The sequence below is a fragment of the Carcharodon carcharias genome, chromosome 13 (assembly GCF_017639515.1).
Source record: "Carcharodon carcharias isolate sCarCar2 chromosome 13, sCarCar2.pri, whole genome shotgun sequence".
In the NCBI taxonomy this organism is placed as follows: Eukaryota; Metazoa; Chordata; class Chondrichthyes; order Lamniformes; family Lamnidae; genus Carcharodon; species Carcharodon carcharias.
The window spans coordinates 91,531,647-91,603,735 of record NC_054479.1 but is presented as its reverse complement, the minus strand read 5'-3'; the positions used below and the strand labels follow the sequence as shown (position 1 = coordinate 91,603,735).

The 72,089-nt window shown below is 43.1% G+C and overlaps 1 protein-coding gene across 1 annotated transcript; it reads left to right on the top strand.

Annotated features, from left to right (window-relative positions):
• The first annotated feature begins 18,373 nt into the window (after positions 1 to 18,373).
• LOC121285945 (solute carrier organic anion transporter family member 1C1-like) lies at positions 18,374 to 67,831 on the top strand. The gene is made up of 14 exons (XM_041202909.1): positions 18,374 to 18,454; positions 26,945 to 27,086; positions 27,182 to 27,314; positions 29,467 to 29,594; positions 29,690 to 29,836; positions 29,919 to 30,017; positions 33,798 to 34,030; positions 36,346 to 36,358; positions 45,606 to 45,770; positions 50,069 to 50,264; positions 51,674 to 51,839; positions 54,906 to 55,084; positions 63,609 to 63,673; positions 67,710 to 67,831. The coding sequence occupies exons 1-14, from the start codon at positions 18,374 to 18,376 to the stop codon at positions 67,829 to 67,831; spliced, it is 1,869 nt and encodes a 622-aa protein (XP_041058843.1).
• Positions 67,832 to 72,089: the final 4,258 nt, after the last annotated feature.

Below are 72,089 nucleotides of genomic sequence, written 5' to 3'. Positions count from 1 at the left end.
GTCAGCCCCATAACCCTTGACTCCCTGTCTTTCAAAAATCTGTCTAGGTCAGCCTTGAATAAAGTTAATGACCCAGTTTCCACTGCTTTCTGGGGAAGAGAATTTCACGTACTAATGACCTTCTGAGAGAAAAAAATTCTCTTCATCTCCATCTTACTTCTAAAATGTGTCCATTAGATCTAGACTCCCACAGAAGTGGAAACATCCTCCCAGTATCCACTCTATCAAGTCCCCTCAGGATCTTGCATGTTTCAGTAAGATTACCTCTCATTCTTCTAAACTCCAATAGGTATAGGCCCAACCTGTCCACCCTTTCTCCATAAGATAAGTCCTTCATCCCAGGAATGAGTTGAGTGAACCTTCTCTGAACTGCACTAACACAATTATACCTTTTCAAATAAAAACGGTACTCCATATGTGGTCTCACCAAGGCCCAGTACAGCTGTACAGCCATGACTATGGTTCATTCCATATTATCAGATGCAGTAGCAAATTTTCCCTTGTTGGGTTTCTTACATACTGAGGTAGAAGGGACTCCTAAATACATAGAATTCCTACAATTCTTTTCCTCTTTTTCATGGCTAATTAATTTCAGGGTAGTTGAAATCCCCCATGGTTATTATTCTAAGTTTTTTTACTCATTTCCCTAATTTGTTTGCAATTTAGGAGTTTAAATCCGTTTTTAATCTTGAATACAATTATTTTCCTTTCGTGGTTCAAAGGTGACTTTGTTTTAATGATTAGCTAAACTGATGTTTGCACAAAATAATCTGCTGTTTGCCTGTAAAGTCCCACAACAGTAATGACAATATGTTCTTAAAATGTGTAATGGCCATCTGAATCATTTTAATTGTGCTTGCCAAACTTAAACCAAATACCAGCTGTAGGTAAAATTGTTTGTAGCTTGCATGTTTTGTTGTTCCTCATGTGAAGGATCAGCATTACATGTGTCTCTAAGACTTGATGCTTACTTGGAACTAATAGTGTTGCGTGCTCAATAGAAAAATGAGGCAATTCTGCATCTTGCCTCTAGAAATCATTGACTACAATTGTCACACCATGTGGCAGGGGTCAACCTACCTATCTCTGCCACAATCCCAGACTAATAACGTTGTTTTCTCTTAGCCATGTTTTCTGTGCTTCTCTCCCCCTCTGCTATTCTGCTGTAGCTATTTACACCTTCTCTGAGCCCACCTTTGGTTTCTTTACCCTTTGTCCTTGGTGGTGGGCTGCCTTCTCGAACTGCTGCAGTCTGGGTGGTATAGGTGCGCCCACTATCGCCAGGATGCACTGCAGAAACCAAGGTTTCTTCGACAGCTCTTCACAAACCTGCTATTAGGGAGGAAGGTCCAGGATTTTGTCTGGCAGTGATAAAGGAATAGTGATATAGTTCCAAGTTAGGATGGTGTGTGTCTTGTGTTAATAGGATCCAAGCTGCTTGCAAAGTCAAAACCAAGACACGGAGCTTCCCTTTATAGAGAGGGTTTATTGACTTTGTTAGGTCTCATAGCCCTCCTCTCATACACCCGGTGTCCCAGCTGCTCAAAATATTAAATTAAATAATGCCCTTCACCTGTTTATCATAACAATATAATTAACATACCATTAACAGATTGCCTTTCTTTAAACAATAACTTTTATTGGTTTTTTTTGTTTTTAAACATCCTCAAAAAATTTCAGAACAAACCAAGGAGAAAAAATGATTTCCACACTTCTGATAACACTTGACTCTCCTCTTCTTGGGCCTCCAACAATTTCTTCAAGCAAGCCCTCCTTTTTGTAAAACAGTCCGATAATTGGTGACTTGCATTGACCCACTTTATTTTAAAGATCTCTTTTCTCTCCAACATTTCTTTTACGCTAGCAAGGCCAATCCTTAACCATTTCTCAGTCACAGTCTTTGTTGAATGTACATTATCCCACAGAGAATGGTAATCCACATAACATTCAATGAGCAAGCTTTTCTCAGAAAGCCCCTTGAACAGGATTTCCCTCAAAATGTTTGATTAATAAATTACCAAAGTTATTGCTTCTACTAGAGTCAGTGTTCCTGCAGCTAAGGTGCTTTTAACAACCTTTTTTATTTTCTTCGTCTCCCAGGACAATAGGCAGCATTTGTTATTCTTTTCCACCTGCTGTGCTACAGTATCTGTCCAGAAGATTGGCATGTGAAGCATCACTAAAAATGACTAACTTCATGGGCTGAATTTTCTCCCCGTTGGGGGGGGAGGTTGATGGGCGGGTGCATACGGGCACACTTCTGATCGGCGTCCCCAATCGGAGGTGTGGCGCCATTTTACGTGGACGGGCCAATTAAGACCCGCTCGGCGTGACTGGCTATGTGCTCACTGTGCGGGCGGGGGGTCGGGGGAGGGGAATCCCAAAATCGAGAGTGCACTCTTTTGCACATGCGCACAAAATAGCGCACTCATCTCCCTGAGGCTGCACTTAGCCTCAGGGAGATCGGCTGTACATGTAAGAAAGATAAAAATAGAAAAATAAAATTTACCTTACATGCCCCCTCATGTGACAACTCACATGAGTTGGGACATGTCCATAACTTTTACAAAACCTTTATTAAAATTTTTTAAAGCCTACATGAAACCTCATCCCACCCCTGGATGAGGTTTCATGTTTATTCTAGTTCCCACCAGGGCTCCTTGCCTGCCTGCCAACCTTAAGGTTGGACGGGCAGGTCATTTAATTATCATTGGCCATTGACAGGTCGGCGGACGCAAAGCTGATTTTGATGCGCTCCCGCCTTCCTGAAAATTTAAATTGGGCACGGTGACTTTGGGATTTCCACCTGACGTCACCGCGCGTCATTTTAGGTGTCGGCGACCGGGCCCGGCCCCCGCTCGCCGACTCATAAAATTCTGCCCCATATCTTTGGATCACCCAAGGCTGGAAACGTGAGTGCACATTTCTCTGAATTTAATTTCATTAATTTATTTTTGCTCTCAAAACTTCCTCAACTTCCTCAACTGTAGCATGTTCCATCATAGTAATCAGTTCCAATGCACCATAACTAGCATCAGGTCTAGTCTGAGTGTAAAACCAGTTCAAACTGCCCAATCAAACTTTTTAATTGATCCATTTCTTCCTTGGATGCAGGATCCTCTTTTTGTGAGGACCTTCCCCAATTGATTAGGATGCAATTGACATTTTCTAAATAAGACTGTTGATTCAAGGTCAGCTCCAACTTATCCTGCTCAATGTCTAATTCTATATATTTAAAGGCCCACAAAGCCTGACCTCCAATCTTAAACTCCTTCTTTATTATATCTAAAACCCGTTACTCAAATTCTGCAGAACCTCCACACAGAAAATCACCAAAATGCATGATAAAGGTGCATGGAAAAACTCAGCAGGTCTGGCAGCATCTGCGGACAGGAACACAGTTAACATTTCGAGTCCGAATGACCCTTCAACAGAACTAAGTAAAAATAGAAAAGAGGTAAAATATAAGCTGGTTTACGGGGGGTGGGGGGGGATGCGTGGGGGGTTTAGCTGGATAGAGGGCCAGTGATAGGTGGAGATAACCAAAAGATGTCACAGACAAAAGGACAAAGAGGTGTTGAAGGTGATTATATTATCTAAGGAATGTGCTAATTAAGGGTAGAAAGCAGGACGAGCAAGGTACAGATTGCCCTAGTGGGGGTGGGGTGGGGGTAAGGAATCGAAAAAGGCTAAAAGGTAGAGATAAAACAATGGATGGAAATACATTTAAAAATAATGGAAATAGGTGGGAAAAGAAAAATCTACATAAATTATTGGAAAAAAAAGTGGGGGGGATATCGAAAAGAGGGTGGGGATGGAGGAGAGAATTCATGATCTAAAATTGTTGAACTCAATATTCAGTCTGGAAAGCTGTAAAGTGCCTAGTTGGAAGATGAGGTGCTGTTCCTCCAGTTTGCATTGAGCTTCACTGGAACAATGCAGCAAGCCACGGACAGACATGTGGGCATGAGAGCAGGGTGGAGTGTTGAAATGGCAAGCGACAGGGAGGTCTGGGTAATGCTTGCTGACAGACCTCAAAGCGGTCACCCAGTCTGCGTTTGGTCTCTCCAATGCAGAGGAAATCACATTGGGAGCAACAAATGCAGTAGACTAAATTGAGGGAAGTGCAAACGAAATGCTGCTTCACTTGAAAGGAGTGTTTGGGCCCTTGGACAGTGAGGAGGGGGAAGTAAAAGGGCTGGTGTTGCACCTTCTGCGGTTGCATGGGAAGGTGCCATAGGAGGGGGTTGAGGTGTAGGGGGTGATGGAGGAGTGGACCAGGGTGTCCTGGAGGGAATGATCCCTGCGGAATGCCACCGGGGGGGTGAAGGGAAGATGTGGTTGGTCGTGGCATCATGCTGGAGTTGGCGGAAATGGCAGAGGATGATCCTTAAACCAGCTTATATTTCACCTCTTTTCTATTTTTACTTAGTTCTGTTGAAGGGTCATTTGGACTCGAAATGTTAACTGTGCTCCTCTCCGTAGATGCTGCCAGACCTGCTGAGTTTTTCCAGGTATTTTTGTTTTGGATTTCCAACATCCACAGTTTTTTGCTTTTATCGTAAAGATTCATGCTAGTTTCTCCTTGTGATACCAATAGAACATTGCTGGGTCTGCTTTTAGCTGAATGCAACCCATTTTCAACAGGAGGGATCTAACTAAGAAACAAGAACATATTTACAGATGAACATAAAAATTAGGAGCAGTCAGCCACTCAGCCTCTTGAGCCTGCTTTGTCAGTCAGCAAGATCATAGCTGATCTGATTGTAACATCCCAATAACCTTTCATCCCCTTGTTTATCAAGAATCTATCTAGCTCTACCTTAAAAATAGTCAAAGACTCGGCTTCCGCTGCCTTTTGAGGAAGAGAGTTCCAAAGACACACTACCCTCAGAAAAATGTTTTCCTCACCTCTATCCAAAATAGGCGATCCCATATTTTTAAACAGTGACCCCTAGTTCTAGATTCTCCCACAAGAGGAAACATCCTTCCACATCTGCCCTGTCAAGAGCCCTCAAGATCTTAAAAGCTTCAATCAAGTCACCTCTTACTCTTCTAAACTCCAGTGGATACAAACCTAGCCTGTCCAGCCTTTCCTCATAAGACAGCCTGCCCATTCTTGCTTTTAGTCTAGTGAACTTCCTCTGAACTATTTCTAATGCATTTACATCCCTCCTTAAATAAGGACAGCAATACTGTACACAATATTTCAGATGTGTACTCAACAGTGTCCTGTACAACCTCCCTACTTTTATATTCAATTCCCCTCACAATAAATGATAGTATTCTATGAGTGTCCCTAACTATTTGCTGTACCTGCATAGTAGCATTTTGTGATTCATACAACAGGACACCCAGATCCCGCTGAATCTCAGAGCTCTGCAATCTCTCACCATTTAGATAATATGCTTCTTCTTTATCCTTCATGCCAAAATGAACAATTTCACATTTTCCCACATTATATTCAATTTGTCAGATCTTTGCCCACTCACTTAATCATCTATACTCCTTTGTAGCCAGACTTGCTTTCTATAGGACCATCATTCATTTTGTTAACTCATTACTTAAGACCTACAAGAGAGAAAAACATAATTGACCTCATCCTCAGTAACCTGCCTGCTGCAGATGCATCTGCCCATAACAGCATCGGTAGGAGTGACCACAATGAGGATGCCCTCCATCATGTTGTGTGGCACGACTACCAAGCTAAATGAGATAGATTTTGAACAGATCTAGCAAAACAAGATTGGGCAACCATGAAGCACTGTGGGCCATCAGCAGCAATGGAACTGTATGCTACCACAATCTGTAACGTTATGGCCCAGCATATCCCTCACTCTATCATTACCGCCAAGCAAGGGGTCAACCCTGGTTCAATGAAGAGTGCAGGAGGGGATGCCAGGAGTAGCACCAGGTATACCTAAAATGAGGTTTCAACCTGGTGAAACTACAACACAGGACTACTTGCATGCCAAACAGCATAAGCAGCAAACAATAGAACTAAGCAATCCCACAACCAATGGATCAGATTTAAGCTCTGCAGTCCTGCCACATCCAGTTGTGAATGGTGGTGGACAATTATCCAACTCACTGAAGGAGGAGGCTCCACAAATATCCCCAGTGATGGAGCACAACGCATCATTGCAAGAAATAAAGCAAAGGCTTTGTGAAGTGTCGAGCGGAATATCTAACTCGGCTTCCTCCAGAGGTCCATAGCATCCCATATGCCAGTCTTTAGCCAGTTCAATTTAATCCACATGATATCAAGAAATGGCTGGAGACACTGGATACTGCAAAGGCTATGGGCCCTGTCAATATTCCGGCAATAGTACTGAAGACTTATTCTCCAGAACTTGCTGGTCCCTAGCCAAGCTGTTCCAGCACAGCTACACACTGACATCCACCGATCAATGTGGACATCCACTGATCAATGGGGATATCAACAGTGCTATCAAGCGGCACTTGCTTAGCAATAACCTGCTCAATGATGCTTAGTTTGGGTTCGCCTGGGCCACTCAGTTCCTGAACTCACTATAGCCTTGGTTCAAACATGGACAGAAGAGCTGAACTCCCGAGGTGAGGTGAGAGTGACTGCCCTTGACATCAAGGCAGCATTTGATCGAGTGTGGCATCACAGAACCTAGCAAAACTGGAGTCAATGGGAATCAAGGGGAAAACTCTCCACTAGTTGGAGTCATATCTAGCACAATGGAAGATGGCTGTGGACACATACCTCCTGATGTGGTAGAGCAAGATCCAATTCCTACAGGGTGAAAAAGTTAGAAAAAGCAAAATGTTATAATCCCAGCTGAGGTTACTCCTGGACAAGCCTGATCCCAGAGTAGAACCAGCTTGATAGACCCTAACTTTTACTTGTTTGTGTAAATACGTGGAGAGTAGCTACTGAACAGAGACACAGGAGTCAGCTAATGAACTATTAACAAAAGAATAAAACATGTATTCAACAAGAAAAGATGAACTATATTACAATACTCCTTCACCCACAACTGTACCTTTAAAGATCTGTACAGATTTGTAAGGATAACACAAATTACAAAAGCTATCTTTTACTTTAATGCTCACAGTAAATACATAGTCCATGTAAATCTATGGCACCCTGTGGTCAGACACACCACATTCTGAAACTAAGTGACAGATGTCAACTCCACAAGATGCTATGTATCGCTCCTCAACTCCCCCCAGACACTTGACACTGTGAGCCAATCAGTTTCACTGAACTCAGTTTTTCAGATGAGGGTTTCCAATCTCCACTCTCCAACAGCTCACCTTGGAATCTTCTCCCAAACCAATGCTTTCTCTCAAACACCTTCCACAAGGGGTCACCTCCAGAGTTTTGAACTCTCCTGCTGTTCCTCTTCCCTGGGTCACCACATGCATTCAAGCTGTCTACCATGCACTCTCTCTCACCAACTCAGCCTTAACAGTACCCCACCGCTTCATATGTCCATAGCAAAGAATTACAGACCTTCAGTTGTCTCTTTGCATTTTCTTGCTTCTTGCAAGCTGTTCTCACTTTAAATCTGAAACTTGGAGCCTTTCTCTCTGCCCCTCACTCTTAACTTCACTTAACAGGGGCTTTTCCCAGGTCCCTGTCCTTTCTTTGACTACAAGGTTTCCTTTGGACTTTCCCCTCTTCCACTCTCCTTTTTTTTGTTTTTCTTCTTCACTTGGGACCTTTTTGTTCTTTTGGGAAATCTGCAGTTCCCTCTCCCAGTGTTCAGTCTCTCTGAGGTCCTGGCTTCAACTGAACTTAAACTGCTGTTTCTTTAGTTCTGTGTGTGTGTCTGTGAGAGGAACGTGCCTATCTGGCCTCCTGTTGCTAGGCAACAACACTGTTCTTCCTACTCTTTTGTATTTACTTTCACTTTATAGGGATCGTAAACATCTCATTAGAAATATAACTAGCCTTTTAAAGTGAAACCAAACTCCATTTGACCTAGTCCACGGATATAGAAATACAAAGTGAGCTTAAACTTTAAAGCTAAAACTCATTCCTGATACCCACAAGTACACATATAACTTACTTAAATTATCTATATTTCCTAACAAAAGGAGCACCTCCTTTTCCTCCTCACCTAACTCCCTTAACTCAACAAACTCCAGCACTTTGTTCAAAGTCGCACTTCAGTTCTAGGTTCGCACTGAAATGTCTGAATTTATATGTTCTGAAGCTAAAGAGACTATATTAATACCACACTCTTGACTGATCATCCAACCCATAAACACACTTGTTTAATTTCCCCAGTTTCCCTTTGATATCTCCAGCTTCTTTAGGTGGTTTCAGAAACACTTCCAGTTGAAATTTCTCACCCTGCAATTGATTTATATCGGCAGGAATATGTTGCTAAAAGAGCTAAGGACATTTTCAAGCTCACTTTTACTGTGGTGGGGGATTCCACAGTGACATCTTGATCAATAGACTCTCTTTGAAACCCCGAGCTATTAGTCTGGCTTTAGGCTTATACTTATCATCAGGAAGTACCTTTTGTTTGCATATCCAGGCTGGCTGTTCCCTGTCTGATATTTCAGTGTATACACCAAACTCTTTTCAACTCTTTTTGTTTGGTATCCTTTATCAACTTATCTTCAAAGTAGTTAGTATCCACTGAAACCTCTCAATCAAAAGGGCTTCTCCTTGTAGTGGCATCTGTGGTGCTTATTTTTGTCAAACTACAACCTCCACTTGCCTTCCTATCTCTTTCTGCACTACTGCCACATGATCTCTCATTCCTATGATCAGAGTTCCTTTTGCAAGTCCATGATCTTTCAGAGGGCCGGGACCACTTCCAGGCCCACTTTCAGAACACCCACTGCATTTTTTGGCGTTCCACATCTTTACCTCATTTTGCCAATCCATGGCTTTCCTCATCTTGCACATTCAGCCAATGTTTATATTTGTTGGTGGCTTTTCCTGCTCTCGCTATAATGGTGGCATCCTTCCAGGCTCCTACTGGCAGGTATATTACTCTAGTACAAAGTTTTGGTAGTTGTCCTTTGGGATAAATAGCCTTATCCTGCACTTCAGTACCATTTTGCTCAGTCAGCCCTTTATCTGCCATAATCTGCTCCTCATAATCTTCTAACATATGTCTATTACCTGATTAGATTTTGTAAATATATAATCAGTGCCAATTAGCCTCAAATAATGTACTCTAACAGTTTGATTGTCATATGGAAAAATTACTGTTTTTCCATCACTGCTTATAACCTTTTGTAGGCCTTTCCAATCTTTCTGCCCTTCTCTTTTGTAATATACCATGTCCTTTGGATTAAAATTTATTTCTAATGGCCTTACACGATGCCATAGACTCGCCAAATTTTCTCCAAAATCTCAGTCTTGATAAATGCCCTTCACCCTGTACACAGGGCATCCAAGTGCTCTAAAAAAATTGAACTGATCATAATCCCTTCTAAGGCCAGGGGACAGTCTCACATTACCAAAGGTGTTTTTAGATTTTTCCCATAAACCTATTAATAGGGATTGTAGCCCCCAACTATTTAAAGTGAATTCTTCACATGGACTGCCCACCCCAGGGCAGATGTCAGTTTACAGCTCAGTTAGTCAGCTCATATTTTGTGAAGCATCTCATCATTTACTGCGTGATTTCTTTCACAAATCCCATTTCTAAAGGGGCTTTCTGCTGCTGTGCTCATCACTATGATGTTCATATTTTCACACATACTTTTAAATTCATCATTGGAAAATTAACATTGTCAGTTAGGAATTTAACCAATATTCCCAGTCCAGTTCCTAGTTGTTTTTTCTTGTCTACAATTACTTTTTGTCTTTTCTATAAATTACTGTTGATGGACTGAATCTAGTTGCCATGTTTATGAAGTCTAAGAGAAAAATGTTTTTGTCCTTATCCCATACCTTCAAGTCCATTGCTACAATTTCATTAATGTCTCTAGCTAATGGGAGACTCACTATGGGCCACGATGTTGTCCTTCTATATTTTTTACATATACAGCATTTCTCACTGATCCCTTCTACAAGTTTAGTATATTCAGCATCCACTACCCCTGCATCCTTTAGTAGGACATTTAACCTGTGAAACGATGGATGGGTAAACTTACGATGTAATTTTAAAACAATTTGCCTTTCTTTTTTAAACTCCTAGCTCCTGATGTTATCAACACTTTTCTAACATCTTGATTAGAAATTTTAGATCTTATCAAGGGGTTACAATAATTCCCAATTGTGTAAACTGTAAATCTATAGATTTCCCAAAAACAATTGCCTTATCGTGCTCCATGTATGGGGGGGAATAAGACCTCACGCTGTATATTTTTTTATAAAATATATTTAGATATCCTCATGGCTACTTCTAAAATTTTTAAAACTGAACAAAGATGTTTTAAAATGGCTGAATCTATGTCTGTTATGACCGCTGAATTAAAGGAGCTACCTGACAGTATCAAAGAAATTTGCACCTCAATATCTCTGAAGAGCCACTAATGACACATTGTGAGCTGCACAGGCCAAATTCAAAGACAGCTATACAAAGGTCATCTGTATTTCAAAACCAATTGGATTCTACTCATCTGCTCGGACAAGGGGGGCCTGCAACCTACCTTTCAATTCTTAACGGTTGAGACATTTAACTATCTCAGGGACCCAGATGAGGGCTATACAGCCCTTGTCATAGACATGTGGAGTGGTGGTGTGATGGCCTAGGCAACTAGGAGAAATTGAATTATATGCCTAGGCCTGAGAGAAAAATACTGCAGCCTTGAGAACAATACCATCTTGTCTGACCACAGTTGTAGGATGAGCCCTGAGACATTCCGTTTTGTTATTTCTCTGGCCAATGTAATCAAGATTGCGATAAACATTTGTGTAAGCACTATGTCTGTTGTGCTGGGTACAAAAATTTATTACTATATTGATTGGTCTGTTAACTTATGCAAATAAGTGGATAGGCTTGTGCAAAATTTACTGATTGGCTGTAAAAATGCTTTTAACAGGTCTGTGTGTATTCTGCTACAAGACTGTACAGTAGCTCTTTTGTGTGCTGTCTCCCTTGTGCACAAGTAATAAATGGGGTTTCTACATATTAATGATGCCTTGGTGTGATTAATCTCTGACAGTGGGAGTCATATGACATGGACCGCTAGATTGTGTAACCAGTTATATTGCCTTGCTGTACTGCAAACTCAGTCTGCCATTTTACCATCTAACTAGCAGCATCACAGAAAAAGGAGCCCTGCCCAGATTGAATGCCTGACCTCATCTTCATTGTCTCAACTGGGACTTCTATATCATTGCCTACATTTCTGCATGCCTGCCTCATTGTACAAAGTCAAAAGCACTGGACAGTAAATTAACCAGGCTCAGTTTTCAGCCTGCTGACCTCCGTGAAAGAATACCTCATTGGAATTTGATTCAGGACTCTAGAGCCAATGTGAAACAATAATTCTTTTCTCTGTGGTCTGTACCCTGCAAATCTTTTTTCTCTACCGCTCTTTTACTGTATGAATGCAAAGGGGGCAACATTGTGACCCCCTTCCCATGTTTGAATGTGTTCAAATAAACAAATTCTTTAAGTTCAACCTACCTCAAGTTTACTGTGGGGTTATTAGTAGAAATTGGATTGCACTAAAATTCTGGGGCTGGAAAATATACCATCCCTTATAAAGAGAGAGACCAATCAAAAATGCCTTTCTGTTTATGGACGGGAGAATTCTATGCTGTTTAAATAACAACCGCGCCCACCCACCCCTCCCATCGTCCATAACATGTCTAATTTCATTTGATTCTTTTTCGTGGATGACTTACTGTACAGTAAAAGGTACTTCACTGTATTCTACCTCTGTGCTGATAAAATGATTCACCCCCACTATTTAACATGGCATCACCCTCTCTTTCGTGACTTTACCATTGCCGAACCTGCAGTAAGTAGCACTTTTATATTCCTTAACCTTCCTTCGGTATCTACTAGTTAGAGAATCCAGGTAAAACTTTAACCAATCCCTTCCACATACTGTGGATGAGCATCCATTGTCTAACACAACGCCATTGAATGAGCTGACAACTAGAACACCCATTACCAAACTAAAGCTTCTGGTGACCAGTACAACTCCTTCTGACTGATCAGTATCATAAACTTCCCCTTCCAAATCTTCCATGTCATGAAACTCTATTATTCCGTTTTGGACAATTCATCGCATAATGACATTTCGAGTCATATCTGAAAGACATAGAGGCCATTTCTCAGTTATTCCTGGGGTTCATTCTCCTGCTATAGTTACCCAATTCCTGTCATCTGTTAGAGCTGCAAAAAGGGTATCTATCCTCATTCCTTTTGTTTGTGGTTCATCCTTCATGTTGACGCTTGCACCCCATATCTATGCGGTCTTGAAATGCTGCCAACATTGCATCCTCCATCTTTTGTGTTGCCGCTGAAGATCCCATTTGCAACATGGAAGGGGCTGGGAATGAATGTTTCCCCAGAATTTTTGTTAAAAGCTTCAGACCTCTGTTCCAAAAACATATCCTTTTCTGAGAATTTAACTCCAGTCAAGACCAGGAGCCTAATCACGTTTGATACTTTAGCACATTCCAACAATTTGACAGCCGGCACTGAATTAGGGGGTCTCCAAATAGTATTTTTGAAATCTGTTCTATAACCTCTTAAATTCCATGATATATTCTTCCATGGAATAATCTTCCATCCTTCTAAATTTATCAAAATCTGACCATTTAACAGATCGTCTTTCTTATAATTTCTGTCCATAAACTTGAAGATTACCCAAACCTTCTTCAGTGTCCAAATGATGAGTCTCTAGCTCCTAAAATACTTAGCACCTGATCCTACTTCTGGGAAGCAAAAATGCCACGGTTTTTGCTTTGGTAAGGATGTAACACTTGTCCATATAACCACTTCATTCTTCCATTGCTCAAAGAACAATGGTGGAAAATCATACCCTGATATTTTACATTTGGTTTCAGTCATTCTTCTCCAAAGTAACGCCTATAACAATCTTCTATCTGAAAAGAAATCTTTTTTTCCAATCTTCACCTTTAGGCCAACCATTCTCTGCTACTAATGTTATTAGGATCCAAGCCAGTTGGTGAGGTCAAAACCAAGATACAGATCTTTTCTTTATAGAATTTATTGACTTTGTTTAGGCTCACGGCTCACAGCTCCCCTCCCACCCACCCACCCAGTGTCCCAGTTGTTCTCTATTTATATGTGCTCAAAATACTTATTTAAATAATGCCCTTCACCTGTGTATCCTAACAATATAATGAACATACCATTAACAACTTGGAGACGAATTTGCAGGTGGTGATGTTCCCATGCATCTGCTGCCCTTGTCCTTCTCAGCAGGACAAGTTGAGAGTTTGGAAGGGGCTTTCAAAGGTGGATTGTTGAATGGTAGCAATGCAAGTTAAAGATGGTACACACTACAGCCATGATGCACCAGTTGTAGAGGCAGTGAATGATGAAGGTGGTGATGTGGTGCCAATCATACGGACTACTTTATCCTGGACAGTGTCGAACTTCTTGAGTGTTGTTGGAGCTGCATGCATCCAGGCAAAGGGATAGTATTCCATCCCCAGAAGGAAAAGTCAGCTGAAACAGGTTGAAAACTGCAACACTATCTGACCAACCTCCAACCAGAATAACCAGTGTGCAATGGGAGAAACCAGAACAACTGGGAAATCCAACTGGAAATCAATTAGTGCTTCATTTTGTCAGCAAATAATTGGCTGGGGCCTATTATGATTTACTGGGAGCAATTGACTTAACTGGGAACTGACTGCCTGAAGTTAGACACTGTCATTGTCAGTATGTTCATCTGTATTCGCTGTGTCTCTTATGTCTCATATTAAACTCATGTTCCTTATTCTTGTGCATGTCCATGTGCTGGTTCATCGAATTTTGCCAGGTAGTTCTGTGTAATCAGATTGCATAGACTCTTCCATGAACCTTCATCAAGGGCAACCAACCGTTCTGTCCGTATTCTATGTGATTGTCCTGGAATTTGCGCTGCTATCCCATGTCTCACACTACAGGTGCAGGGGTGGGTGTTCCCACAGGCTCAGGGGGAGAGGGCAGGGAGTTGGGGGGTGGGGGTGGGGGATTTGGTTTCAGAGGCCATGTGAGATGGGTTGTGGGAGTCAACTAGGCCCATGGGTGTGGGGTGGAATGGAGACTGAGGCAGGGGGGCGTGAGGAAACTTGTGCCTTCTGACTTGTGTTATGTAGATGGCGGAAAGGCTTTTGGGAGTCATGAGGTGAGTCGCTCAGCACAGAATTCCCAGCCTCTGACCTGCCCTTATAACCATAGTGTTTAGGTGGCTGGCCCCAGGATATTGTTGCTGGAGCTAGTTAAGCTCTCTCTTGTTGGAGATGGTCATTCCTTGTTACTTCTGTGGTGCAAGTGAACCTTGCCGCTTATCAGCCTACATCTAAACATTGTCCAGTCTTGCAACTTTTCTGCATTTCAATACCATAATTCAGTGAATGAATGAAACCACTCCTTAGAAAGAACATTAGTCTTCCGTATCAGTTTTGTTATTTCGTAGTTTACAACCAGAGTAAAAACATCATGAAAACATTAGGGGCTAGAAGTTAGTCTACACTTGTTTTTGGGCATGAGTGCATTGATTCATGATCTGTCCATGCCATTTGTCGTTGTGGCAGGCAGCGTGACAAATTTTGGTACTGCCTCTTCATTTACCTGAATGTGGCTTTTGTCCGAGTGGGGCCTATGCTGTTGGCTGACTGAGTGCTCAGCAGAGGGCTGAGCAGCATGTGCTAATAGCATATGATACAGCCAGCCTGGGCATGGACTGCTTTATTATCTGGGAAATTACAGATGGAACTGAACAATTATCAGCAAACATCTCCACTTCTGATCTTATCATGGAGGGAAGGTCATTGATGAAACAGCTGAAAGATAGTTGAGCCGAGGACACTACCCCAATGAAATTCTGCAGTGAAGTTCTTGGACTGAAATGGTTGACCTACAACTACAACCATCTTCTTCTGTGCTGGTATGAGTCCAGCTAGTGGCAAGTTACCCCTGATTACCATTGACTTCAGTTTTAATGGGCTCTTTGATGCCGCATTCAGTTAAATGCAGCATATCATCTTGCCTCTGGAATTCAGTTCTTTTGTTCATGATTGGATTAAGGCTGTCATGAGGCCTGGAACCAAGTGGCCCTGGTAGAATCCAAACTGAGCAGCAATGAATAGATTATTGAGGGTCAAGTGGTACTTGATGGCACCATTAATACACCTTCCATCACTTGTTGATGATTGAGCACAGGCTAATTGGGCAGATTGGATTTTTCCCACTTTTTAACCAGTGAACCAGATAATTTTCCATATCATCAGGTAGATGCCCATGTTATAGCTGTACTGAAACAACTTGGCTCAGGGCACAGCTAGTTCTGGAGGATGCCTTCAGCTCTAGTACCAGGATGTTATTGGGACCCATAGCCTTTACTGTATTCAGTGTCCTCTGCCATTTCTTCATATCACATGGTGTGCATTGAAATGGCTGAAGATTGGCTTCTGTTGGTGGTGGATATTTCAGTAGCATGCTGATATGGATCATTCACTCAGCACTTCAGGCTGCAAATAACTGAAATGCTTCAGATTTGTATTTTGCACTCATGTGCTGAGCTCCAGCATAATGAGCCACAATGTCCTTTTATCTTGAGGACCTAGGTGACAACCCAGAAATCATTCACTTTCTTGCTAAGGTTTGGCAGGTCTGATGCATTTCCTTGGGAATGCATAGAGGCCAAAAATTGGCATTGGAATTTCCTTGGAGCTGCTTTTGCTCTGCCACTGTAAATGCTCAGAGAGCTGGTGAGACACAATGGGCCAAATGGCCTCCTTCTACAATTCTGTGATTCTGCGAAGTGGAGAGCAGGAAGAATATTTGGAGAGCAGTCAGTGGCTGTAGTCACTCCTGACACCCAATTCTATTTTTTGCATTTGCCATTTATTTCTCTGCTTCTAGGCATTCTGCCATGAGCAAATGGCTTCCTCACTCCCCAAAGCCTCTCCACCACTTATAAGACACAAGCCAAAGCCTGCTGGGATACTTTCCATTGGCTGGATGAGTGCAATTGCTACAGCAAACAAGATGCTCAATGTCATCCAGGAAAGCAATCCACTTGATCAGGGCCTCAGACACTAGCCATAAACATCCACACCCACTATCATTAACGTACCATGGCTGCAGTGTCTACTATCTACAGGATGCACTGCAGCAACTCATCAAGGGTTCTTCAACAACCTATCCCAAACCTGTGACCTCTACCACATATAAAGACATGTGCCAGGAGGTACACGGAAAGACCATCACCTCCCCAAATCCCTTCCAATTCACAACATATATCACCCACTTCAACACGTGTCGCTGATCAAAATTCTGGAACTCAACACATACCAGGCTATGGGTGTACTTCCACCACGAGCTGCAACAGTTCACATCTATCACCACATTTTCAGAGGCAACTAGGGATGGGCAATCAATGCCAGTCTAGCCAACAAGGACTTCATCCTGACAATGAAGTTCTCTGGCACCTTTTATAGCGAAGGGCGTGATATCAATATCTTTCATTCCGTTAAGAATAAGTTCATTTGCAACAATCAAGTGACTGATTTCTCCTAGCCAGAATAGTGTGAACAGTGTTAACTCGCATCCAATTGACAACCAACATATTCCCAACAATTACAGGTTTAATGGCTGTGACGGGATATATGTCCCGCCAGAATGCGGTGCAATATATTATTCGGTCCCTAGGTTCACTTCTTCCTCGTTTTCATCCAAGTTCATGTTTTCAAAGTTACGCCAGAATGGGCACCTAAATTCCAATGTGCACCCAAGAGGAAGCTGAACAGCTTTGTGTAATTACTCGCAAGACCCACCTTTAATTGGATTATTCACAATTGCAGCAGGCGCTTGGACAGTGGGATACTGAAGCGTGTACAAGGAGTTCTAAAATAACAACAGAAATTGCTCAACATGGTATGGTAGCTTCTGTGGAGAGAGAGAAACAGAGTTAACGTTTCAAGTGCAACATGACTCCAAGTATGAATTGTATGTTTTTTAAAAATTTCAAATGACGTACGGGGGAAATGTTTGGCTGAGATTAAAGAGACGCGTGAACTCATTTCTATCCCCTCAGAACATCCCAAATGCAGCTAAAACAACACTGGGGGAATGTCATTTATTCAATGTTCAAATTAAATTGCACTTTTATGTCAATGTATTTTCCTCCCACTCCACAAAAAATCATGTAGTGAATCTTTTTCCAATAGGTAATTCCACATTTTGCAATTCTGTTTTTAGCTGTTTACTACGCTGATTCGAAAGTGATTAAAAGCGATGAGAAGTGTTGTCAGCATTTTCAGCCAGTATTGGACATTTAAATGTGAAGGCAGTTCGGAACAGAGCACAGAGCAACACTATCGGGGATACGGGGCGAGGGCTGAGACGCGTAGGGACAGTTGCAGAAATCCTGTGCCTAATCATTCACTTTTTAATTCTTTTTTGTGCATTATAGTGGTGTTAGTCGCCGCGTATTAATATTTAAAACTCTGCGATGTTTCCTTGCAACATTGAGACCGTTCTAATCTCAGACTTGAAATATGTACTGGAACTCCAAAACATGTAATACTGTTGCAACTAACCCCAACGAACAGACATAATCTCGCTGAATACTTGCACTGTGACATTCTGTTTTCATTAATTCTTAATATACTGAATGAAAGGCCCATTGTGTAAAGCGACCAGATTTTATAAAGCCTTATCACTTGTTCACTTTTAATAGTATCAGACAATACGCAACGCTACTTCTTCTTGTTTTCTCGAGATTTCTTGCTGTGTCTTTCCTTTGGTCGGATCCTGCCTTTTAACCAGCGAGAAATCAGATTAACCCTTTAGTTCTTGAACTCAACAATGGTCAACCTGGAGAATGTTCCTCCAATAAATTCGGGCGAAGCTGAATTCCCAACTAATTATGGGAAGGGTTAACATCAGAATGTGGGTTTCAGGAGTTAAAGGTAAAAGGGATTTCTGTGTAGATCATTAATGGCAGTGGGTTGGGTTCACAGGGGGTGTCGTGTCATCACAAAGAACTCTTCAGCCTCTCACTCTTTCCCTCTTTGATCAGGTAAGACGAGTTTTCAATTGTTCAAAGTCAAGCTGAATCATTTCTCGCTATTTTTCCAGCCATTTGTTAACTTTCTGTTGCTAAGCCGAGATATTTGCCCCGATAATTTGCATTTATAGAAATTACTACTCCATCCGAGAGCTGAGCGCTTGCCCCTTTCACCAAGTGTAAGGAATTGTGTGGACTTCCTGCCGCTTGCAGCTTCACAATGGAAAATCCAGTCAAGGAAAATGTGCCTTCGCGGACTGACCTCCCGCCCGCAACCCAGAAACGATTTAATAATGTAAAGGTATGAGTACATGGCATTCACTGTAAAACTGTTTGAACCTCAGCTGGTACATGAGGCCCTTAAGTCTCAACCCAAGAGGCAGAGACTTAACATCAGCTGCCATAATATATATCGTTTTTATATAATGCTGCAAATGTATATTATAATAGGTATATATTTCTGTATATATGTTGTATAATGTGTGTATTCGGATCTAATATATAAAACGTGTGTAAATTTATCTATATTTATGTTTTTTTCATAACCAGTAGCTGACATTTGAATTTTGCTGAATCTGTTCCCACATCTCCCCGCCCCCCCCCCCTTCTAGTTTGTTCAGTATTAAAGTTCAGCACTTGCATAACCAAAAGCAACATGTGTTCGCATTGAGGGTTCTTTCTGTGCCAGAATAAATCTGACATTAAATGTGATCGAATTTGAATGTAGCAACACAAACTCCATTGAACTCCTTCCAACTATTTGTTCAATCTGTTCAATCAGGGACAATCATACGGCACAGAAAGAGACCGTTTGGTCGGTTGTGTCCGTGCTTGCACCTTGAGCTGTAAATCCAAACTTGATTATACTGTATATATCTTGGTATCTTAATTTAATTTCAGGTAGCCAAATCCATCAGATGGTTTAATAAAATACAGTTCATTATATTTGAACAACCTCAGTGAAACAGTTACACACCAATTCTGGAATTTTGTACTTGTGGCTGGGGTCCTGATGAGGGTGGGGGTGACGGTGTTGGTGAGATCTGGTTGTGCCTTTGTCACAGGGCTCGCCATTGTTGCCAAGGGACCATTCTGTGGGACAGAGTGACCGAAGAAGAGGCATTCCCCACCCCTGCACCCCTAAGCCTGCTGGAAGGCTGCCAGGGTTGACTTGGCAGTTTTGGAACATGGTGGATGAGCTACCACCCCTGCCTTCCCTTGCCATTTTATGGGCCTCCAACTCCCAGCCCTTCCCTAGAGGCTGGTAAAATTCCGCCCTAAAATCTTTGTTTGGAAATGCATGTTGTTTACACGTCACCACAATTTCTAACTTCAGCTGATGGAAAGGGAAATCTGGGACATGTGGTCTGCGTGTGGAGATGTGGCAAAAAACACAAGATGCGGGAATGGTGTTTCACCATTGGATTTGATACAGAGCTACACTGCTTTTGTCTGAACTGGCACTGCCATGAAACCAATCCCTGAGGTGGCATTAACTTGGGATTAAATATATTTAAATGATTTTTTTTAGGCAGAATCTTTTAGTGACACTAATTACTATTTGCACCTATCATTGTAAAAAAAAAGGAATGATGCAAATTAATTGGAGATTTTGAGTTATATATAATTCAGGATCTTCATTATAAACACAGATTCTAAAGCAAATTGAACAGACTTTCCATTGGGTAAGTTAGGTATCCAATGGTATCTCTCCCTTGGTGCATTTATATTCCACTCTGTGAAAAAGTCACCTGGGGGAGTGTTCTGGGAATACCTGCTTACACACATACATAGAACTTCCCTCCCAGCAGTTACATTTTGGATGATGTTTGCTCCCGTGGTAGAATTTGCCCAGGGTAAATATTTAAATGCATCACAATTTTTCATGCACAACGAAGTCACATGTGTCCAAGGGGTTCCTGAAACTACTTCCTCTGACTGGTTTGGCACTGCACCAGACCTGTGCCAGTCAGAAATCCATGCAAGGCAGCACTTGTGCTGGAATTCTTATTGGAAGGTAACATAAGAATTCCTACACTAGGGAAGATTCTCATTAGGTTTCCCAGGCATGTGTTCTGGGCCTTGACTCCGGCTTCATACAACTTTAGCTTTATGGGAACTAACTTGCACCAATTGCTACCTTCTGTCACAGAAAGTTTGCTAAGAGATGATTCATGTGTTTGTTTAAAGCATAGCATTTATACTTTTTAGCCACAAAGCAAACATAGATTAAAAGGGACTGATAAATGATGGGACTTTTCAACGAAAAAAGTAAAAGTGTTGCTATAAATTTTTTTTAAAGAAATGATAATCCCACTGCCTGTACTGACATCCAATTTGCATTGTTAAAAATGTCCAGTTTTCACCCTGTTACCCCATCTCACCTGGCGCTACACTTGGGTCATGGCAATACAGGAACATGTTCTGTTTTCTCTGTCATGATTGGAAATGGTGGGGCCAATGACCGGCTCCAGCACCAATGGTCACCTGCTCTACAGGAAGTTGACACAGAGGCTCGAGGCCTACAGCAGGCCTGACACACTCACTGTGATTGGCTAGAGGAAAGAGGGAATCCCACAAGGTGGTGGAGCATTTCTGCTTTCCTGTAACCTCCCAATTGGAATGGGAACTCAAGGGCAGAAAATGAGAAAAGGTAAAAAAAGCAACATCGCCCATTGGCTACTGCCACTCAACCCTCTACAGCAGAAAAATTGCTTGCCACAGTTTGGACAGTATTTCAATGGCTTCCGGTGTGCACCATTGATACCCTGATGTTGCCAGTTCACCAGAGCAGCAGAATAATACCTTGAGGTGAAAGGGATTAGCTACCCCTGGACTTGCAGATCCCAGGATCGCACAGTCTGAGCATATGCAATGTGCAGAACTGTCAGGCTACAGCAGAAGATGGTCGGTTGGACTGTGTTAACTCATCAGTGTATTATTCTGCAGCCCTGGTGAACCTGGAGTGAGGGCTGAGGAGGCTGTTTCCAGAGGAGATGAAGCCAGAAGCAGATGAGAGGGTGTGTGTGAGAAAGAGCGAGTGGCTATGTCCCTTGAGCTGGCAGTGGGTGAGATGCCAGTAAATGTGTGATGGGCTTGGAGGGTGTGAGAGTTTACCCTGGCGGCACAGATGAGATCATTCATTCTTTTTCTGCACTAGATGGCTAACCTCTTCTGTGCAGCATTGGCACTGACCACCTCTGCCACCAGTTCCCAAGCTGGTGTGTTGACACTGATGGGCCCCCTGCTGCCAGAGGTGGGTAGAGGACAATGCGGTGGACTCCAATGGTGTCCAGGAGGCATCTCCGGGATGGGTCACTGAATCGGGGAGCTTGGCTTTTGGGGCTATGTCTTCACTGGTGCCCTCCTGGGCTGGAAACACTGAGAGGCCTGCACGCAGCTGCACTTTAAATATGGTGCCCAGCGTGAGGAAGGGGCGAGGTGAGGGCATGGCGGGTGAATAAGAGACCGCCGGCCAGCTAAATGGTGTGTTTCCTGGGAATGCATGATTAAAAAGGCGGGATTGGAATGATGTGGCATGAAAACCCACCATTGCGGACTGAAAGAAATATATTCTTCTTCCCTCCCACTATTGCACATTTTTTTCATTCATTCATGGGATGTGGGCTTTGCTGGCTGGGCCACCATTTATTGCCCATGAGAAGGTGTTGAGCTGCCTTCTTGAATCGCTGCAGTCCATGTGGTGTATGTACACCCACTGTGCTGTTAGGGAGGGATGTCCAGGATTTTGACCCAGTGACAGTGAAGTAACGGCAATATATTTCCAAGTCAAAATGGTGAGTGACATGGAGGGGAAATTTCAGGTGGTGGTGTTCCCATCTATCTGCTTCCCTTGACTTTTTAGATGGTAATGGTCGTGAGCTTGGAAGGTGCTGTTGAAAGAGCTTTGGTGAATTCCTGCAGTGCATCTTGTAGATAGTACACACTGCTGCTACTGTGCGTTGGCGGTGGAGGGAGTGGATGTTTGTGGATGTGGTGCCAATCAAGCGGGCTGCTTTGCCTTGGATGGTGTCAAGCTTCTTGAGTGTTGTAGGAGCTGCACTCATCCAGGCAAGTGGGAATTATTCCATCACACTCCTGACCTGTGTCTTGTAGATGGTGGACAGGCTTTAGGGAGTCAGGAAATGAGTCATTTGTCACAGGACTCCTAGTCCCTGACCTGCTCCTGGAGACACAGTATTTTTATGGCTAGTCTAGTTTAGTTTCTGGTCAATGGTTACCCCCAGGATGTTGATAGTGGGGGGATTCAGTGATGGTAATGCCATTGAACATCAAGGGATGATGGTTGGATTCTCTCTTGTTGGAGATGGTCATTGCCTAACACTTGTGTGGCATGAATATTACTTGCCACTTGTCAGCCCAAGCTTGGATATTGTCCGGGTCTTGCTGCTTTTGGACATGGACTGCTTCAGGACCTGAGGAGTCGTGAATGGTGCTGCACATTGTGCAATCATCAGCGAACATCCTCACTTCTGACCTCATGTTGGAAGGAAAGTCATTGATGAAGCAGCTGAAAATGATTGGGCTGAGGACGCTACCCTGAGGAACTCCTGCAGTGATGTCCTGGAGCTGAGCTGACTAACTCCCAACAACCACAACTATCTTCCTTTGTACTAGGTATGATTCCAAACACCGGAGAGTTTTCGCCCTGATTCCCATTGACTCCAGTTTTGCTAGGGCTCCTTGATGCCACGCTTGGTCAAATGCAGCTTTGGTGTCAAGGGCAGTCACTCTGACCTCGCCTCGGGAGTACAGCTCTTTTGTCCATGTTTAAACTAAGGCTGTAATGAGGTCAGGAGCTGAGTGGCCCTGACGGAACCCAAACTTGGCATCAGGGAGCAGGTTATTGCTAAGCAAGTGCTGCTTGATAACCCTGTTGATGGCCCCTTTGCCTTTGATTACTTTACTGATGATCGAGAATAGACTGATGGGGCGGTAATTGGCCGAGTTGGATTTGTCCTGCTTTTTGTGCACAGGACATACCTGGGCAATTTTCCACATAGCTGGGTAGATGCCAGTGTTGTAGCTGTACTGGAACAGCTTGGCTAGGGGCGTTGCAAATTCCAGAGCACAAGTCTTCAGTACTATTACCAGAATATTGTCATGGCCCATAGCCTTTGCAGTATCCAGTGCCTTCAGCCATTTCTTGATATCACGTGGAGTGAATCGAATTGGCTGAAGACTGGCATCTGTGATAGTGGGGCCTCTGGAGGAGGCTGAGATGGATCATCCACTTGGCACTCCTGGCTGAAGATTGTGGTAAATGCTTCAACCTTATTTTTTGCACTGATGTGCTGGGCTCCTCCATCATTGAGGATGGGGATATTTGCGGAGCCTCCTCCTCCAGTGAGTTGTTTAATTGTCCTCCACCATCCATGACTGGATGTGGCAGGACTGCAGAGCTTGGATCTGATCCGGTGGTTGTGGGATCGCTTAGCTCTGTCTATCACTTGCAGCTTATGCTGTTTGACATGCAAGTAGTCCTGTGTTATAGCTTCACCAGGTTGACACCTCATTTTTAGATATGCTGGTGCTGCTCCTGGCATGCCCTTCTGCACTCTTCATTGAACCAGGGTTGATCCCCTGGCTTGAAGGTAATGGTAGAATGGGGAATATGCTGGGCCATAAGGTTACAGATTGTGTTCGAGTACAATTCTGCTGCTGCCCCACGGCACCTCATGGTTGCCCAGTCATGAGCTGTTAGATCTGTTTGAAATCTATCCCATTTAGCACAGTGGTAGTGCCACACAACACGATGGAGGGTATCCTCAATATGAAGGCGGGACTTCATCTCCACAAGGACTGTGTGGTGGTCACTCCTACCAATATTGTCATGGACAGATGCATTTGCACCAGGCAGGTTGATGAGCATGAGGTCAAATATGCTTTTCCCTCTTGTTGGTTCCCTCACCACCTGCCGCAGACCCAGTCTAGCACCTGTGTCCTTTAGGATTCGGCCAGCAGTGGTGCTACTGAGTCGCTCTTGATGATGGACGTTGTAGCCCCTCACCCAGAGTACATTCTTGCCCTTGCCACCCTCATTGCTTACTCAACATGGAGGAGCACTGCTTCATCTGCTGATGTAGGGTGGTACATGATAATCAGCAGGAGGTTTCCTTGCCTATGTTTGACCTGATGCCATGAGAACTCCTGGGATTGAGAGTCAATGTTGATGACCCCCAGGGCAACTTCCTCCCAACTGTATACCACTGTGTTGCTGCCTCTACTGGGTCTGTCCTGCCAGTGGGACAGGACATATCCAGGGATGGTGATGGTGGTGCCTGGGACATTATCTGTGAGGATGACTATGTTAGGCTGTTGCTTGACTCATCTGTGAGACAGGTCTCCCAATTTTGGCACTAGATCCCTCCTGTTAGCAAAGAGGAATTCATAGGGTGGACAGGGCTGAGATTGCCATTGTCATTTCTGGTGCCTAGGTCAATTACATTTTTGTGACTTTGTAGCAGCTTGATATAACTGAGTGGCCATTTCAGAGGACATTTTAAGAGTCAACCACATTGCTGTGGGTCTGGAGTCACAAGTAGACCTTCCCTAAAAGGCATTAGTGAACCAGATGAGTTTTTACAACAGTCGACAATGGTTACATGGTCATTAAACTTTAATTCCTGATTTTTATTGAATTCAAATTCCACCATTTACCATGGTGGGATTCGATCTCAGGTCCCCAGACCATTAGCCTAGGTTGCTAGATTACTCGTCCAGTGACAATACCATTACACCATCCTTTAGCCAAAGCTCCTCAACCCGCAAACGCTTACTACAGACATGTTGCCCTAGATCACACTGGCATCCAGGAGCTCTCACATGCTGCAGCCATTTTTTTTTCACCTGTCCTGCCATCCTTAATGTGTTTTAATTAACTACTAAATTATATTATTCAATTATTTATTTTTGATTTTTATACATTTTGTTACCTTACCACCAGCTCCTGAAATGTTTTAAATCTTAGGAATAGAATAGACCTTAACCACATACCAGATACTTGCCAAACAGCCAGCTTCTTTTCCTGTAGTAGGGTGTCATATATAATATTATTGGAGAATATTTTTCTTTTAAAATAGAGGTTTAGTCTGTGGGTGTGTCTTAATTGGATTAAACCTAGCTAGCCTGGGTGCTTTGATGTGTACTAGTTTTGATACATAAGAGAGAGAGTGTGCATTTTCATTTTTTGAACAGAGCATTCAAGAAGTGGGGTGAAAAATGCCACCTTTCTAGCAGCTACCAAGCAATATGTTTATATTACTCATAAAAGTGATGCTGTATAAGGGGTTTTATTGTTAAATGGTGGAGTTCAAAGAGGCTGGTGGTACAATTTGTATTCAGTCAGTGGTGGTAGGTATAGCTTCTGTAGTTTTTGGGTGTGCAGAGGAAAGGCAATGAGAGATCAAAAGGCAGCTGTAAACCTCCAACTCTCTCCACAGGAACCAAGTGAAAAGAACCTCATTTTGAATTCGCCTGGTGTTTGGTTAAGTCTGTTGTTGCCTTAATGGAAATTAGTTTGGGAATTTGTTAAAAATTATGATAGTAGTAATTTATAGCCATGTGTACATGCATTTTAACCTGTGTAAATTAATGTTTCATTTAGTTAATGTAAAGCCTGGAGAACTGGTGGTCTGATTCCTGAATTTAGAGTTGCTTCTCAAACATAACACTTAAGATTGTAGGTTATGACAGTTATTTAAAGTTTCTCTCTGGGATTTCTAAATAACTCCGCTTTACCAACTGTTTCGGTCATAACATAGAGTAAGGACCAATTCCTACAGAGTGAAAAAGTTTGAAAAAGCAAAAGGAAAGGAACCTTCCTTCCCCCACTCAGTTCCAGGCTGCACTCATTTGCAAAGCTGTATTAAAGACCCCTGAATTTATACTAAAATGAACTGCAGCTACAGAAACGGGATTAAACCAGTTAGCTATTCAGCTACTCGGGTATGGTCTTAGTTAAAGCACCTGTCTGTTAAACAGGAGATCCTGGGTTCATATCCCTGCAGAGCCTTATTTCAATTTTGAAGCTTTGCGTTGATCTGTACATTTGAGCACGTCTTTCATAACTGAGCAGACTGGTGTAGTCTGACCTGCTATCCCCCTTGCCCTTCAAATTTACGTGGCTTTCCCCATAGCCCAATATTGTAGATGTATCGAATAGATAATGACCCCAGAACTCATGGCACAAAGACCCCAACTGGAAAGGAACTACCAACAAAAACCCGGAAGGTAAAAAAACACATTTCAGATCTAGACTCTTATTTCCCAGTTTTACTAGTGTTCCATTTTAAGGTATACAAGACCAGTTTGGACCAGTATTATTTCCCAGTTTTTACTGCTTTTTCCTTCTGGGAAACAAGAAAAATGGCTGATAAGTGCCCTTAAAATACTGTTTCCAAGTCTTACTTTTGGGCTATACAAACGCACTTCCTCAACTAACATGCCCTGGGAAATCCTATTGATATGGATGGTTAGATGACTTGGTGCTATAATAGAATAAACAACAAGAAATTAGGAGGGTGCTAAATGGGCAAAAATCTGATAAAATAGATGTTTGCTCATTTTTTCCACTTTAAGCCAGTTCAAAAACATGACTCGTCATGACTGCAGTCTTGTTTACTCTGATAAGGCAGATGGACCTCACTTTTTGCTTTTACTGGGGTTTAATTTCATCAGATTTTAACACACAAATATTTTTAGTAATTCTTTTAATAGAAATTAATCCCACCAATTAGCACTCATTAACAAATGTCTTGCATTTTCAAAGCTATTTCTCGCAGCTTTGTCCTGCTTGTACTTTGCGAAAGCATTATCTGGGAGCTATATGAAGAGTGCAATCACACAGATAGAGAGACGCTTTGATATACCAAGTTCACTAATTGGTGTTGTTGATGGAAGCTTTGAAATTGGTAAGTATTGATCTGAAAATTCTGAAACAAACTGCAAAGCAAAATTGCACATTGTTAATGAATTGGTTTATTTTGTTTCTTTGTTTTTGGTTAAGGGAATTTGTTTGTGATTGTATTTGTGAGCTACTTTGGAGCGAAATTTCATAGGCCCAGGATAATCGCAGCTGGAAGTGTGGTCATGGCTATTGGAACTATTTTAATAGCTTCACCTCATTTCTTCATGGGACGGTGAGTTTTAAAATTATAATACATATTATCCATGCACAATTGCAAACATGCACACATATACACAATGCACACAAATATGTATGTATATTATGTGTTTAATTATATAGAATGATATAGTACAGAAGGAGGCTATTTGAACCCATTGTAATTTTCAAGCTCTTTGAAAGAGCATTCTGATTAGTCTATTACCTCTGCTTTTTCCCCATTGCCCTGCAATTTTTTGCAATTCAAGTAGTCATCCAATTTGCTTTTAAAAATTAATCCTGAATTCGCTTCCACCACTCCCTCGGTGCATTCTGGATCATAACTCGTTACATGTTGTTTTCCCCCTTGTGCCTCTGGTTCTTTTTCCACTTGTCATGAATCTGTGTCATTTGGTTACTGATCACTTTGCCAGTGAAAGCAGCTTCTCTTTGTTTACTGATTTTGAACATTATCAAACCTCCCCTTACCTATTCTGCTCCAAAGCGTGCACAGCCTTAGTTTCTCCACATAACTGAACTCTTTAATCCTTAGTATCATTCTAGTCTGCACTCTTAAGACCTTGATATCCTTTCTAACATGTGGTGCCCAGAATTGGCCACAACACTCCATCTCGTGCCAAATGTTTTGACACTACTCCTATGAAATGTCTTGGGGCATTTTACTACATTGAACTACATTTTACTACATGGAAGCAGTTTTAATAGCTGAGGCTTAACCAGTGTTTTATAAATGTTTCACATAATTTCCTTATTTTTGTACTCTCTGCCTTTGTTTACAAAACTAGGGATCCCATATGCCTTTTCAACAACCTTCTCAACTCACCTGATCATCTACGAAGACTTGTGTACATAAACCCCCAGGTCTCTCTCTTCCTTTTAGTTCATGTGATCTTGCGTCATTCTTCCTACCAAAATGTACCACTTCACAATCCTTTGCATTGAATTTCATTTGTTACCAACCTGTCTATGTCCCCCTGAGGTCTGTGACTAACCTCCTCATAGTTGCAGAGATTGTGTCACCTGCAAACTTTGAAATGATATCCTATATATCCAAGTCTAAGACATTAGTAGGTACTAAAAGAGCAGTCACCACTCCATATTTCCTCAAGTCTAAAAAACAATTGTTTACCACTACTTTCTACTATCTGTCCCTTAGCCAACTTTGTATCCATGCAGCCGCAGTCCTTCAATCCCATGGACATTAGTTTTGCTAATTAGTCTATTATGCCAAACTTTATCACCCATCCTTTGAAAGTCCATACACACATCAACCACACTGCCATCAAATACCCTCTACATTACTTCAACAAAGATCATGGGCAGAATTTTCTGCCTGTCGGATGGGCAGGCCCGACCCAATCTCCGGCGGGCGGGGAGCCGATCCCCCGCTGGAGAAGCGGGCACCGCTGCCATTTTACGTGGGCGGGCCAATTAAGGCCTGCCCAGCGTGACATGGCAGGAATCGCTATGCGCTCCCTGTGCGAGCGGGGAGGGGGGAGGGGGAGTGGGGGGGTGGGGGACACCCCGGGACACCCCAAAAGTGACAGTGCGCTCTTTCACGCATGCGCACGAAAGAGCGCACATCTCCCTGAGGCTAAGTGCTGTCTCAGGGAGATCGCTGACACTTACAAAAATATTAAAAATAGAAAAAGAAATTCCCTAACAGGTCCCCCTCATGTGACAATGACAACATGAGATGGGACATGTTCATAATTTACATAATAACTTTATTAAAATGTTTAAAACCCTGCATGAAACCCCATCCCGCCGCTGGATGAGGTTTCATGTTTTGCTATTGGCCATTGACAGGTCAGTGGGCCCGCAGCTGATTTTGCTGTGGGCCCACCTTCCTGAAAATTTAAATGGACCGGGATGACGTTGGGGGTTCTGCTTGACATTATCCCATGTCACTTTATGCATCGGTGAGCGGGCCCCGCCCCCTGCTCGCTGGCGGCAAAATTCAGCCCCATGTGTGTATAATATAATGCGTGTACACTCTCTTTGTGTGTATATGTCAGAACGTTATATATGTTTCCCACTCCCTTCAAAAGCAACTTTCTGCTGAAAGCCTGAAGGTTACTCCTAATGTTGGTCTTTCTTTCATGCTATATTAATAAAACATTTATACTTAATGCAATATGCTGTTAACAATGGTTTTCTTTCTCTAGTTATAACTATGAAACTGCACTTACATTTTCAAACAATTTGACCACAAGTACCTCCCAATGTTCAAACATGTCAAACAGTGTGTTAACCCCAGAACCTGGGAAGACCTCTTCAGACAAGTCCCCTTCTGGTAAGTACACTAATGGAGTTAAACATCATTGATCTAACTTGAATAATGTTACAAACAGGATCTTTTTTTCTGATCATCCCTGATATTTTGGTCAGGTTGTGAGAAAGTGGCAGGCTCCTCTACATGGATATATATATTTCTTGGAAATATTTTGCGAGGAATCGGTGAAACGCCAACTGGACCGCTGGGGATATCATACCTTGACGATTATGCCAGAGAAGAAAATACTTCTTTTTATATAGGTAATGTGAAGTTGATATGAAAAAATGTTAATACCATGAATTGTTTAGTCAGCATCTTGAGAAACTTTCTTTTGTGTTTTAGGAATTTTGTATACAGTGGCCCTCATAGGCCCATTGTTTGGATATTTACTGGGTTCATTCTGTGCCAAGATTTTTGTTGACATTGGATTTGTTGACTTGGGTAAGGAAATTTTAAAGAATTTTCTTTTCTAATTACTGTGGTTGGGTGTTAGTCAGGTAGTGTGATTGTAGTGTCTTCCTGACTCTTCTTACTTTGTAGGGTCCACTTTACATGTAATGCATGGCACCTCAGGGCATATTGAAACTGAGAGCCCAACAAAGGGGGTGTGAGGTTCATTGTAAGCTGCTTACAAGGGGAAATTTAAAGGGGTGTTGCTTTTCAAAGGTAAGTGGCTACATATGAGGGTAAAACTCAGCCTTTGTAAAGATTGTTTTGAACTAAAGAATGTTGGGTGCCAAGATATTTGGCTGTAAAGAGATTTTGCCCAAGATATGAAATGGCACAGCAGTCTGTTCCATTGCTTTATACCTGGAAAAGTGAACATGTTGGCCAGAATTTAGTGGAGATAGTGGAAGTCCCACCGCTGAGGCAGGAATCATCTTTGCTTTTGTGGGTGGTAGGACTCTGGGCTGATTAAATGGCTGCCACCAGATGCCACCCTCAGCGTCTGCCAGCCAAATCAGAGACCCAGCAGCTCAGCAATGCCACCAATAGCAGTGGCATTGCTTGGGCTGCACCAGGAGGATGCATTGATGGCTCTGCTCCCTTTAAGTCAGATAAGTGGAAAAATATTGGTTGATTAGGAAGAGCCAGCATGGATTTCTAAAGGGGAAATAGTGTTTAACTAACTTGCTGGAATTTTTTGAAGTGGTAACAGAGAGTAGATGAAGGTAATGCTGTTGATGTGGTGTACATGGACTTTCAAAATGCATTCAATACAGTCCCACACATCAAGCTTGTGAGAAAAGTTATAGCTCATGGAATAAAAAGGACAGTAAGCAACATGGATACAAAATTGGCTGAAAAATAGGAAGCAGAGAGTAATGATCAATGGAGATTTTTCAGACTGGAGGAAGGTTTGTAGTGGAGTTCCCCAGGGGTTGGTATTGCGACCCTTGCTTTTCCTGATATATATTAATGATTTAGATCTTGGTGTGCAGGGGACAATTTCAAAGTAGGCGAATGATACGAAGCTTGGGAATGTTGTGAACTGCGAGGAGGATGGTGTGGAACTTCAGGAGGACATAGACAAGTTTGAGGAGTGGGCAGATAGGTGGCAGATGAAGTTCAATGCTGAGAAGTGTGAGGTGATGCATTTTGGTAGGAAGAACATGGACAGACAATATAAAATAAGGGGTGAAATTTTGTTGGGTAGCAGCAGCAGAAGGACCTGGGTGTATATGTGCATAGATCATTGAAGGTGGCAGGACAGGTGGAGAGAGCAGTTAATAAAGCATATAGCATCCTGGGCTTTATTAATAGGGGCATAGAGTACAAGAGCAGGGAGGTTATGCTGAATTTATATAAGACCCTCATTAGACCTCAGCTGGAGTATTGTGTACACCACATTATAGAAAGGATGTGAACACATTGGAGAGAGTGCAGAAGAGGTTTACAAGAATGGTTCCAGGGATGAGAAACTTCAGCAATGAGGATAGATTTGAGAGGTTGGGACTCTTTTCCCTTGGAAAGAAGAAGGCTAAGAGGAAATTTGATAGAGATGTTCAAAATCATGAGAGGGCTGGACAGAGTAGATAGGGAGAAGCTGTTCCTGCTCGTAAAAGGATCAAGAATGAGAAGGCACAGATTTAAATTGACTTGCAAAAGAAGCAAATGTGACGTGAGAAAAACATTTTCACACAGTGAGTGGTTCGGGTCTGGAATGCACTGCCTGGATGTGTGGTGGAGGCAGGTTCAATGGAGGCATTCAGGAGGACATTAGATGATTATTTGTATAGAAACAATGCAGGGTTACAGGGAAAAGGCAGGGCACTGGTACTAGGTCATAATGCTCATTTGAAGAGCTAGTGCAGACACAAGGGGCTGAATGGCCTCCTTGTGTTCAAATTCTGTGATTCTGTGAAGTTGGTCTGTGTCACCAGGGCTAGGCAGGAAGGCTTTTGCTAGGGGTTAGGGGGCCACTGAGGGCACGGGGTACTCCTCCGTGGACATAGAATGCCCGAAAGGAAGAGTCCCCTTGGTCTGATTCCAGGATTTTTCTAGTAATCTCCCCTTGCTGCAGCTGACCCTCTCAATGTGGGCAAAATGCCCATGGAGGAGGGAAGTGGCCCTTAATTGGTGACTTAATTGGCTCAATTTGGCTCTCAGTGGGCAGCCAAAATGTCATGGCAGTGGGAAGACATTGGGTGCCCTCCTGATGCCTTCCCATGTTATTTTGCCAACCTTCCCACTTCCCATTCTAAAAAGAAATGGAAGCACCAAAAGACTTAAAGGAAACAATGCCCAAAGCATACCAACCGAGGATGCTTATTTTACATGGACAGGTTTATGAATCAGAGCAGTGCAAATCTGAGGAACTTTTGTCTGGCCACCCAAGTGCTTTACAGGCCTCATTTAAATATAGCAATTAACAAACTGGTTCCACTTGACCACCTAACCAGGAAGAGAGGTGGGTGCTTATTAGTTAAGTCTATTTATAGTTCTTTATCTTGAATAACTGATCAGAAATATACCTCCTTGTCCATTTAGCTGTGGTACAAATTGGAGAGATTAGGGCTTGGAGAGGCCTATTCTACTGATAGGCCTCTTGGATTACTGTGAATGTCATCTGCAGTATAGTCTTCTCTCTCATCCCAATTTACAACTTCTAATAGTGGTGCAATCAAATTCTTGATTCTTTTCTTTTTGCTTTAACTTTAGCATGTCAGCCTTTTGAACTTGAGTTTTGAAAGTTGTCCTTGTGCCAATTTCCACTGGTATTGAAGCAAGGCACTGAGCCTCCAAATGAATCCCTAGGATGTTGGGACCTTGGGGCATTTTATTATATTAAAGGCACTAAATAAATATAAAGTTTTGTTGTTTTTTCTTGAGTACTACACCAAAATTCTGTACCTTTTTAGGCTTTCAGCCCGCCCTTCATTATTGTCAGCTCCCATCCATAAAACAGCACAAGTTGTATTTAACTGTGGCTAATAGCTTGCAAGGTTTCTTTTCCAATTCATAGAATTACAATAGTGTCTGTTTTTTCCATGTAATTTTTTTAAAAAATCTATCGCACTTCTGTCAATTCTGACTTGGTTCCAGTGAAAATCTTGGATATTTGTAATTGAATGTAACCTCTGTGCCTCACACAGTTAAATGTTTCCATTGATTTGATTGGGCTGGAGGTTTGGGTACTCTAATTCATTTTCATTAGAATAGGTTCAGTTGTATGCAGGATGGGTAGCAATGAGCTACTAGCTAGTCTGGACAGAATGCTGTGTGTATTATTTGTGAGCATAAATTTTAATATTCAGCAGACATGAGGCTTGTCAATGTCACTTAAGAGGCATCAAGAGGGCGAGAGAATGTATTGGTAATGGGACATTGCCAACCTTAACTAATTCCAGTCATGGAGTGCGAATCTGAGTGCCTGTTGATGCCTTTTTATACTGACCCTAAATTCTAATCAATGGCGAGTAAATAGTTTAATTTAAACCCAGTTTGTAACTGTCGTGGTTTCCTTAAGTTCAAAGTAATCACACTTTTAGGCACATACACTTTATTCAAGTGTATTTTTTCTGGATCTCCATGTGCCGTGCAGTAAGATATTGTTGCTTTGGTAAACTGACTGTAGTGCAGCGGTGAACGATGTGGCATTCTAGCCATAATTGTATACATACGCTTTACAATACACTTCCTAATGCTTATTTGAATAATATAACCATGTAACAGTAGCCATCTCCAATTTAACATTACTCTTGGACATTGCTTTTCCAGAGAGAGTCACAATTACTTCAAAGGATGCAAGATGGGTCGGTGCTTGGTGGCTTGGGTTTTTAATTGCCGGAGCATTTTCCCTTCTTTTTTCCATACCATTCTGGTTCTTTCCAAAGTCTCTAACCAAAGAGACAAGAAAGAAGGAAATTGGCAAAACATCTGAAAAGACGGAGTTCATCAAACTGGATCAAAGTGAACTTATAAAAAATAATCCGAAACCAAAGACTGCAACAGTGGATAGGGGCAAGTATCAGCAATTCTACCATTTTGCACTAACATATTAAAGATCTATCAATTGTTTCATTAATTAAGCTATCTGTGGGATATTTTCTTCATTATGACACATTTTATTCTTTCTAATGAATGAATGTTTATTTATACAGTGTCTTTCATGAACTCCAAATGTCCCATGCCACTTTACAGCCAATGAAGTAATTTTCAAGTGTAGACATTTTTGTAATGTAGAGAAACACAACTGTCAATTTCTACCCAACTTTGTCCCATACACAGTAATGAGATAAGTTACAAGATCATCTGGTTTAGGTGTTGTTGAGGGGGAATGTTAGCAGGATACTTGAAGAATTCAACTGCTGTTGTGGTTGGGAATCCTTTCACTCCATGTGAGGGGTCAAGCAGGGCCTTGGTTTAACATTTCATTGAAGAGGCAGTGCCTCTGATGGTGCAACACTCTCGACACTGCATTGGATTATCAGCCTGGGTTATGTGCTCAAGTGTCTGTGGTGGGGCTGATTTTTTTTATTCATTGACAGGATGTGGGCTTCGCTGGCTAGGCCAGCATTTATTGCCCATCCTGAATTGCCCTTGAGAAGGTGGTGGTGAGCTGCCTTCTTGAGTTGCTGCAGTCCATGTGGTGTAGGTACACCCACAGTGCTGTTATGGAGGGAGTTCCAGGATGTTGACCTAGCGACAGTGAAGGAACGGCGATATATTTCCAAGTCAGAATGCTGTGTGGCTTGGACAGGAATTTCCAAGTGGTGGTGTTCTCATGTGTCTGCCTGCCCTTGTCCTTCTAGATGGCAGTGGTCATGCGTTTGGGAGGTGCTGTCTAAAGAGACATGGTGAATTCCTGCAGCGCATCTTGCAGGTTATACACACTGCTGCCACTTACGCGTTGGTGGTGGAGGGAGTGAACGTTTGTGGATGTGGTGCCAATCTAGCAGGCTACTTTGTCCTGGATGGTGTTGAGTTTCTTGAGTGTTGTTGGAGCTGCACTCATTCAGGCAAGTGGAGAACACTCCATCGCACTCCTGACTTGTGTCTTGTAGGTGGTGGACAGGGCTTTGGGAAATCAGGAGGTGAATTACTTGCCGCAGGACTCCTAGCCTCTGACCTGATTTTGTTACCACAGTATTTATATGGCTAATCCAGTTCAATTTATGGTCAATGGTAACCCCTAGGATGTTGGTAGTGGGGGATTCAGCGATGGTAATGCCATTGAATGTCAAGGGGTGATGGTTAGATGGTCTTGTTGGAAACGGTCATTGCCTGGCATGAATGTTACTTGACATTTTTAAGCCCAAGCCTGGATATTGTCCAGGTCTTGCTGCATTTGGACATGGACTGCTTCAATATCTGAGGTGTCATGAATGATACTGAACATTGTGCAATCATCAGCGAACATCCCCTCTTCTAACCTTATGTTGGAAGGAAGGTCATTGATGAAGCAGCTGAAATGTTTGGGCCTAGAGTACTAACCTAAGGAACTCCTGCAGTGATGTCCTGGAACTGAGATGGTTGACCTCCAACAAGCATAATCATCTTCCTTTGTGCTAGGTATGACTCCAACCAGTGAAGAGTTTTTCCCCAATTCCCATTGACTTCAGTTTTGCTAGGGCTCCTTGATATCACACTCGGTCAAATGCAGCCTTGATTTCAAGGCTGGTCACTCTCACCTCACCTCTGGAGTTCAGTTCTTTTGTCCATGTTTGAACCAAGGATGTAATGAAGTTAGGAATGGAGTGGCCCTGGCGGAACCCAAACTGGGCTTGAGTGAGCAGGCTGTTGCTAAGCAAGTGCTGCTTGATAGCACTGTTGATGACCCCTTCCATTACTTTACTGATGATCAAGAGTCGACCAATAGGCAGTAATTGGCCGGGTTGGATTTGCCCCACTTTTTGTGTACAGGGCAGTTTTCCACATTGTCGGGTAGATGCCAGTGTTGTAGTTGTTTTGGAACAGCTTGGCTAGGGGCATGGCAAGTTCTGGAGCACAAGTCTTCAGTACTATTGCTGGAATATTGTCAAGGTCTATAGCCTTTGCAGCATCCAGTGCCTTCAGCCATTTCTTGATATCACATGGTGTGAATTGAATTGGCTGAAGACTGGCATCTGTGATGCTGGAGACCTCTGGAGGAGGCCAAGATGGATTGTCCACCCAACACTTCTGACTGAAACTTGTTGTAAATACTCCAGCCTTAACTTTTGCACGGATATGCTGGGTTTTTGACTCTGAGGCAAAACTGAGATTAAAATACCAGCAGGGGTGGGAGGAGGCCCTTAAATTACCACTAATTGGCTCTTAAGGACAGCAACTGGCCAAAGGCAGGCAGGCTGCCCAACATCTGTCCCACAGCTGGTAAAATCCCAGCAGAAGTAGATAGGCAACGGACAAGGTGACTTCATACCACCTGATTTTTACACCCTCCCATCCTCCACTTACAAGCCTGGTAAAATTATGGCACTACTGTGCATTTCTCAGCCACACAAAGCTGTGTAATGTCCACTAGTAGGAATCCAAGAGTACCTTACTTAACTGACATTGCCTCCCGGGAAATGTGGCTTTTGTTCCATTACCTGGGTTTCCATTGACTTTCCTGTCTATAATAGCATGTTGAGATCAGAATTTCCATGCGCAAACCTCCATAATTCTCATCAAAACTACAATCTGGTGCTGCAGCAACCCCATGTCATTGATACATTCAAAAATTGGCGAAGAGCCATTCGTTGGAACTGTAGACTTTCATTTTAACCACTGTTATAATGGAAGTCTTTGGAAATGATTTTTTTTAGGCTTCATAGTTTAACACTTGGAAATATAGAAAATGGTAGAAATCCATAGCAGATCAGCCAGCATTCAGAGCATAAACAAGTTAATGGGAAGAATTTCTGCCTCCCCCACCCCCCCGACCCCCCATTGTGGGGGGGAGGAGGGGAGAGTGCAGGAGCATTTTATGTGGGTGGGCCAATTAAGGCCCACTCAGTGTGACATCCACCAGGAAGCAATATGTGCTCCCAATGCGGGTGGCGGGGGTGGGGGAGGTGTCCCTCATCCGAGAATGTGCTCTTTCGAAAGAGTGCACTCACCTCCCTGAGGCCAAGTGCTGCCTCAGGGAGATCGGCGCCAAATTTAAAAATGGTCAAGGAGCAGATGCAAAATTTCCCTGACATGTCCCCTCATGGGACACTGTCCCATGAGTTGGGACATGTCCATCACTTTTAATTAAACTTTTATTAAATTTTAAAAAGCCCTCATGAAACCTCATCCCATCCGTGGATGAGGTTTCATGCTTTTTCTGAAGCCGTCAGTCCATTGATTAAGTCAATTACTTTTTAAATGGCCTCAATTGGGCGTTGACAGGTCGGTGGGTGCACAGCTGATTTGGCTGCGCCCCAGCCAACCTGAAAATTGAAATGAGGCAGGATGACATTGGCAATTCCGCCCTCCGCTCGCCGACCTAAAGATCCTAGCCAATGACATTCCCAGTCTGTAACTGTGCCATCCAAACTAGATCTGACTCAAACAAAAATAAAAATATCTGGAAAAACTCAGCAGGTCTGACAGCATTTGTGGAGAGGAATCACAGTTAACGTTTCGAGTCCGTATGACTCTTGAACAGTTCTGTTGAAGAGTCATACGGACTTGAAACATTAACTGTGTTCCTCTCCGCAGATGCTGTCACACCTGCTGAGTTTTTCCAGGTATTTTTATTTTTGTTTTGGATTTCCAGCATCTGCAGTTTTTTGCTTTTATCTTAGATCTGACAGAAGCTTGTTGCAAATGCTCCAGCCAAAGTGTTGGATGGATGATGTATCTTGGCCTCCTCTAGAGGTCCCCATCACAGATGCCAGTCTTCAGCCAATTCGGTTCACTCCATGATCAAGGTTACATACCTTAGCAGGTCAATCAGCTGCCTTGGCTCTTCATGGGTGCTGACTGACCTGCTGCAAATTTCCAGCATTTGCACATTTTTTTGTTGTTGTTTTATTTGAAAAACTAAAGCTTCAAGAAGGTAGATGCGATTATAGGAGAGAGCAAGAGATCATATTTAATTTACTGAAGCTTTCAAACATTGTTGGCAAGATCTTCAAGGAGAGTGTTGATGCAATGCCATGTAATTCTATTTTCAGACAGCTTTGACTAAGGTTCACATCACTGATCAATGGTCAAATCAGGTGTTAGAGATTAGAAGGATAAGTAAGCACAGGTTGGAAAATTGACTTAAAGCTTACGAAAAGTGGAATCGCAGAAGTAGAACATTTTCAGGCTGATAAGAGCTTATTTGTGGGAAATGTTGAATGGGATTCACAAAGAAAAGCTGGCTGATCTAGTTGGATTTTGTGAAAGGTGCCATTGACGTAATGCATAGCAGAGTGCTAATGGTGTTGTCTACTTGGACTTTCAGAGACACTTGAGCCTGAATTTTACATTCCAAGGTCAGTCATGCGCCCGACCCACGCGCATGTAAAATTGTGCGAAATGATGTTGGGCGTTGTCCCGTGATTTCACACTTGTCACATGGGCAAAGCAGGCAGGTAGCACGTTTTTAGCCAATTGTCATTCAAGGGTGAGATAAAAAGGGACCAGAGCATTGCTGTTGTGAGTAGTGAGGAGTTTAGGAGATAGTTTGCTGTTGGTTGCTTAGTGAAACTTGTCTCTGTTTTGAGCTTCAATCTTTGTATTGCTAGCCTTCATTTCAGGACTCATTGCTGTCTCCAAGGCTCCTGGAAGATTTGTACCGTGTGGACTCTTCCAGTCACAAGACAGTTTTCCATTCCTCTGTTAATGGGGATTGTCTACTCCCCTGATGGCAACTCCTCTGAGGAGGAAGAGAGGGGCAGAAGGGAGAGGAGACTAGGTGCCTGCAGGCAGCGTCCAAGGGAATGATGTGTGAGAGGAGAGGCGCAGGCACGGGGGAGAGGGGGTGGGGGGGAGCACAGAGCCAGAAGAGAGTCCAAGGTGGAAGGGGCCACAGATGACACCACTATCCTGCTACCAGAATGTACAGGCAGCAACGCAGCTACCTCAACACGTCCGAGATATAGTGCTGAAGGATGTTCCCCTCTCCAGGGAGACTGTTATCTCCATATGTCAGATGGTTGGGCCGGAGATCATCTCCAACTGTGTGGGTGGACACCCCATGCCAGTGGCTCTGAAGATCACAGTGGTCCTCAGCTTCTATTCCTCCGGCTCTTTCCAGTGGTCAGTGGGGATCTTTGTTGAGTGACCCAATCAACTGTCTGCAGTTGTGTCAAGCTGGGGACTGACAATACGTTCAGGCAGGTTATAACATTTATTCATTACTGGACAGACGAGGCCAGTCATGCTGAGCGAGCCTGAGGCTTCACTGTTATTGCTGGGTTCCCCCACATCCAGGTTGCCATTGACTGCACTCATGACCATCAATGCACCAGTGGGTCAGCCGGCTACCTTTGTGAACAGGAAGGGATTCAACTCCATGAATGTTTGTGACACCACAGGATGCAGATTCTGCAAGTCTGCAAAGTATCCTGGCAGCTCCCATGACACTTACACCCTCGGGTACTCTAAGGTGCCGAGGCTCTTCATGGCTCCAACTTGGCTGGATAGGTGGCTGCTGGGTGACAAGTGCTATCCATTGAAAAGGTGGCTTATGACACCTCTCCGCCACCTGAGAACAGAAGCAGAGCAGAGATATAATAGGAGTCATGCCTCCACAAGGGCACTGATAGAGAGGACCATAGGTCTGCTGAAGATGAGATTCTGATACCTGACCATTCAGGGGGAGCTCTACAATATCATCCAGACCATGTATCTCTCATAGTCATTGCATGTTGCTCTCTCCACAATCTGACTCTAGAAAGGGGGAACCAATTGGAAGAAGAGAATTTTGAGGCAGTTCTACAGCCCACAGATTATGACTCCAATCAGAAGAGGATCCCAGGTAAGAACAGGGTGAGGACGTGGACGCAGACCTCTGGAACCTTCAGGAAGGCAGGGACATCAGGGAGACCTTGATTCAATGCACCTTCAGCTCGGTTGCCAAGGCACTGCTTCTATCTCATGCCAGGGGCACTGCCTCCTTACCAGGTGTTTGCAATGACCTAGTCCATTGAACCCAAAGTCCTCTCAGTGCCTGGGCAATAAATGTTTGAGGCCCTCATGTCCAGCATAAGATTCTGGCGTGCCCTGCACCTGCAAAACAAATGGAGCATACTTAGGCTATTAACACAAAAGCAAAATTTAAATGCTCTTGACAATTGCAGACAATGACCATAACATTATTAGGTGTTAACAGTCACACCAGAATGAAGATCACCAATTAAAAAGTCCCTTTTGTGCTCATAGTCATTTAAATGAATGTTGGCGAGTGCTGTGCCGTGGTGCCCCCACCCACATGGCAGTGACATTGGAGGCCGCATGCTGACTCGGGTGTCATGTTGGCCCTGATAACCTTGGCGGGCGTCCTCTGGCAGGTGGAGCTGTGCGGCCACCGCCGGTGAGGGTGCATCCAGCACCATGGCTAGGCATTCCTCAGTCGTCATGGCCTCAGCAGGCACCACAGTCACTGACAAAGGGACGGTGAAGGTGCTGCCGCCATCCAGAGCACCCTGAGAGGAGCCCACCCTGAAGCTCGTCTGCCAACATATGTCGGTCTGGACCTCCCTGCTCGCCATTAATGGATGGGCATCCAGCAGAGATACTAAGTGCCTCATCCATTCTCACACTGGCAGTGACCTTCTGAGGTCAGTGCCTGTGCGAGGACTCACAGGTCCGACTGCAACCCCAGGAACCCCTGATTCTGTTCTTGGGAGCTGCCTCTCCATGAGAGTTGCCACTCTCTTAATGGAGGAGGCAGTGTGCTCGGTGCTCAGAGTCAATGCAATATTTATGCTCTCAGGGACTCCTCCATGACCGAGGCCATGGCATGCATACCCTCAGGCATCTCTGCCAGATCCTCCCACGCATCCCACCAGGCATCCAGAATTTGCTGCCCAACAGATGACTCTAGAGGCTCATCATCCACCTCGGATTCAGCTTGGTACTGGTCTTCAGCAGTCCTCCGACTGCCAGTGCTCTGGGCATTTTCTGCCTCTGCCAACTCCTCATGTGGCTGCACTGTCCCCTTCCCTCTGTACACTGACATTGTAGCCAATGCTGTAATGACCACTGAGGTGCTTGTATCTATGCTGGTGCCTGATGCGGAGAACGGGTGTGACGCAGGTGCATCTTACGGGCACTGGTCCTCCAGTGTCAAGGGTGGCACCTCGGGGTCCTGTAATTGTTTGCTGGATGGTGATTCTAGGGGAGGAAACCGACATACCAGTCGTATCAGTCATCACACTGACACTATGCATGCCAGGCACCCTGGTGAAACAATGGAGATCTGCATTATGCTGCCATCATCTTTCAATGATCAACAGGGAATCAAAGTTTGAAGTTTCTGTTTCAGATGAGACAATGCAACAATGCTTAAACACTCCAGCACTCTCACATCTGTGCACTGCACTCTTACGTTCATAAGACAATCCCTGCCTCTCCATGACCAGTGGACCGAGTCGGGTGTTGGCACTCCATTTCCAGGTAATTTTGTACCTCATCAGGTTTGGGGGGCCTCCCCCTGTCCTTGACCTCTCGATGGTGTTATGGCTTCTCGTCTCCTGAAAGAACAGAGGAACATTTATTAGTCCACTCTCTACCTGCAGCACTATCGTAGCCTGTTCAACCCCAACTGAGGAGCACCTTGCAGGGCACTTCCGAGTCATGGCCCTCAACCTGCAAAGCACTCAGACCAAGCAGCCAGACCTCACCGCCTTGGCTGGCCGATGTCATTGGCAGTTGGCACTCAGATTCTTACACCCCTGACACCATGGGGGGACAGCCGGTCCTTAACATTTCCCCACACAGATCCATGCTAGATCAATACTCGCCCTTGCCAAGCACAGCAGATCGTTGAACCTTTTATGGCACTGCACCCATGTTCACCACACAACATCATGGCTGCTGGCTTGGGCTGCCATCTCTGCCCATGCCACCTTGGTGAGGTGCAGTGGCCTCCTTTTGCCATCCCTGTGTATCAAGATGTCCCTGGCAATGACCTCCTCCACAAGGCTTCCCAGGCACTCATCCGAGAACCTGTGGGGGGGGGGGGGGGGGGGGGGGGGGGGGGGGGGGGGGCGGGGTCTGTGTGTGTGTGTGTGTGTGTGTGTGTGTGTGGGGTGTGAGTGCCCAGAGGACTTGCCATCCCACTTGGCGTGCCCAGCTGGTGCAGATGCCATTTCTGTTCCACAAAAATGTTTATTCCACAAACTTGACAGCTCCCTCTGTGTTCCCTGGCAGTCTTCAGGGAGCTGCCTCTGCTGCTTTTGAATCAACCACCAGGTCGCCATTAGACCTGGCGCTGGACATACCCCCTGGCCCCACCTGATCCATCCAACCAGTGAAATGAAGAGCTTCATGTTGTGGGGGGGCCTTAATTGGTCACCCAGTGTGAAATCTCACAATGTCATCCGGGAGCAGATTCTAAATCCACTTCTGGGCCCACTGACTTCGCCTGCACACCAGGCGTGAAATTCAGGCCTTGATTTGGTGCCACACAAGAAATCATTAACAAAAATTAAAGCACAAAGAATTGGAAGCAACCTTACAACATGGATTAGAATTTGACTGGGAGCTAGGAGACAGGGAGCAGGGATAAAGGGAATGTACCCCAATTGACAAGCTGTGCCATGTGGTGTTCCCTAGGGATCTGTACTGGAGCCTTTGCTTTTCACCGAATGCTTAGAGAGATATATATTCAGTTTTGCAGATGACACAAAGTTAGGAAGTACAGTAAGATGTGTAAATGGAAACCGGAAGGTACAAAAGGATTGAAGCAGATTAATTATGAATAATAGTGCCAGAAAGAGTTCAAGGTGAGGAAGTGTGAGATCCAAGGAAAATGAATCACAATATTTTCCTAATAGTGAAAAACAGAAAGATTTCTGTGTCTATGTGCTCTGATCACTAAAAACTAATGGATAGATACAAAGCGCAATCAAAAAGGCAAATTTGTTCGTCTTTATCTCAAGGTGGAGCTGGATTTCAAAATGCAGAAATCCAGGCACTTCACCTCAGAAAGGATATATTGACTGAGAAAAGCACTGCTTGCATTCACCAGAATGATAAGGAAGTTGATAAACTTGCTTTGTATTCTCTTGAGTTGAAAAGTTTGAGGGGGTGATCTAATAGAGGTGTTTAAAGTTACAAAAGGACTTAATAGGGTAGGTACAAAAAAAACTATATTAGAACCAAAACAAAAACAGAATTACCTGGAAAAACTAAAACAAAAACAGAATTACCTGGAAAAACTCAGCAGGTCTGGCAGGATCGGCGGAGAAGAAAAGAGTTGACGTTTTGAGGACTCGAAACGTCAACTCTTTTCTTCTCCGCCGATGCTGCCAGACCTGCTGAGTTTTTCCAGGTAATTCTGTTTTTGTTTTGGATTTCCAGCATCCGCAGTTTTTTGTTTTTATCTCTATATTAGAACCAGACCATTTCAAAGCGAAATCTGTAAACCCCTTTTTTACCAAAAAGGTAGTGGAAATGTGGAACACTCTCTCCCAGAAGGCTGTGAATGCTGGGTCACCTGGAGTTTTCAAGACTGAGATGGATAGATTTTTGTTGGGCAAGTGTATCAAGGGATATGGATCTAAGGTGGGTAAACAGAGTTTTAAATACAGATCAGCCATGCTCTGATTGAATTATGGAACAAACTTGAGGGGCTGAGAGTTTGCATATTCCTATGACTTGAATGAAAGCATATAACTAGGCCCATAGGTGAGAAGCAATTCAATGTGGACAAATATTACAGACAAAGGGACATGGAACATAGGAACATGATCCTACGGACAGGAGGGAGGTTAATTTAAACAGTGCTAATTTCTTCTCTCACCATCCATCCATTTATAAAAGTGTTTTGTTTCCTTCTTTATAAGCAGTGGTGTATTTCCGAACCCTTTGATTTTTGTGTGATCTAATTTTCTAGTAATAACCCCATAGTAAACTTGAGATAGGATGAACTCAAAGGGTTAGTTTATTTGCACACACTCAAAATGTGGGAGGAGGGTCACAACATCACCTTCACACTCAGACAGTAAAGAAAGGGATAGAGAAAAGAAGCATTTACTGTACAGAGACCACAGAGAAAATAAATATTGGTTCATATGAGTTCCAGAGTCCAGAATCAAAGTCCAGTGAGGTATTCCTTCATGGAGGTCGGTATTTGAAAACTGATGCTGGATAATTCATTTTCCAGTGGTGTTGACTTCAAACAATGAGATAGACATGCAGGGATGAATCAGTCTTGTAGGCAATAATACAGAACTTTCTGCAGAAGCAGGGTAGATGAGGCCAGGTGTCCAACTTTGGCCAGAGCTCCTTCAGTGTGGCCTGCTAGTCAATTGTTAAACATAGACTGAGCTTTTCAGTTCAGCAAGGCAATATTACTGGTTTCACAAGCCAGAGGCCCATGCCACATGACTCCCACCGCTCCATATTGTCTTTGACAAGGGATGTGTATCCCTCGTCTGGATTTCTGGGATTATTAAATGTCTCAACCATTAAGAATTGAAAGGAAGGTTGCAGACCCCTTTATCTTAGCAGATGAGTAGGTTCCTGTTGGCCAGCCTGGGTTTCTTTGAATTTGGCCAGTGCAGCTGACAGGGGGGCCATTATTGGCTCCCCAGAGATAATGATGTGCGAGCTTCCCCGATACTGCCAGATAGCTACTTCTGCTTGTGGGTCACAAACGGACATAGATTCAATTATTTTTAAAGGTCTTTGTCCAGTATTTTAAATTTTAGAAATAGCCATGAGGATATCTATATATATTTTAATAAAAATATACAGTGTTAACTCTTAGTCCCCTCACAATTGGAACATAGCAGCAAGAGCAGGTCATTCAGCCCCTCAAACCTGCTCCGCCATTTAACTAGATCATGGCTGATTTTCTACTTCAATGCCATTTCCCCACACTCTCCCCATTTCGCTTGATATCTTTAATATCTAGAATGAATACGAAAGCAGGGAACGATTATAAACTAAATGGATTAACACCTGCATTAAAAGTGAGTGTATATGTTCATACATGCATTGTATTGGTTCAATTATATACCTACAAAAACCATTGATTTGTCTAGTTTTAGTCCTGCTACACTGAGGACGTGATTTTGATGTTTAAAGGCAGGAATTTCTTTACTTGAAACAGAAAATGATGTTTGGTGGTATCACTTTAAGAGCCATATTTAGCTTTTAGTTTTAAAAAGAAAAATGGAGCCTGTGTGCAGAACCTATTGCTTGATTTCCCCCCCCCCCCACCCAAATTAACAAGTCTATGAGGAATAGCCTATTGCTGATTACATGGGTGCTCACAAAATAGGAGAGAAAGCATAGGACATCTTCCAATGAGATATTGCAGTAAATTGCAAAAGTAGAAATTGGCTGTAAAATTTGAGAAGTTATTTGCTGAATTACATAGAATTGATCCAAGCAAACTAAGTTTCCCATCGAGCTATCTGAAATAACATTTGCTTTTTTTGTTCGCTTTTCCAGGTTTTTTTTCATCATTGAAAGTACTGTTTGCAAACAACATATACGTCTTGTATTTGGTGTCAATGGTCATACAAATGAATTCTCTGATTGGCATGTTGACCTTTAAACCCAAGTTCATTGAGCAGCAGTATGGACAGTCAGCATCCAGATCCAACTTCATCATCGGTTTGTACTTATATTGTCTACGTATCTCTGCAGAACTATGTCCAATCATTGCCTTCCTTTTATTCTGGCATGGAACATTAGTGGCCAAGATCCATGATTTGTTCTCCAGCCAGTAGTTATGCTGCTCTAAACCAAATAGCAGAAGACAATTGTTAGCATAGTCATGGTGGACCAAATGGTGACCTTCTGTATGGTGTGATTGAGAAAGAGATTTAGGGTTAAAACCCTGTTCCTGATTTTCTTTTCCTCACTTTGGAGAGCTGACTGGCTTCTTCTAGCCTCCTCTTTTTAGTGACAAGGTCTGCATGACAAAATGTCATCAGTGCTCTAGCACAAAATGCCATTGGGCCCCCTATAGCTTGACATTGATTCTCAGTGAAAATCCAGGACATTGACTGTAAGTCGGATTGGGTTGGGAGCTCTTTAAAAATGGTGGGAGGGGTCAGATTCCCACCTCCATTCCTATTTCCAGCAGTTTTTGCCAGCATGTGATAAGGGTGCAGGTAGCTCTCCTGTGTGCAGCACTCCTGCCCCTGCTGGCTTCATTGTGGGGATGGACTGTTTAAATCCCCTTCATCTGTTTCTGGAATTCTTTCATTGACAGGCTTTTAAATACAAAAAAATCTCTTTCAGTTTCAATGGTTAGATTTTACGTTATAAGTTAGATGTGCTTTTACTGCAATGATTGATTATAGGACTCTGTCCTACGAAGGTAAGTTGAATGTTACATTGATCAGCATTGTGTAACTGGTTAGAATCTCTAGTATAATAATCTGAAGTGATGTTGATGCCCAAAGTCATTTTAAAATGGGGAAAAAAGACCTTTAGCAACTTTCAGAAGGGAAAAAAGTACCCATCTGCTCCTGTACTGCTTTGATTGTCAGGACACCTGGTGTAGCTTAGAAAAAGTGTTTTTAGTTTCAATGTATCTCATTATTTACATTTCTCAGGGCTTGTTTTCTAGATGAGCCCATTATGAATGCTTAGCTAAGTTTCGAAAGCTGAAGGTCAGAGGCAACCACAGGGTTTGCCAAGGCAGGCTGCTTAAAAGGCCCACTTTAGTTTTGTGGAACTTTCTCCAAGTTGTTTTGTTAAATATTAGGCCCTCTAAACCTCACCTCCTGCCCCATTGACATCCACTCCCCATGCCAACTCATGCCAACCTATGCACCTCCGCCCACCTGTCTTTGCTTTTACATCCTTCATGCCAACTCACCCAGTATCCACCATGGGCAGACTTCAAGCCATGCTAAGATGAAATCAAATAAAATTCTAATATCTATTCCAGGCTTCCCTATATTTATAAAATGCACTCATGGAAGCCCATTCAATACATTTAAATCCTCTCAGTACTTAATCCCACATAAAAACAAACTTTTGTATTCAGAGCCCCACATTAGAGGCAGCTAATCCTGTAATAACCTCTTGGAGCTAGCAATCAAACTGTGAACTTGCAGCCCACCACTATGATAATAGGTTATGAAAGCAGTTAAGCAATGATAATTCTATAATGATAGCACTTGGTGTTATGTCAACAAACAGCGATTGAAACTGAAAACGCCATTTATTTTTCAACTCAGACACAGGCAGGCAGTTTGTTTTTAATTTTTTAAAGGGTAGGCTATTTAAATAATTTGACAGCTTTACAGTTCCACAGACCTTATCCACCCTTTACCAGCATTTACGTTTAATGTAAACATTTATAACTAGCACACTGTGGGATAGGACTTTAGCTCTTGCAAAAATGGGGCCCGTTTAAACTCAGCACTGGGTTTCCCCTACAAGAGGGTCACATCCATTTCCCTACCAGCAAAAATAGGATTGGTCGGATATTGGGATGCGACTTCAGGATCCGGGTGCTTTGGATACACCAAGGAGTCTCTGCAAAAATCTAGGCCAAATTTCAAGCTTCTGAAATCTTTCGAAGAAAAAAAACAACAATTTCTGGTGCCTCTTTAATTGATTGGAGTTTAAAATTGGGACATGCAATGACGTTCATCTGAGGCGCGCACAGCCATCTGAAGAAAAACCTCTTGGTTTTAGGACCTGTCAACATTAAACAATTTCATATCAGGTACATCGCGTCCCAGTGGATCTGCCTGTACACTGCCCCAACAAAATGCCATCCCATTCTGTGTACAGAGAACAGCATCCACCCATTTGCGTGCTTTCCTTCATCCCCCAGTACCAGCCACTGTACCACCTTGTCCCTGACCAGATGGATAACACAATTATACTCAAGGTCCCAGGACCCTGTTTACTGAGGCTGTGCTCTGCTGTCCTACTTCTGGTGCTAAATGATTGAATTTGCCTCTTGCAAACCCCCTGCATAAAGTGCTCATCTCATCTGCTCAAGCTCAACCCTTTTTAGTACTGAATGTCATTTGGAAATTGCATGTTTGTTAATGGCCAAAAGTTATTTTTTTCTTTTGAAATGCTAATATTGACATGCATTGTTGCTGGAGCGAACCACTCCAGGACTGTCGGAGAAAGAAGAATATTGAAGTAATCCATCTCCTCTACGCACTAAAATTCAGATTTTAAGGTGCATCTACCCTTATTTGCACATGGTAATGTTGAGGAAAATGCATTTTAAATAGGCTTCTGGAGTTTGTCCTTTAATTCTTTAATGACTGTAACGATATTTTAGCATTTGCTTTCCTATACATCCTTCTGTATGCATTTGCACACCTTGATAACATGAGAGGAATTCCATCTCCCTGTTGATGACAGTACCGATGTTAGACACTAGGTGACAGTGCAGTGATAGATATGTGAGAAATTGAGCCTATGGATGCTCAATCACCCATAGGAATATCAAAAGGCCAATGAAAATGTGCAGGCAAAAATACGGTGTATAAAAATGTAGGGAAAAGTCTGAGGATGTAAGGAATACTGGTGCTTGCATCATTCAAGGGATTTTTAAAACATTTTGCCCTCATGAATTTATTATCCCTCATTAGGCTTGGGAGAGATGCTGAGAGTATGAGGCCAGGACAGGCTATAGGGGACTTGGGCTGGGAAGCGAGTTGGGGGAGGAGTGAGGGAGGAATTGCAGAATGAAGGATTAGGTCAGTGGGGAGGAAACATGGCGGTTTGAAGGCAGCCGGCAGATACTGTGTAAGAATGGGGCCAGCTTCTGGGCTCCATCCCCTGAAGTAAGGCAGAGAAAAGGCGAGGTGTACAGGAAGTGGAGTGAGGAAGGTTAGGCAATAGGCGGCAAAAAGAAGATCGATGACCCATGGTGAGCGAACAGAGTGGAAAGTGAGCTAACAGACTGAAGAAGTCATGAATGAATTTGAGATGGAGAGAAGCAATGAGACAAAGGAAAAGAGAGGGATTTTGTAATCAACAATGCAGAGTTAGCTGTAGAGGCTAAAAATAACTGAACTGCTTGAATTTACTCCACAGTAGAAATTCCTCCAAAACTATAGGATAGTAGAGAGAATAAAAGGCCTTTCAACCCATAACTTTTACTCCTCACTTGGGCCTAACCATTGAATCCACATGTATCCATAGCCCATATTTTGTATTCCTCTTGTCCCATCCAAATAGCAAAGTAGTTCTACCCACAGAGGCTGCAGAAGAAAGAGGAAAGCCTAGCATGTGAGACATATGCACCATATTACAGTGTATAAAATATTTTCAATAAATGTTACTCTCGCCTGTGGCCCAGTGACTCTTAGTTTTCATGGACTGTAATCTGGGCTGAGAATAACACTTGGCTGAAGAGAAGTCATTTCCTTTAGTTTGGTTGCGTTCTGCTTGGATAACACACACACGTGAGTTTAGCTATTTCTCCCGATGCTGTTGATTCCTGATGGACGTCAGGATCACACATGGGGGAGTCTGTACAGCAGCCACTTCTGAAGCAGGTTATGGTTTCAGAATAAACTAAGGTCAGGCCGTATTCCAGCTTCTAGGAGCTATGTGATGTGAAGGTTCTGCTGAGAAAGGAATAAGTAATCTTGACATGCTGACAAAACACCCATAGAGGGAGACGAGGAAATTCTTTTTTAAAAGGGGGAGTTGTCATGATCTGGAATGTGTTGCCTGAAAGACTGATGGAAACGGATTCAATGGCCACTTTCAAAAGGGAATAGGAGAAATGCTTGAAGGAAGGAATTTGCGGGGCTGTGATGAAAGAATGGGCAGACATTGAGATGAATTGGATAACTCCTTCACTGGGCCGGCACAAGCACAATGGGTCAAATGACCTGCTTCTATAGTGTAAGATTCTATATTTTACTCATTTTAATCTGAAGTTACTTTATAATTCACTGTCTTTGCTCCTCCAGGTCTCATAAATATCCCTGCAGTGTGCATTGGATTTTTCTTGGGAGGGTTTGTGATGAAAAAGTTCAAGTTAAGTATTGTTCAAGCAGCGAAGTTGGCCATTGGATGCAGCACCTTGGGCTGGTTATTATCACTTTCTTATTTTGGAATGGGCTGTGAAAACTCTCGTGTGGCTGGTTTAACTATCTCCTATGAGGGGTAAGTTGTTATTTTACTGGACGATATCAATCATTCAGAATCCCTTTGGGTGCCACTCTTAAGAGAGATGTTGGCAGAGGAATCAATTCATTATTTTGGCAATATTGTGCATTGTATGGTCTGTTGATAATTCTCCATTTGATTGGGATCCCTGCTGAGACAGGATCCCTAAAATGATCATTTGCATCTCCTTTCTCTACTTGCATTTGATCCTGGCCTTTTCCAAGATGTCCGCTGGTACTGTTACCATGGTAGCCAGCGACAAATTTTCCAAAATGAAAGATTTTCCTCATTGTTATGACTGGGACATACTCTGTTTCCAGGTAGTGTGAAGAGGAAAATGAGAGAGAGACTTGTTACCTCCCATCTTCTCTTCCTTATCCCAGGCCCTCATCAGATATGTTCTCAATGGGATTGAGTTTGCAATAGGCAGGAGAGGGATTTCTTGGCCTTTGAGCAGAGGGTTTTACAACGGGCACATCACCACAGCCCCCCAACCCCACCCCCCAACTGCAACCCCACCACCTCCTTCACCCACCTCGACTTGGAGAGTCTGCAGGAATCCAAGTCTGAAGAGTGAAGAAATAGCAAATGTATTTATTTTCTCACTTCATTTCCCATCTCCTGCTCACCTACCCTTCCCACCATCACCAAGAATGATCTTATCAGCCTCGGTGTCTTCTTGATATCGCAGTTTCTAATGCTGGTGCCTTGCAACCCACCAGTTTATGGTTCCTAGTGGAAGGTCTCCACCAAGGGCTGAGTCAACACCTTGGGCTATGCAAGTACTGTAATCCAGGACAGGAAAATGGCACACAACTTTCATTAATAGGCACAGTATGCCCAAGGGTCTGGCATTTCAGGGGACTCAAAAAAGAAAATCTACCCTAATATCTCTGTGCTGTGTATCCCTTTTTCCCCCTTCCTAATGTTTCTTTGTTGTGTGCTTTATCTGTGTCTCCTTCACCTGTGATACCATTTGTTTTGTGCATGTTGACCGCTGTTGAAGATGGTTAGGAAATAAAGCAATTCAAGTCAACTCTATTTACAATCTCCTGAAAATTCAGGGGTTTTGATGGAATAAATTGGGAGAAATTCTTCCAATAGCAGGAAAGTCAGGAATCAGGGGACACAGTTTTAATGTAAATTGGCAAAAGAGCCAGAGGGGCAATGAGCAGACAGTTTCTTTCACTGAGTTATTACGGTTTGAAAAGGTGGTGAAAATGAATTCGATATGCACTTTCAAAAGATAATTAGACAAATACTTGAAGGGAAATAATTTGCAAGGTTAAGGGGAAAGAGTGAGTGGGGATTGAGACTAATTGGATAGCTCTTTCAAAAAGCCAGCACAGGCATGATGAACCTTACCTACCGTACGATTATATGAACTCTTTTTTGTCATTTCCTAGCACCTCACAGGTCTCCTATGAGGGAAGTGCCCTGTACCACAATTGTAACGCTGGCTGCTTTTGCCCAGGAACAAAGTGGGAGCCTGTTTGTGCTGGAACTGGGGTCACATATGTTTCACCCTGTCTCGCTGGTTGTAAAACATCTACTGGAACAGGAAAAAATACTGTAAGAGACTTTGATTTCCATTTCCATATTATAAAACAGGAATGGGCCATTTGGATAAACCAGCCATGTTGGCAGTTACACCCCAAACACATTGGTAGATTGTTCTAATCACATTTATCTGCCCTGCTCCCATATCCCTTCCAACAGTCCGTCCGTCGACCACTTGTCCACTCTAATCTTCAATATTGACGGTTTTTGTCTCAACCACGAATCCTGCAATTGAATTCCTCCTGACTCTCTTGGTGAAGAAATTTCTGCTACTATCTGTTCTCATCCTCCTCTCCATTTAATCTAATGTCTATGACCTCTTGCTCTTGTCACATTGACTATTGAAGATAGCTTGCTTCTATCTATTCTGTCCCATTCTACCATATCACGCTGTAATCTGTGTTGATTTAACCAAAGTATTTCCAGCAGGTTCTGAGGGAGCCATGTGCTAACTAATTGTGTAATGTGATATTAAAATGAATGCTAATGGTACAAGGAACCATAATAAGGTACAGAACCATCCTCCAAATTTGAAAATTAGTACTTGATGCTTAACATTGTATTCACAATAAACAGTTCAAATATAACTGAACCCAAAATAAATGAGAGTAGGGAGGAAATTGAGTTGAGGACCAATTATATAAATGGGGAAAATTGGCGCCTGTTGTGTTTACGCACAAGGGATATGCAGAGATGATACTCTCCAGGTTATATGGCTGAACAGGTTTTTTATTCAGTGCTTCAATGTCAGCTCTCATGCTTCCAGCTGCTGCCTATAGTTTAGTTTCTCTTTCTCAGTCACCACACCCAGGCTTAACTAATCACATAGTAAGCAGTCAACAGACACACACAATCAAACACCAAACAGTTGAACACCACATCACCAGTAAAGAGAAGGTTGATAGGTGATATGATTGATGTTCCTAACATTCAGAGGCTGCACCTAGCTTTTTAACCTTGTACAAAATAGTGAAACCAAAGGGCACAGCCTGCTCTTGAAGTGTGGTAAATTCAAAGCCAATGTACAGAGACATAAGCCCAATTTAAACGGTCTGCGCCTGGTTGACACTGGACGGGGGCAATTAAAATAACAGGTGTTAGTTATCCCCTCCCTCCCCACCTGCTTCCTTCACACTGCCCCTGTATTAACCTGCTCTTTTGTGCAGGAAACCTGCGAGAAGGAAATGAAGTCCAACTCTGAAATATGTATGTTGTCAAACCCAATGTCATCATGTCCTGAGCATCAATTTTTAAGCTGAGGACTGTCAGGCAGAGACCAATTCTGGTTAGAAGAGTCCCAATAGGTAAATTTTTTTATTTATTTTTCAGGCTTCCTTTGCTGGGGAGGATATTCGGGGCTCACAGAGAAGCCTAGGGCCCCCCAATTCACTGAGCTGCCCTTTCCCCACAGATGGTGGCCGACCCATCCCCTGCTGCTCCCCACAATGTTGGCCACACCCATCTTTACCTTCAATGTTGTCCACATTATCTCCACCTTCCCACCTTCAATCACAGCCACGCCTTCCAGTAACCTCCCAAAAGTCCTTGGCTGCAGCCTTCTGTTGAAAATTTCGTCTCTTGCCCACTGGCCAGTCTTCCACAGATATGGTCTTTTTTAAGAACAAACTGTTGCTTCACTTGTCACCTCTCTCTACCTCCTCCCTTCCGCTTGCCACTTCCCTCCCCTGACTCTTCAGTTCACAGAGAGAAGAAGGGTTTCTGACCTTGAAGCGGAATGTTCCTGATAATGGAATTTGGGAAGGTTGAGGTCTGAATGCTGATTTGGCTGTGGTCGCAGAACCTATGGAGTCCCAAAGCAAAATTGGTTGGGGGGGTGTGGGGTGTGGAATGGATGGAATGGTGGGCAGGGAAACAGTTATGTTTAGTGGGCCTGTGTTGGGCACAGCGCTACTGCTCCTGCTGACCCACAAGCTGTGCTGTAAAGGCATTTAGCAATTTCTATGGACAGGTTCCACATCCCGCTTTAGTTGCTGGGTTTTCCAAGCCGGAGAGATCCAGCCAGCCAAAGTTAAACATTTAAAGTAAGTACGGTATGAGTCAAGCAGTCTCATCATAATATTTAAATATACAACTCACTTCCTGGGAGTACTATACCGTTTCAATATGTTACCTGTGCTATTTTGCTCTATTATTTCTCTAAGTAAATCTGTCCTGTTAGTTTAGCCTGATAACTTGGTCTGGATGTTTGGTATTTAATTGCCTTTTCACAGAGCACAAGATCCCCTCCCACAAATTCCCTCTTAACTTGAACAGCAGATGAATTAATTCCCATTTTCCCAGCACCCTGCTCCACCCCCTCGAATCATAGTAAGCAATATACTCATTGATGTAACTCTTGGCATGCAAGGAGAACAAATATATTTTCATTTTACTTACCTGCAAAAGACAATGTATTATTGATTCCTGGAAAACAAATAATCAAAAAGCATTTACTTCACTAATTGAACAGATGTCTATCAAACCACAATCCAAATTCTTCTAGTTTATCCGCTTGTAATTTTATGATCTCTGAGCAATATCTGCTAACCTGTTAAGTGTTAGTCGCCACCATTTGTTCATAAGGCGAGGATTAAAATGGGTGTAGGTACAGGAGATCATGCTTGCTCAAGAAAGGTTTGACTATATGCACTGCATTTGGGAACAGGATTTGTTTACCCAACTGATCTTGTGTGATGATTAACACCTTCATCTTGCTTGTTGTTAGGAAGCTACTAATTTAATTACAGTGGGGTGATTTTGAATTTGTGTGCAATAGAGTGATAATGAAGCAGGAGCTCACTTTCCTGACCGCAATGGAAATAAAAGTGGGGAGCAAAGTGAAAGGGGCTGTAGATTCATTACACCATTGCACAAAGGTAAAAGAATCCCCAATTCATTGGACCTGACAAATGTCAATGTAGACACAAAATATTTCCATGTTTTCCACCCGCCCCAAGTTTTTTGAAAAAGGCTTCTCCTTTAATTCCTGAAACATTTTACGACAGATAGAAACGCTGTGATCTCCTTGTGAATCCGGACTGATTCTTTGGGGCTCTGTTGTCTTTTTTCTTTGCACAGGTGTTCCACAACTGTAGCTGCATTTCTGCCTTTACAGCGGGAAATTCCTCAGCCCTTCTGGGGCAGTGTCCAAGAACAGGTGATTGTGGAAATGTTTTCATTTACTTCATGGCGGTCACCGTGTTCGCTTCTTTCAGTTATTGCTTTGGAGCTGTTCCTGGTTTCATGATATTACTCAGGTAAAGTTTCTCTTTGACTTAAACAAGCTCTTCCTTCTCCAGACTCAGGTATACCTCTCACAAATTATACTGGCCATGATTAAGGCAGGCAGCCATCTCTACTGGTTAACTAATACTAATAATTTGCCATCACCATAAGAGTCAATTACAAAGTCACTGCTTACAATGGGAGGCAGTGGTGTAGTGGTATTGTCAGTGGACTAGTAATCCGGAGACCCAGGGTGATGCTCTGCGGACTAGGTTTCAAATCCCACCATGGCAGAATGTGAAATTTGAATTCAATAAAAGTCTGGAAAGTCAATTGGTTTTGAAAGGGAAGGAAATCTGCCGTCCTTAACTGGTCTGGCCTACATATAACTCCAGACGCACACAATGTGGTTGACTCTTAAGTGTCCTCTGAAATGGAGAACAGAGGAACTGTCCTCTGAAATGGCCTAGCAAGCCACTCAGTTGTATTAATCCACTAAAAAGTCTACAAGGAACTGGATGGACCTAGGCACTGGAAATGACACTGGAAAGCTCAGCCTTGTCAACCCTGCAAAGTCCTCATTAAAATCTTGTGCCAAAATTGGGAGAGCTGTCTCACAGAGTAGTCAAGCAACAGCCTGATATAGTCATACTCAGGTAAACATACCTTACACCAGACACCACCATTATCATCCCTGGGTATGTCCTGTCCCACCAGCAGGATAGACCCAGCAGAGGTGGTTTACAGTTGGGAGGAGTTGCCCTGTGAGTCCTCAACATCAACACCGGACCCCATGAAGTCTCATAGCATCAGGTCAAACATGGGCAAGGAAACCTCCTGCTGATTACCACATACCTCAGCTGATGAATCAGTGCTCCTTCATGTTTAATATCACTTGGAGGAAGCACTGAGGGTGGCAAGGGCACAAAATGTACTTTTGGTGGGGGACTTCAATGTCCATCACCAAAAGTGGCTCAGTACCACACTTCTGACCAAGCTGGCCAAGTCCTAAAAGACATAACTGCTAGACAGGGTGAAGTAACCAACAGGAGGGAAAAACTTACTTGACCTCATTCTCTCCAACCTTCCTACCGCAGATGCATCTGTCCATAACAGTATCAGTAGGAATGACCACCGCACAGTCCTTGTGGAGATGAAGTCCCGTCTTCACATTGAGGATACCTTCCATCGTGTTGTGTGGCACTACTACCATGCTGAACAGTATTAAAGTATTAAAGACCCCAGTTATTTCAAACAATTTAATGAGTCCTTTACACCTTTTTTGAAGTGTGATCATCTTAGTTAGTCAAAATAATACAGATGATGGAAATCTGAAATGGAAACAGAAATACTCAGCAGGTCAGGCAGTATCTGTGGAGAGAGTGAAATGGAGATTAATTCAGTGACTGGTCATCAGTAGGTCCTGATGATTGGTCATTGATCTGAAAAGCTAACTCTGTTGCTCTCTCCGAAAATGCTGCCTGACCGTTTGAACGTTTCCAGCAGTTTCTGCTCTTATACCTTAATTTCTTAATCCCCTGTCTTTTTATGGTTTTAAAAACTCCACTAATTGCAGGAAAATTGAAATGTTTAATTATCCTTTGGGTTGTACCATTAACTATACAGAAGATGAGATTAGTGATTCAGTGTTACACTGGCACTGTTTGTATGGGGAACATAGTGAAATTATGCCTGAATGTTGTTATATGTTAAGGTTTCTGGGTGTGCAAGATGTCACTGTGTTTTATTTCCATTTGCCAAAGTACCAGGTCCCTTGACAGAGAAACGGCGTTAACATTTCGAGTCTGTATGACTCTTCAGAGCTGAAGAAGAGTCATACAGACTCTCAACATTATCTCTGTTTCTCCCTCCACAGATGCTGTTAAACTTGCTGCGTTTTCCAGCATTTTCTGTTTTTATTTCAGATTTCCAGCATCCAGAGTATTTTGCTTTTACCATGTCCCTTTCTTCTTTAGGATGGACACCATGGAGCTGCAACCTATACAGTTTGCTGACACTGTCTTTCATTGACGTTGCACTTATACTATCCACCGAATAATCACATTAAGACCAATACACTCCCTCTAATTGTTGAGGACTGGATATGTTTACCTGGATAACAAGTCACTTGTGGCTGATTGCAACACAATCTATAAACTAAATCTGAGTTTGCTAAATGTTATGTTGCTACTTCAGATGTCATTGGCACTGCTGAGGCAGTAGTAATTGTCCGTACCCGAGTGAGACCATGGATCGAGGTTGCAGGTGTCTTTCCCTGACCACCAGTTGAGTGTTATACAAACCTGGCAGTTCTTCATCATTTTCTACAGCTGCATTCCACCTCCCACCCCCTACTCCCTACCCCAAAAATGGCCAGACTTCATGGTTTTCATTTCACAATTTGCCATTGGGTTTAGGAACCTGAAACCTCAAGGCTACTATGGCCTAATGGTGCAGTAGTGAACTCGTTTTGTGTTGTGCTGCATGCCAAAAGAGGGATTGTGCCTCACAAAAATGACCACCAATCCTGGAGTATCTCAGTCTGTTGAAAGTCAGAGCTAATCCCACGTTCCAGTGGGTGTCACACCCACCCAGATTCAGCTGTACATTGCAGAAAGACTGCTGCTAGGAGCATGTGCTTATAATATTAAAAATGTATGCATTTCTCAATATTCCTAATCCTAACTCTGAGCTCTTGTTAAAATGACTGCCCTCAAGCCAAAACTCTGTTATCATCATTGTGGGTTTTAGGTGGGCTTGTTCATGATCTTGACTTACAGGTACTGCTTGAAGCAAGGCTGTTGGTAAACTTTACCTTTTATTGAACATGATACTAACTATGTATAATAGGACTTAGGCTCTACATAGAACTATCTCTCTCCATGCTTTGTCATGTGATCTTACTACACTGATGATGTAGACTATGGGCAGAATCATCTGGTCCCATTGGCGGTGGGTGTCATGGTGGACATGAGTGGACAATATGGTGAGAAGGCCAAAAATTGGTTTTATGCCGTCGCGGGGGAGGTGGATAGGTGGGTGATGGCGGAGTGGGGGTAAGGGAAGCAGCCACACACTTGGAAAAGCTTGTCAAAAGTTAGCATTCTTCCACAGCTGGGATCGTTCAGCAGCAGCTCCATTGACACACTCGGAGTCAGGCCCCTGCCCACTCAATCCACACAAAAGCATAAAAGTGCCACCAAATGCTCCAGAACTTTTCACCCCTCGGACTCGGACTGCAAATTAATGTTGTGTTTGAGGGGCCAGCAGAACAATTGGCTGACTGGGCAAGTTGTTGTGAAAGGTGGCCATGGCGCAGTCACTGGTGGAGGCGCTCAGAACCACTTGCAATGTCCTTATTAACGTTTGGGCCAGTATTCATTATGGTTCAAGCTAACAGTGCAGCCTTGCATTGCGGGTTAGGAGAATGCCTGTGCCTGAGCTGAGATTACAGCAGGCAGTCCAATGGCTGAAGCTGCCGCCAATCGGTCAAGTGGAGTGGGGCGGAGGTGGGTGGGGCTTCGGACAGCCATGAAGCACACTACACGTTGGCCACCCAAGTGGTGGCCAGCACTCTCTTCCATGTGTGAAGGGGCCTTCAGACTTAACCAAGAGAGGTTCTTAGGGCACATAGGCTAACCCATGTGTCTCTCTTTTTGATCCTGCAAGAGGAGAACATCAGGATCATGGTGCCTCTTGATTTAGCAATGGCTTACTGAGAGCAGAGAAGAACAACATTGCAGTGGAGGCACCTGGCTTGGCAAAGGGAGGAGTACCTCCCTCAAGGTGAAGGGGCGGCTGGGCCTGCTGCGCATGCAGTTGATGATCCACAGAGAGCCGTCGCTTGTAGGCACCTCGCTAGGCCCATGGTCTATAGTTGGCACCTGTCATTCCTGCAGATGACTGAGAACCAGCATCACTGAAGACTGTGCATGTCTGGGAAACTGGTTGATCACAGATGCCACCTGATGCAGGATTTGGCACCACAAAGACATGGAGAGGATTCACTGCCAGTGGCTGTGAAAGTGACTGCGGCGCTCAATTTTTATGCCAGTGGCTCCTTCCAGGGTTCCACAGGTAACTTGTGTGGGGTCTCGCAAACCTCCATGCACAAGTGTATCCAGGAGGTCATGGACACCATCTTCACAAAGGAACAGAACCTGTGCATTTCGCTCAGGATCAGGAAAGCCAGGAAGCAAGAGTTCTAGGATTTGTACTGATCTCTGGTTTTCCAGAAACGAAGGATGCCATCGACTGTACTCCCGTGGCGCTTAGATCTCCATGGCAGCAAGTAGTCAACCACAAGAGCTTTCACTTGCTGAATGTTCAGCTGGTCTGCGACCACTGCAAATGCATCCTACAGGTCTGCGAATGATTCCCAAGGAATGTCCACAGCCCCTATAACCTAAGCAGGTCTCAGATCCCTGAAGTCTTCCAGGGTCCACAGAGGCTGCAGTGTTGGCTCCTTGGGGGCAAGTGCTACCCACAGAGCACGTGGCTGATGATGTCTGTGCGGTGGCCTCAGACTGCAGCAGAGCAGCACTATAATGAGGGTCATGCTATGACCCAGACTTTGGTGGAGCAAACGACAGGCATTTTGAAAATGAGATTCCGGTGCCTCGGCAGGTCTGCTGGAGCACTGTGATACAGTCCCCAGAGGGTGTAGCACGTCATCATAGCTTGCTGCCTTCTCCACAACCTGGCATTGCAAACAGGGTAGGTCCTGGCTGAGGAGAAGATGGAAGAGCAGCGCGTCTCCTCTGATGAGGGATGTTGAAGGGGATGAGGGTGATGAGGCCCTTGAAGGTGAGCATGCTGGCGATGAGGCCATCACATTGGCCAGAAACAGCAGACACGCTCAAAAGGCCGTCATTGCCGCAAGATCTGTTGAGGTTGATGACGCGATGCAGTGAGGACAGCTCTGATGAGCTCACCTTGCATCTGTGACTAACCTTTGACTAACTTTAACCTTTTATAATACATCTCTCTCACCACCACCCCCACCCCCACCCCCACTAAGTCTCTGACACTCAAACGTATTATTTGTGTTACCCTACATCTCTCCCGAAGTCTCTGTCTTCATCTCTGATTCACAGAGATAAAAGTTGTGGTGGTTTCACCAATCGCCCCAACCTTGTTCTCAGCTTTCTCGGGCATTGTATGGGATTCAAGTTCTCCATGTTCTCCCTCAAACTCTGTGGATAGTATGTGAATCATCAGAGACTATTGGTTCTCTGATCAAGTTGCCTTCCTGATCATATGGCTAGTTAATCCATTCCACTAATGGTGATTGTCTTGTAGATGTAAGTGCACTTCTATTTCTTCTCACTACCCCATTTTCAGTCTCTACAAGATAATATCTCAGATTTTGTGTAGCTTCCAGTACTTGACCTTCTCGATTCTGGTCTCTGATCCAGACTAAGTCACCTGGTTAGTGTTCTTGATCATCACTCTATGGCACTCATCAATCACTCTATGGCATTGATTGTCGTTTTTTGTTTGATTTTCACGATACTCATCCTCCTTCTCCATTTCACACTCTATATCAGTTGATTTTAGGCATGTTATCAGTGTAGGTAGAAGAACAGGAGGTTGGTTCCGTAGTGCTCTTCCCATCAAAAGTTCTGGCGGAACTAAATCATTCTGAAGTGGTGTGGAATGGCAGCTCAACATTGCTAAGTTGGTCTCATCATTCTTTTCAACAAAGTTTTTACCGTTCTTACACCTCTTTCAGCCTCTCCATTTGTTTGCGGGTATCTGGGTGACCTAGTTGTGTGGACAAATCCATAGTCTTCTGTAAATTTCTCGAAACCTTCATTCGCAAACTGTGGCCTATTGTTTGAAATGATAAAATTGGGAATGCTGTGTGTGGCAAACATCCCTTTTAAATGAATTAATGGCTGCTTCTGTTGTACCATGAGCGGTTTAACCTTGATCCATCTGGAGTAATAGTCAACAACTATGAGGATTGTCTTCCCCTTGAGCTCAAAGATCCATGCAGAAATGTTTCCATGTCTGGATGGAAATGAGGATACTGTCACCAATACTTTTTACACTTGGCAATAGATTGCACTGGTGATGCAGCTCAAAATCATTTCCTCAAATGATTTTGACATCCCTGGCTACCAGACTGAACTTTGCACTCAAGCTCAACACTTTGTAATGCTTAAATGTCCCTGGTGTATTCTCTGAAGGATCTTCAGTCTAAGGACTTTGGGTATGACCAACCTTTCATTATAAATTAGCAAGTTATGCACGACACTGAGATGTCGTCTTTGCTTGAAGTATTGTTTCATGATGAAATCATTTGAAACATATTCTAGGCATCTATTTTTGTAGCATTTTCTCATTTAAGCACGTTCTTCATCTGCTTCATTGTTTGTTGGATTTAATTCATTCTCTTTGTTGTTGCTGGTAGGATTTTTGTTGTCAATGTGGTATATGACTCTACATCTTCTCTGAAATTTATGTCCTCCTGTTCTGGCTTCTCAACAGGAATGTGTGACAATGCATCTGTTGTTTGTCTGTTGTTTGCCTTGGGCATATTTGTCTATGGCTTTCTTGCTTGATGCAAGCCGCTCTCCCATGTAATGGACTTTAGTTCCTTCACCTGTTCATGGGAAATCTTCTGCCTGGTTTTCTCAAGGTTTTCACTAGATTCGACTAAGTTTTGCTGCTCCCATCTCAGAGTACTAGTTTATCTTCTCACAACTAGTGAATAGTTTTGGGAATTTTGTCCTGAATTCTGTTGACTTTTTTCTGGGCTGCCCAATTCATCAACTTGATAGATGGGTTGTAGATCTGTGCAAGATTTTTGACTTAATAGTGAACATTTTTGGTTGCGGATCACATACAAAATTTTTCTTCCTTTGTACCAGAGTTTAGCAGTCAACTGCTCCTTGACCTTCAGCTGAATGCCTCCTGAACTGTGGAGTTTTATGTTTGATGGCTGGAGGAAGTCTTGCTTTAGCCACAGTTGTATCTGAAAGAATTGAAGCTCCTGCTCCAGTGTCTAATTTAAAGTTTTTGTGTCCATTGATCATATTATCTGCACCCCAATAGTTCCCATTTGATCCTGTAATTTCTCCCAAGAATGGCATTTCATTATCTATTTCTTCTTCAACTTGTTGGATGATCATAGTTGTTTCTCTATTAATTTTGGTGTTAGGAGGTTATTGCTGTGGCATATCAATTTTAAAATGGCCTCTCACCTCGCAGGAATGACACTCTGCATTTTTGGCAGGGCATTCTTTGCACTAATGCAGCCTTTTCCCAACACAATGAGAACACTGGATAATGGTGGTTACCGTGCTCTCTTCACTTTTCCTTGTTTTGCCCCTGCTATTTCTTGGTTCTACAAATTGCACTCTCTCAACTGTTTGTCCCCATGAGATTTCTTTTCCACCTCAAGTAAAATTTTGATTTTGTTTTCTGACTTCTGCCTGCCTTGCTATCTGCAAGAGGCCAGATTACATCAATAGTTCCGATGAAATTGTTAATTTGGGACCCAGCATATTTCTTCATTGTTCAGAACGATCACATCCATTGTAGAGGACACTTGGTGTGATCTGTCACTCAATAATATGGCTGTAAACCTAATCGTTTCAGACAGCCCACACTAGTGGTACTGTACTTACCCACTGTGGAATGTATGCAGTGCCTGATGACAAATTGAAAAAAGATAGTTTAAGTTTCTGTTTATATTGTGTCATGGTACTAAATGTTCACCTGACTCACTGGTTTGCAAAAAAAAAGCAAGGAGCTTGAAAGAGCCCATGAATTTCAATTTGATAAATGTTCTATTATTAAGGCTGTCCATTGTGAACTCTGATCCTTACACTATTTAAATTCATCTTGTAGCAGCGCCTGACGGTCACGATTTACATTCTAAAAAGAATTTTGTGAGATTTTGCTCCTCGATCAGATGGAGGTCATTAGACCTAGCGCTGTAATAGTGCAGAGTCAATTCAGTGAGCCATGTTCCCATCTAACAAGGCTCCATTATAGGAGATAAAGGCAAAGTACTGCAGATGCTGGAAATCTGAAACAAAAACAGAAAATGCTGGAAAAACTCAGCAGGTCTAACAGAAACTGTGGAGAGGAAAAAACAGTTAATGTTTCGAGTCCGTATGACTCTTCTTCAGAGTTTCCATTATAGGAGCCCTGCTTGGTAAAATTACTTCCTGTGTATCTACTACTAACATTTTGCCTGTGGGAATCACGAAAGAGAGTGTCATCTGGATGTTGTGTTGAACTTATTTGTTGTAGAATGTTCTTTTTAATAACTAGAGGTTTGAGCCTTGCACTATCTTGTTGTACTGTCAGTTGTTACTGGTGGAGTTTTTTTTCTTACAATCAATCTATAGTTTAGTGTGGTAATTCACCAATATTAATATAATTGTTATCCTAGATTAAGCAGGATGAAGCCTCTTTAGAATGGTGCATAAACAATGCTCTGACATTCAGCCCACCCATCCTCCACCTTTGCCCTATATAGTGCAACTTTGTGTGTACATATACAATTACATTTATAATGTTTTTCACTTTTATCATTAGGTGCAATGAGCCGGAACTGAAATCACTTGCAATAGGTATACACACCTTGTTAGGAAGAACACTTGGTGAGTCACTACATTTTCCTTTTTGATGAATCAGAAAAGTTTATCTCAATACCTGGAACAATGGGGAGGCATTGTTGTGTGGAGTGGAATCATAAATATAATGAGGCAATTTCCCCTCTCTTCTTATTTCCATTAACTCTTTAAGATTTTGTTGGAAATAGCAACTGGGGGAATGGCAACATAGGAACAAAAGGCCATTCAGCTCCTCAAACCTGCTGCACTATTCAATTAGATCATGGCAGATTTATCCCTCAAATTCCATTTACCAATTTTAGCTCCATACGTCTTTAAACATGTATCAATATCAGTCTTGAAAGCTCCAATTGTCCCAGCGCTGATGGAGTTTTGAAAGATTTTGTCATTTCTGATGCCAGTAATACAAAACAGCTAAAGAAGATCTTCATCCCAGAATGGCCTAAAGGCTGAGCTAGTCTGGTTTACTCACTTAAACAGGCTAACTTAGTATAGATCAATGACAGCTTGCATTTATATAGCACCCTTAACATAGTAGAATTTCCCATAAAAGAAGTAGTTTCACAGGTGCATTAGCAGACAAAATTTGACACTGAGCCACATAAGGAGGTATTATGATAGGCACCCTTAGTCAAAGAAATAGGTTTTAAGGACATAGAGAACTTTAGGGAGGAAATTCCAAAGCTTAGGGCCTAGGCATCTGAATACATAGACAACACTATGTACAGAACCAATGAACCTTTGGCAAGTCTTTCAAATAAGCCAAAAATGGACACAATAAGCAAAGATAATTTGAAAATCTATTTGGTGAGGTGGGATGGAGGGAGGGGGCAATGTGGAAAAGGCTTAGTTTGCATACAAACACATGAATCAGGAGCAGGAGTAGGCCAATCAGCCCCTTAAGCCTGCATTGGCATTTGATAAAATCATGACTGATCTGATTGTGGCCTCAACTCTACTTTCCTGTCTACTCCTATACCATTTCACTCCCTTGTCAATCAAGAATCTATCTAACTCAACCTTAAAATATTCAATGACCCAGCCTCCACTGTTCTCTGTAGAAGAGAACTCCACAGACTAACAACCCTCCAAGAAAAAAAAAATTCTCCTTATCTCCACCTTAAATGGAAGACTCCTTATTCTAGTTCTAGTCTCTCCCTCAAGGGGAAACGTCCTTTCAGCATCCACCCTGTCAAGTCACCTCAGAATCTTATATGTTTCAATAAGATCACCTCTCATTCTTCTAAACTCTAATGCATATAGACCCAACCTGTACAACATTTTTTCATAAGATAAGCCCTTCATCCGAGGAATCAGTTGAGTGAGCCATCTCTATCCTTTTAATGCAATTCTATTCTTAAGTGTAGAGAAAACACAGTACTCCAGATGTGGTCTCACTAATGTGGCCATGGCATACAAGGCTATGGGCCTAGTGCTGGAAAATGGGATTAGAATTGTTAGGTACTTGTTTGACCAGCATAGACTCGATGGGTCAAAGGGCCATTTTCTGTGCTGTAGACCTCTATGACTCTATGACAAATGCCCTTTAGAACTGTAGCAAATCTTCCCTACTTTTACATTCCATTCCCCTTGCAATAAAGGACAGCATTGCAAGGGGAATAGAATATAAAAGTAGGGAAGTTTTGCTACAGTTGTGCAGGGTGTTGATGTGTCCACATCTGGAGTGATAATCAATGACAGTCATTCATAGTGTCAATTTTTTAAAAAGTTTTTATTCACTGCAGACCTCTTAATCTTGTGTAAATAAACACACACACCCCATCAAAGAAAAAAAATAAGGGTGCTATACAAGGTGTTAGAGATCTCAATTAAACCAAGCTCTATCTCTCCCGCAAGTTATAAAAACAGTGCCTGCTGAGCTGCGTGCATTAGTGTTTCTTAGAGCTCAGCCAGGCATTCATAATGGGGCCATCTGGCAACTGAATCAACAGAAGCAGACATCTGTTTTTGCACTTCAGCCCCAAGCTTCTGATCTTGGCTATCGGGCACAGAGGGAGCAGGCAGCTGGGAAGAAAGCATCCTTGTTAATCTGCTCGTGGGCCTTCCAAGGTGACCTTTTAACAGTCCAGGCAGCAGGTGTCTGAGAGAGTGGTCCAGCCCAACTGGGTACTTTTGTGTGGCTGCTTTTTCACCTGAGTGTCCCTGGAGTGTGGGCACAGAGTGTCCGCTGATACGCCTGAGGCCTCCCACAACCTGTGGGCTCTGCAGAAGCTGGAGCATATCATCAGCCCTGGGAATGACATTTTAATTTAATTTGATAAGTTTCAGGTAAAGTTTTTATTTTAGTTACAGCTACTTTAAGGAGTTGCTCATTAGTTAATTTATTTGATTTTTATACTTCAAAAGAGTATAAAGAGACTCTTATTTATAAAGGTGCTAAGTTGTAGAGTTAGTAGCTATATATTTGTGATATTTCACTTTGTGAATAAACCTAAAACCGAGTAAAGATTGACCTCTGGTCATCTCCTTCACCAACTGGCTGTCAGAATACATAATAGCTTATGTATTCAGTATCATTGCAGTGGACAGAGTCTGGTTTAAGCTTCTTCATCACTTCACTGATATTTCAATGCCACAGTACACAGGATGTGCTAAACACCTGCGAACAGACAATGATGAGTGGCATTAAGGGGAGGCCTGGAGAAAATCCGTTACACCCACTTTCACTGCCCTGGTTGGTCTGTGGCTCAGTGAGATCAGAATGCGTGGTACATATAATCATTACATCTGACAATGTCGGATGAATTGGTGTGTGAAGTTTGCAAATCAGTAATAGTGCAGATTTTTTTCAATGGTTCAACCTGAATCTATAAGGTTCACCAGGGCAACTTGAAAGAAAGCAGCCTGATTCCATCTGAGAGGCAGTGTGAAACTGCTGCCAAAGGTAATTGTGCAATGCACACTTCTGCTTTGTGTTCATCTCAGTGCAATTACATCCAATGTAGGCAACTTTGAAATTGTTGTTTTGTGGTGAAGAACTTGAATATTGCTGAAAGCCGAAGCTTCTGGTCTTGCACTCATCAGAACAAATGGAAGAATGCCAAATTTCAAACGATCACAACAGTTTATATTACAGGAGAAAAGTGTGCTGTTTGTTTGACAAGGTGACTCTGATTAAGTGAGGTGCTGCCATGGAGAAAACAGTAGGAAACTTTTGGCTCCCCAAGCCTCTGGCGCCTTTGCTCCTATAGTTAAAGTTATTGTGATTGTTTGAAATTTGACATTCTTGTGTTTATCCTCATGAGCGCAAGATGAAAATCTGTAGCAATATGTCTGTCTTTTCAGCAATAATCAATCTTGAAATCATTTGACCCCCCACCAGGAACTTTTTTTTATAGGTAACCTGCCCTTTGTAACTTTAGCAAAATACAACTTCCCAGTTCAAAAAATGAATGCTGGTAAGCACAGCTCTGGGTATGGTGATTACAGGCATCAGCCAAGCTCTGCTTCTTTCAATCAGAATGATGCAGAGCCAGCAGTATGGCTCAGTGCTGTGACATAGAAATCACAACACTGGAAATAGTCAGTCAGCCCATGTTGGGCTTCAAACTTGATGCGACCAGTAGCTGTAATCCTGTATGCCCATCCATTCTCCATGTATAGTTTAAGACAATGGGAAGTCCTAAAGTTTAGCTAGCATTGTTTATAAACAAAATAATGTGAGATCAGCAAAGTGGATGATTAAATTTGTGCTGTGTACTTTTCAAGATCTTTGGAAGTGGGAAAACATTGACTGAAATTGACATGGCTGAATATTCCCATTTTCCTCTGGTGAAAAACAAATCATGTTCAACAGAAGCTGTTCCAGTAGGTAGAGAACAATCAGTCATGCAAACAAAGGTTTGAAAGCTCCGGCATCTTGTACATAATACACTTCAAATGTGCTTCTGAAAATAGCCAATGGCTGGACTGAACAGGGATGTGAGCTAGGAAAATAGGTATCTGTGGTTGTGAAAATAAAGCGGTTTAACATAATTGTGTAAATGGTCCCAGGATCCAGCTGGAATTGCTATTGACAACTATCTCCTCCTCCCTGTTCCAGCTGGAATTCCCGCTCCTATTTACTTTGGAGCTTTGATAGACACAACGTGCCTGAAATGGGGAACCAACAGATGTGGGGGGCGAGGGGCCTGCAGGATTTATAACTCTGATACTTTCAGGTAAGAATGGTTTTTGGCTCAGTGCAGTGTGATGTGGTCAATGTACAATGTGAAATGATCCAGAAGGTTTAAAGTAAGGAATTAAGAGCATGGGTTATGAATTCAATAAGATGAAATCAGCAGGTAAAATCTGCCCTCCAGCTAGGTTATTAGATAGAAAGGAAGGTGTGCATCAGTGTATCACCATTCATGACCACAGGATGGCTCAAAGTGCTTTACAGGCAATTAAATAATTTTAATTTTAGTCACTGTTGTAACTTAGGGAGAAGCAGCAGCCAATTTACATACAATCAGCTCCTGATAAGCAGCAATGTGTACTCACCAAATAATCTGTTTGTGATTAAGGAAAGGATAAGGAATGGCCAGGACATCTGGGATAACTCCCCTGCTGTTCTTCAAAGTAGTGCTATGGCATCTTTTGGTCCACCTGAAGGCAGATATGGCCTCAGTGACTCAACTCATCTGAAAGACAGCGTAGCACTCCCTCAGTAGTGCATGCAAGTGTCAGCCTGAATTATCTGCCCGCTCAACTAAACCATTGATATCATTTTGAAGACAACAGCTACCCTCTTCACTATGAAGCACATAGCCAATTTTTGTGTCATCTAGAAATTTCCCAATCATACCTCCCACATTTATGTCCAAATCATAACTATATACAACAAACAGCAAGGGCCCCAACACTGAGCCCTGTGGAACACCACTGGAAACCATATTCCATTTGCAAAAACATCCATCAACCATTACCCTTTGTTTCCTGTCACTGAGCCAATTTTGGATCCATCTTACCACCTTCCTCTGTATCCCATGGAATCTCACTTTTCTGACCAGTCTGCCATGTGGGACCTTGTCAAATGCCTTAGTAAAATCTATGTAGACAACATCCACTACACTACCCTCATCAATCCTCCTTGTTACTTCCTCAAAAAATTCTGTTGAGTTTGTAAGACATGATCTTCCCCTAACAAAACCTTGTTGACTTTCCCTGATCAGCCCATGCCTTTCTAAGTGACAGCTTATCTTGTCTCTCAGGATTGATTCCAATAATTTACCTGCCACTGAAGTCAGACTGACCGGACTACAATTTTCTGGCCTATCACTTGCATCCTTTTTAAATAATGGTACAACTTCAATGACGGATGGAATTTAATTCCCCTCTACCCTCCCCCAAACACTGTTGACGGGGCTGGGAGGCAGGGGACCTGTATAATAGAATGGGAAGGCACGGGCTGAAGAGTTTGTTGTCGTCCTGACTCCCCCCTCATCCCCGATTAAGTCTCACCCTCAGGCAATTAATGCCCCGCAGGGTGTAGAAAGACTGCAGGGCTACCAGCTTTTTGGTGGCTGGGCTTCCATTCAAACTTTCAGCTGGGGAATGGGGCAGTGAGGGTGGGGTGGAGAGTGGAGCAGGGAATATAGTGCCCTGTGAAATCCAGGTCTTGGTGCCAAGGGCAGCCATTCTCATCTCACCTCGGGAATTTAGCCCTTTTGCCCATGTCTAGATCAAGGCTGTAGCAAGGTCAGGATGACAGAACCCAAACTGACCGTCGGTGAGCAGGTTATTCCTGAGTAAGTGTTGCTTCATAGCACTGTCAACTACACCTTCCAACACTTTGCTGATGAGTGAGAGTAGGCTGACGGGGTGATAATTGGCTGTGTTGGCTTTATCCTGCTTTTTGTGAACAGGGCATACCTGGGAAATTTTCCGCATTGTTGGGTAGATGCCAGTGTTGTAGCTGTACTGGAGCAGCTTGGCTAGCGGGTTGGGGTGGAGGGAGCTGTCTAGTTTTGAAGCACAAGTGTTCACTATGACTGCCAGGACATTGTCAGGGCCCATAGCCTTTGCAGTATCCAGAGCCTTCAGCCATTCCTTGATATCACGTGGAGTGAATCGAATTGGATGAAGACTGGCATCTGTGATGCTGGGGACCTCCAGAGGAGGCCGAGATGGATCATCTACTCGGCACTTCTGGCTGAAGATTGTTGCAGATGCTTCAGTCTTGTCTTTTGCACTGTTGTGCTGGACTCCCCCATCATTGAGTGTGTGTGTGGATCTTCGTCCTCTGGTTAGTTGTTAAATTGTCCACCACCATTCATGATGAGATGTGGCAAAAATGCAGAACTTTTATTTGATCTGTTGGCTGTGGGATCACTTAGCTCTGACTATATAATGTCACTTCAGCTGTTGGATTTGCATGTAGTCCTCTGTTTTCGATTCACCAGGCTGACACCTCATTGTTAGGTATGCCTGGTGCTACTCCTGGCATGGTCTCCTGCACTCTTCATTGAACTAGGGTTGATCCTCCTGGCTTGGTGGTAATGCTGGAGTGAGGGATATGCCAGGCCATGAGGTTACAGATTATGGTTGAATGTAACACTGTTGCTGCTGATGGTCCACAGAGGGGTGCTCAGTTTAAGCTGCTAGATCTGTTCTAAGTCCATCTCATTTTGTGCAATGATTGTGCTGCACAACATGATGAAGGACTTTCCTCAGTGTGAAGATGGCTAACCGGTCAGTAGTTCCCTGTTTTCTCTCTCCCTCCCTTCTTAAATTGTGAGGTGACACTTTCTACCTTTCAATCATCAGGAACAGTTCCAGAATCTGTAGAATTGCTACCAATTCTGTCATAGACAGATACATCCACAACAGGTAGATCGGTAAGGATGATCTTTAGTAGGTTTTTTCCTGTTGTAGGTTCTCTCACCACCTGTTAAGTCTCAGTATGGTATATATGTCCTTCAGGACTCCACCAGTTCAGTCAGTAGTGGTGCTACTAAGCCACTCTTGATAGCCATTGAAGTGCCCCCACTCAGAGTACATGGCCTTGCTACCTTCATTGCTTCTTCCAAGTGGTGTTCAGCATGTGGGAGTACTGACTCATCAGTTGAGGGAGGACAGTAGGTGGTAATCAGCAGGTGGTTTCCTTGCCCATGTTTGACCTGATGCCAAGAGACCTTGGGCCCCAGAATCAGTGTTGAGGACTCCCAGGGCAGGGTTTACCACTGTGCTGCCATCTCTGATGGGTCTCTCTTGGTAGTAATGGAGGAGTCAACGTTGGCTATAAGATATGATTCATTAAGTATGGCTGTCAGGCTGTTGCTCAACTAACCTGTGGGGCAATTAATTTTTCCAATTTTGACACAAGTTCCCAGACGTTCATGAGGAGGACTTTGCAGGGTGGATGTGGCAGGACATGGCCATTGTCATTTCCAGTACCTAGGTTAATTCTGGGTGGTCTGTTTTGGTTTTATTCTTCTTCAACTTTTCTGTAGCAGTTTGATCCAACTGAGAGATTTTCTAGGTCACTTCAAATGGTAGTTAAGAGTCAACCACATTGCTATGGGCCTAGGGTCACATGGAAGCCTGGCTGGGTAAGGATGGCAAATTTCCTTCCCTAAAGGACATTGGTGAACCAGATAGATTTTTACAACAATCCAATAGTTTCATGACCATTATTAGTGAGACCAGCATTTTAGTCCAGAATTATAAATTAATTGAGTTTAAATTCCCCAGCTGCCATGGTGGGATTTGAATTTGTCTTGAGGGTATTAGCCCAAGCCTTTGGGTTACTAGTCCTATAACATTATTGCTATGCTACTGTCTATAAAAAAAACTCTGATTTCTATAGCACTTTACGTAACCACCTGACATCTCAATGAAGTACATATGGTGGATGATCTTGGGATCCCAAGTAATCTCTTTTGGGGGATTTAACACTGCTGAACCCAAATCTACCTTCCTATTGCAGTTAAGGTTCTGCCCCTAGCGTTTTAATGCCTTGTTCCTATTCTCCCATTCCATGCAGGCATATCTTTCTTGGCTTACAAGTGGTACTGCGTGGAGTTGGCATGCTGGTGTTTCTTGTTATCTTGGTGCAATTGATGAAATGTTCTCCCACCAAGGATCACAGCCCAGAATCTAATCGCGGTGCTGAAACGATGCCTGATCAGGACAAGGACCATAAGCCTGACAATGGAGACCTTTCAGTCAAAACAGCCACCAATGATTCAGACAAAGAATCGAATGTTTGAAAAAGGACTTCATTACCAAATGTAAAAAAAAGTTAATAACGTTGTCAATTTTTGAGTCAAACATTTTAGGAAAAGAAAGCAGAAGGTTTTATTTTTGTTAATTATAAAATCAAAGTATCATAATCTTTAAAAAAAATTCTAAGATTAAATTAATTATCGACTAGCTGTGCTTTTAAATACATTTCTGAGGACATTTCTGAGGACAGAGTAAAGTTGACTGTGAGATGAGA

Excerpts from the sequence above, each read along its gene's own strand:
- LOC121285945 (XM_041202909.1), top strand. The coding sequence starts at position 18,374 with ATGGAAAATCCAGTCAAGGAAAATGTGCCTTCGCGGACTGACCTCCCG. Across the intron at positions 18,455-26,944 it reads AACGATTTAATAATGTAAAG|CTATTTCTCGCAGCTTTGTC; the intron begins GTATGAGTACAT and ends GCATTTTCAAAG. Across the intron at positions 27,315-29,466 it reads CCTCATTTCTTCATGGGACG|TTATAACTATGAAACTGCAC; the intron begins GTGAGTTTTAAA and ends TTCTTTCTCTAG.